Raw genomic sequence first — 72,089 nt, forward strand, 5'->3', positions numbered from 1 at the left:
GAGTGTGAAAATGATCTGATCAAGCAAAGTAGTGTTATTTACTAGATCAGCAAACCCCTATTGATCTCTAATAATTACAATAGTTAAATCCCTTAATCGGGTAAGATTTAACAGGCTTAGTGCTTTTTAAATCCTCTAACCAGGTGATCCATTAGCTTGGATTTAAAATCCTCTATTGAGGTTACTCCAAATAGGGTACTACTTCTAACAGGGCATTATAGTCAATCCCTTAACTGGGTGGTCCCTAACAGGATTTGTTCCTAACAGGACATTTTGTAAAGCTTCAATAGGCTTCGCTCCTAATAGGGCGAACTTCAAAAGAGTTCAAAATACTTGTGGGTATTAATCCCCACCATGGTTTTTCCCATTTGGGTTTCCATGTCAAAAATCATTGTTTCAAGTTGTTAATGATTTTTGTGGTTATGTTTGATATGGTTAATTTGCTTAACTATTAAATCCACTTAGTTATGTTAAGATGACCGAGAGAAATATGAAATGTGATTTTACTGTTGTCCCTAAAGTATTTTGATGTTTTGGTTAAATCGTTTGAGAAGTTCAGAGTTGTTATACTATTAATTTGGTATACCAGTCAAACTGGTAAACTGTCAGTGCTATTGTAGTTTGTAGTTCAATGTTTGAAGCAGTTAGTTCAGTGATTAACTTGAGAGATTGTTTTTGAGTTTGGTGAAAGTTTGGTCTATTTTCTATCTATTGATTCACCCCCCCCCCCCCCCTCTCAGTTGTTGTCTGTTTCCTTATTGACTCATCATATCATCAATTAGTATCAGAGCATTTCGGGTCCTCTAGTGTCTAAGCGTAACAACTTGAGGTAAAGATCTAGAAGAACATGATGAAGAAGGAAGGTCCAAAGTTTAATAGGGAAAACTATAGAATATGGAGTGATAGGATGAAAATATATATCAAGAGTCTAGGAAGTCTATACTGGGAACATGTTGTTACACAATATACTACATCTAGTGGGACTATGTCTAATGATCAAAAGATAGAGCAACAAGAAAATAATCAAGTATTGGAGGCAATTATCAGTTATTTGTCTGATTCAGAGTATGTTGATGTCCATGGTCTGGAGACTTCTTATGATGTGTGGAAGAAACTTAAGGAAATCTATAGAAGTGATGAGCATGTGAACATTGCCAAAGAAGAGAGTCTGAGAGGTAAATTTGATGACATGCGGATGGCTAAAGGTGAGAATATTCAATATCATGGTTAAAAGGTCAAGGAGATAGTTTGTGAAATCAAAAATGTTGGTGGTAAAGTGGAGGATGCCACAGTGGCTAGTAAGGTGTTGAGAACCCTTCTACCGGTCTACGTTATCTGAGTTCTAGCCATTCAAGAGATAAAGTCTATTTATAAAACAAAGGTAACTCTTGACTCCATCATTGGTAAACTTACTGCATTTGAATTAAATGGTTATGATGGCAGTGCTCAGAAATTTGAATCGATATTTAGAGATTGAGTTTCTAATCCACCTGTGAGGAAAAGGAGAGATGTTAGTCATAGTTATGAGTCTAGATCTAGTAGACAAGTTGATGATGAAGATAGTCTGATCAAGCTTGAAGCATTGTTGGCCAAGCGGTTACCTAGAGGTACTGGTAAGTACAGAGGTAAATTACCTTTGAAGTGTTTTTCATGTAACAAGATTGGATATATTACAACTAACTATTCTAATGGTGACAATAAGCATAAGCGTGAGAAGTACAAGAAGTACAAAGGATAAGGCAAAAGAGATTGCCTCATTGCAGTTGATGGTGGAATCACTGATGAGGAATTTGAGGGAGATGTTAATGAAGACATTATATTTGTTGCCATTAAACAGGAGACATCTGATTAGAAGCCATTAGTTTCTCGCATGGATAGTTCTGATGATTGGATCATAGATAATGGTTGTTCACACCACATGACTGGTGACCAGAGTAAATTTCTTACTTTGAAGGAATTTGATGTAGGAGTTGTGAGATTTGGAAATGACTCACCCTGCATGGTAAAAGGAAAGGGAACCATTTCTCTTAATGGAAAGAGTAGTGCAGATGAGTTCTACTGGGTTGAAAGATTAAAGAATAATCTATTGAGTGTAGCTCAACTAAATGACAAAGGTTATCCATTGGAATTTAAGAATGGAATGTGGAAAATCTATGGGTGTAAAGGTGAACTGATTGCAACCGGAAAGTAGACAAAAGGAAACCTGTTTCACCTGAATCCTAAAGTCAACAACTGTTTAATTGCTAAAGTAGATGATAGTTGGATTTGGAATCAAAGATTTTGTCATATAAATTTTGATAACATTGTCAACATTAGCAAGTCCAAGTCAGTAAGAGGTTTACCTCAGTTGGACAAACTGATGAATACTCTCTATAAGGAATGTTAGTTAGGGAAGATGACATCCTCAACTTTTAAGAAAAAATATTTCTCAACAGAACATTTGTTAGATTTGGTTCATACAGACCTCTATGGACCAACAAGGACTAAAAGTATTCAAGGTGATAGATATTTTATTATCATCACTGATGATTTCTCAAGAATGATGTGTGTCACATTCTTGAAGGACAAATCAAAAGCCTTTAGTAAGTTTAAGGCATTTAGGGCCTTAACTGAAAAGGAAACTAGTAAGAAGATAAAGTATTTGAAGACTGATCAAGGAGGTGAATTTACTTAAGAGGAACTCAATAGATATTGTGAAGACAATGGAATTAGGAGGCAACTTTCTGAACCTAGGACACCACATCAGAATGGTATTGCAGAGAGGAACAACTGGCCAGTTTTTGAAACTGCTAGAATGACGCTAATACAAGGAGGTGTAGAAAAAAATTTCTGGAGAGAAGTTGCCAGCACAACTATCTACACTATGAACCAAATATTGGTAAAGAGAGGTAAGGATAAAACTCCTTATGAATACTAGTATGGTAGATCACCTAATGCCAGTTATTTTAAGATTTTTGGTAGTAAATGTTTTATCAAGAGAGGTGACTATGTTGATAAGTTTGATGCTAAGAGTGATGACGACATATTTCTTGGTTACTCTACCAAGAGTAAAGCCTACAAATGTTACAACAACCAGACAAAGAGAATCATTGAAAGTGCTGATGTTCGTGTGTATGAGTGTCCTGAAGTTTCAGGAGAAACCAATGAGGAGAAGAAGGAAGATGAACCTTACAGTCTGATTTTGGAACCATAACCAATGAAGCCAAAAGCGAGTGAAGTGAATGTTGCAGTACCAGTTCAACAGAACAGGTAGATTCTGAAGATGATGATAGTGAGGAAGAAGAACCTGAAGATAATGATCATGTCATTCCAAGGTATGTGTGACTCAATCATAGTCTGACCAAATTATTGGAGATAAAGCTGCTGGTGTGCTAACCAAAAGAATAATTGGAGAGAATTCTTGTATGATCTCCACTTTTGAGCTTATAACTTCTAAGAAATCCTTTGGAGATGATCACTAAATAAAATCTATGGAAGAGGAGCTTGACTAGGTTGAGAGGAACAATACATGGACCCTAGTACCCAGACCAGTGAATAAAAATGTGATAGGCACTAAATGGGTATTCAAGAATAAACTGAATGAAGATGGGGTAGTAGTCAGAAACAAAGCAAGTTTGGTATGCAAAGGTTATTCACAGGAAGAAGGAGAAGACTATGGTGATACATTTGCACCTATTGCTAGATTGGAAGGTGTTAGAACTCTACTTGAATTTGTAGCATATACAGGATTGCAAGTATATCGGATGGATGTGAAGTTGAAATTTCTAAATGGAATACTATAAGAAGAAGTATACATTGAACAACCAGATGGTTATGCTTTGACTGACGCAAAGGATATGGTGTGTAAACTACACAATGTATTATATGGTCTGAAGCAAGCACCATGAGCATGGTATGAAAGACTACATTTACACCTGATGTAGATAGGTTTCCAAAGAATGAGTGAGGACAACAATATATATCTCAAGATTGAAGGAGATAAGATACTGGTTAGTGAAGTGTTTGTTGATTATAACATTTTTGGAGGCAATTATGACATGAGTGATGACTTTGCAAATGAGATGAAAAGTGAATTTGAAATGTCTCTAGTAGGAGAGATAAAATTATTAATAGGTTTGTAAATTCAGTAGATGAAGAGTGGTATCTTTATCACATAGTCTAAATATGTGAAAGAGGCATTGAAAATGTTTGGAATGAGTGACTGCAAACTAGCTGGGACACCCATGGTTACAGGTTGTAAACTCTCTAAGGAGGATGATGTTGCATCCATTGATGAAAAGGAGTACAGATCAATGATAGAGAAACTGCATTATGTTGTTCACAACAAACCAAATATTGCTCATGCAGTTGGATTGATTTCCAGATTTCAAAAGAACCCAAAGGAGACACACATGATTGCACTAAAAGGATATTCAAATATTTGAAAGGTACTATTGATTATGGATTATGGTATCCATATGCAAGTAAATTTGATTTGAAGGTTTATACAGATGCAAAATGGGTAGGAAATGTTGATGACAGGAAGAGCACAACCGGTGGTGCATTCTTTCTTGGAGGAAGACTTGTATCTTGGAGCAGCAAGAAACATAGCTATATTTCACAGTCCACTACTAAAATTGAATATGTTGCAGCATATATGAATTGTACCCAAGCAATCTAGATGAAACACATTCTGGAAGGATTTAAGTTGAAGATCATAGAACCGGTAGAGATTTTATGTGATAACACTGGTGCAATAAATATCTCAAAGAACCCGATGTTGCATGCTACAACCAAGTATATTAAGCTGAAATATCATTTCTTGAGGGAGAAAGTGCAGAGTAAAGATGTATTATTGGAGAATGTATCTACCAAGGAGAAGCTAGTGGATATCTTTACTAAACCTCTACCTAAGACTACTTTTCAGTATCTTAGAGGTCAGCTAGGGGTTGTACCCCTACATGAGGTCAATTGAGTAGATGTGGAAGACATCTGTCTCAGAGCTAATTGAAGAATCTTGAAGCACGATTGGTGTAGAGTGGAGCTATTCCACAGGGGGAGCATCAAGTTGCAAATCGTTGATGCAAAACATTGAAGTATGACATTGCATATTTTACTTTCACTTCGGCATTGTTGTCAAAGGGGGAGAAAAAGTATTTGATTGATAGAGAGAAGAACTATAGCCAGTTACTAGTTCAAGACATGGAGAGTACATGGTAAAATGTAAACTAGGATTCCTATACCTATGTATGTGCATTACTCTGAATCATCACAATCAAGGGTATTGATATTTGTATTTCCACAATGCCAAAGGGGGAGATTGTTGGTACTTGATTGAAGATTGCATTGATGAACTATTGTGTTGTCATTGATGTCAATTGTAATTGGTAATGATGTTGTTATGATGTTGTTTTGCAACTCGTAGGTGAACAAGTGAAGGAAACTAGTATTACTTTAGAAGAAGTGAGATCAACTAGCAACCCTACTTGTTGATGTGCCAAACCCTAACCAATGGAGCCTGGTGAATTGGTTGTATTGGTTTATGATCAAATGATGAACGGTAATGATTATGCCACATATGCATGTTGTATGTGATGAGTTTCAAGTGGTTTTTGGTGCATAGAGATAATGGTTTTATCTTGGGAATGAGTGAGTACATTGCATGAAGAAGAAGTCACATGATGAGTTACATGAATCGATGAAGCGGTGATCAAGGAGCGGTCAAGGTTGTCTTGTATAATGTGCAATGATTGCTATGTATTCCAACAGTAATACTTGAACTGATTTGTTTGTGATCTCTATGAGATCTTAGGTTTGTGATGTGTTACCGACCTATTGTTTACCTTATAAGGTTAATGTGTTGTTTTTGTTGTAGTGTTGGCAATTTTGGTTAAGTGTCACTGTGGTTGATTGTCGAACCAGAAGGAGTATCTACATTTTGTGCAAAGGCATATAGGAGTATGAAAAGGATCTCATCAAGCAAAGTAGTGCTATTTACTAGATAAGCAAACCCCTATTGTTCTCTAACAATTACAACAATTTATTCCCTTAATCAGGTAAGCTTTAATAAGCTTAGCACTTGCTAAATGCTCTAACCAGGTGATCCATTGGCTTGTATTTCAAATCCTCTATTGAGGTTACTCCTAACATTGTATTTCTTCTAACAAGTCATTATAGTCAATCCCTTAATCGGGTGGTCCCTAACAGGATCTGTTCCTAATAGGAGATTTTGTAAAGCTTTAACAGGCTTGGCTCCTAATAGGATGAACTTTAGAAGAGTTCAAAATACTTGTGGGTATTCATCCCCACCATGGTTTTTCCCATTTCGGTTTCCACGTCAAAAATAATTGTGTCAAGTGGTGAATGGTTTTTGTGGTTATGTTTGATATGGTTAATTTTCTTAACTATTAAATGCACTTAGTTTTGTTAAGATGACCTACATAAATCTAAAATGTGAAAGTTTACTTTTGTTACTAAAGTATTTTGATGTTTTGGGTAAATGGTCTGAGAATTTTAGAGTTGTTATACTGTTATTTTGGTATACCAGTCAAACTAGTAAACTATTAGTGTTATTGTAGTTTGTAGTTCAAATTTTGAGCCAGTTAGTTCAGTGATTGACTTGAGAGATTTTTTTTGAGTTTGGTGAAAGTTTAGTCAGTTTTCTATGTACTGATTCACCCCCCTCTTAGTATTTATCTAGATCCTAATTGATTCATCATGTATCATCAAGATACACCAACAAAGTGTACTTGTGTAGAGTCTAGAAAAAAGATAAAAATGACAACATGAAGAAACTATTATTTAATTATTATTAAAGATGAATATTTATCATTAAGATTACAACTACATACACTAGTGAGAGTAATGCCATCAACAAGCTTCCAACTAGTGATAGTGCCTTCCACTTCAAGAGTCTCCTTAATAGGGTTTTGCAAGGAAACTAGAGAGATGATAAGTTGCGGACAATGAAATTTGTCAGAACTTAGCCAACTAACCTTCATATGACTCTAAGAAAAGGATTAAGGCTACTAAAGGGCCAATCTAGGAGGTTACGACCAACCACTAGTAACAAATCTTTACAAATTATAGGGGAATTTGATGGATAGCCTCTCTCGACAAACTATTTATGATTATACTTGAATAAAGCGTATATACTTCTATCCTATGTGTATAAAAACTAACAAAGAAATGACAAGTATAACTTCAATAAGGTAAAATAAAAATATGAATGCTAAAAATAAAATGATGAGATCCCATGTACCAAAGTTAACAACTACTAAAATTCTACAATAATAAATACAAAAGGCAAGGAGAAATTGAAGAATTTGTTGACAAATAACTCCTAACTCCTAGAGTCTTTACAAAAACTCTACAAAATCCTTGTAGGCATGACAAAGTGCTGGTAACAATGGTGTAGTGATAAGAGAAATAAAATTGTTAGATAGAATTAGATTGTACTGGATAGAATTTCAATTGGATGGATATTTAGCCACATTGATTATTTTTTATTATATAAGTAGGGAGAAGGCTCTGAACCTATAAAACAACAAATTCATAGTACAACAACAAAATCCTTGGCATCAAGCAACCAGTCCATAAAGTTTCCACAGTTGTTCCTCAGAAATAATAAAAAATAGACATGACCCTTTAACTAAACATACTAACTCTTACTAACCACCATCTACCTATCATAATAACACTACATCATCAACACAATTAATAATAGTAACAATAGACATCATCAAAATTAAAGTCTGGCTTAAGTGGCACGTAGGCTTAACACTAGCATGAACACTACCAATATCAACATTAATCCTATGCCTAGCATTCCATAACAAAAATTAGAAAAGACTACCTAATCATTGTTGATCATGTTCCAATTATACTGGAGCGTATCGACCTAATTTTCCTAGGTATCCTCCCGATTGTCCTCCCTATCTTCACTATCCTCCTCTCTCTTCCCATGCTTTTCCATCTTCCCTGCTTTGTTCTTTATCTTGCTTTGTCCCATCACCAACCTCGCGATAGCCTTTCTCATTATTTCATCAACAATGTCATAGAGTGACCCAAATGCCTCACATAGATTATCAAAACGTTGCATATAGTCTTCATTTTTCTCTTCCAAATTGAGGACATACTCTTTGAGCTCTTTTATCTATTCCTCCAAATATTTGCTACTTTTTTTGTGTGACACTAATCCCAGTGAGTAGGGAACCATCTTCTCATCCTCCTAAGGGTTGGGAGGCAGTGACTTCTAGTCCGAATTCTCTGAGTCCCCCTCAGTCTCACTTTCCTCTTTCATTTCTTCTTTGTACTGTTCATCTTGTTCCTCATCTTCTAGATAGAACTCTTCATCCTCTGAGTTTTCAATTGATATTTCCTCTGTTTCCTTGAGGTTAAAGGCTTCCATGAGATTGGTAGTCGTATCTTTTACTTCTGGATCACTTTTCTTCTTTGAACAAAGCCTAGTGAATCTTCTCTCCCCTAACCTACCCTCTTTCCTTTCTCTCTCCAATATCTTCTCCTCCTCATTTTTAGAGTCATGCAAGTCAAGATCAATCAGGATATTCTTCCTCATCGAGTCCACATTAATTGTTTATTATTAGAGATCCTCAATTTTTTTTTTGTAAAATTGGTGAGATTTGTTAGAAGTCGACTATAATACTAAATTCTATAAATTAAATGATTTTGGTGAGTATCCATTTATCATTGCCGAGTTCCAACAATTCTCATTATTTTTTCGTCTACGTATAGAAATAGTCCTCCAAGAGATAAATGTTGAAAGTGAATAATTTATTTTCCCACATTTCAAGATTTCTATGATTATCTTTCACTTCCACCATTGGGAACCACTTAATGTTTCCAACAAAAATATGTTCTCAACGAAAGTGCATAGTCGATGGGTGAAACATGTTGAAATTTCCAAAATCATTTATGGTGTTGTATAGTTTACCATTGGCCATGAGATACATGTTTCTTTTAAGAATTTAACAATATTTGTTCTTATCGATAAATGTCACAAATCTTTGCCAGATAACGCGTTATTCTATCAATATGTTCCATATGAGACTTTGAGGAGGCAACTAGAAAGAGTCATTGATTTTATGATGAATTTTTTGTGTATCTTAGTTTGTACATATCTAAGAGGTTGGTTTGTGTGGTGGGATTCTCTTTTTTTATTATCTTTTCTCATTTTCTTTCACTCTATTCAATATAATTTGGATTGTAATTAGTTTCTTGCATCTTGTTGATGTTCAGTCCTTTACGCAGTCTTGCAATTTGTTGTTTTAAAACACGTTGAAATTTCTAAATTCATTTATGGTGTTGCATAGTTTACCATATGTCCCTGAGATACATATTTTTTTAAGAATTCAACAAGATTTGTTCTTATTGAAAAAAGTAATAAATCTCGGTCGGATAACTCATTATTCTTTGAATATCTTTCATATAAGACAATGAGTACACAACTGGAAAGAGACATCATAAACAAACAACACCAATTGAAAAGGTAATAGTAGATGACGAGTATACAACTAGAAAGAGTCATTGATTTTATGATGACCTTTTTGTGAACCTTGGTTCATTCATTAGTATTGTAGATGTATAAAAATGACCATTTTCCTAAATGAATATTTAATGTTCATTTTATTCTCATTCCTATATTTAGTTAAATCTAATTTAATTAAATCACCCACATTCCTCTATTTAATTAAATAAATTATTCAATTTACTTATTTAAATTCACTTAAGCCTTTTATATCATTTACTTGAATAAATCATTTTATTTAATTAAATCTCTTCTCTCTACGTTTAATTAAATTTACATTTAATTAAATAGTTCAACCCAAATAAATAAATATAATTTATTTAAATTCCCCACTTACAACTAAATTAAATAAAGCAATTTATTTAATTGAATCCTATTATTCCTCTCCCACTTGCCTCCTAACCCTCTTCCTAAATTCTTCTAGAATCCCTCTAATCCTAATCAAGTAACCTAAACCCATCAATTATCCCCTTTCCCTAAATTTGAGGAGGTCACTTCTCAAATTTGGATTAAAGTCTTCCAAAGGCATTAAAGCCTTTATGCCTTCAACAAGCTAACTTGCTGAATACCCCCAAATTCAGAAGGGCTCTTACAAACTTGTAGCCAAAGTCTTTCAAACCATTAATGGTTAACTAACCCTTAGTGGCATGGTTAGAGACTTTTTCCCTAACTCAACCCTCATATAACCTAGGGGTCTCATCAAGCATTCAATGCTTTGACCATGGTTATCCCTTTAACCCTTGCACAAGAGTTTATCCTTTGGGTAAAACCTTTATCCATTGGATAACCCTAACCTAACCTTAACTCTTACCTTCTAGGGTAACCATGAGGTCTTCTCAAGCATTTAATGCTTCTTACTTCTCCTCTCAAGCAGTCTTATGTTGACAATTATCACCATTTCATTGGTGAAAATTGTAAACATGGATTGATAACTTTCAATCCTGGCCCTTGATAAGACTCTCATTCCTCCATGTCTAGGATCCAAGTCTTTAGCATCATACTTATAATCAATTGTAGCAAGCATTTAGCCTCTCTTTGTAATAGAAATAAATCTAATAATTATTTTAGAGCATTTCTATTATCTTAGATTAAATGATATAACTAGTATATCATGTTAGGATAGTACTTTTACTAACCTTGTCATCTTATCATCTAGTTTAGTTTATTTGTTAAAATCATGCATAAGTAGGATGCATTCATACTAAATTTGATCTAAAATATCCCTTTTTCTTGCATTCATCATCCATAAGTCACTATGCTCAGTGATATGAGAGCAAAGGCATTGGCTTGAGGGACCTTCTGAGATAGACAACCATGGAACACTTATAGGCAAGTTGAGCTATTCCTCATGGCTCCATAACTTGCACCAAGAGTCTCATGGGTGTGTGGGCAAGTCTTTGAATATTTTCACTATTTGAGTTTCATTGAACCCCTTTTCCTACATACAAGTATGAGGTTTGTTTGTGCGATGGGATTCTATTTTCTCATTTACCTATAGACTATTCAATATAATTTGGATTGTAAATGTGCGGTGGGATTCTATTTTCTCATTTACCTACACACTATTTATTATAATTTGGATTGTAATTAGTTTCTTGCATCTTGTTGATTACTTGTAACTTCTATGTTATGATGTTCTTTTGTTGATTGCATGATCTTGTAATTTGTTGTTTGGATATTCTATATTTTGTGTTATTGCAAGCTTGTTGTTGCCCATTCGTTGTATTGTTATTTTTACATTTATTCAATATAAAAAAATATTTTAATTTTTTCTTTGAGCAAATCTTTTCGGAGTTTAATCTTTATCTCATTGACATCTACACTAAAACTATTGAAGAAAACAGTAAAGAACTTGTATATAAAATGTTGTTATATCAATTTTTATTAAGATTTGAAGAATAATTAATAAAATGTATTCAATTGTAGAACTTCTATAAAGTAAATCTTTGCATCATACATTTGTTTATAATGGATTTTAATTTGCATTATTCGCATGAGGTGGTAATATGTTTATAGATCACCATTTATGATTGTAATGTTTCATGACTAAAACCAAAATATATATGTCAAAAAAAAAGATGAACAATATAAGAGTAACATGCAACAAGTTAATCATCTTGTGTTCCTTATAACTGGCTGTTGTTCTCTACAGCTATCTTTCCTATTGAGAATTTTTTAAATGTCTCCTACAACAATCCCTCCTATTGTGTCGCTCGCTCCCCTACTGTCATTGTCTCTGATGGCACCTTGACCCAGTCTGCCATAGTGGCTCCTGATGGTCCCTCATGGGCGATGGTTGCTATAGAGATCCCCCGGAGCAGCTCGAGTCGGGTGTCATCAAAAAATTTTCGCAGAGGGGTGGAAGAGGGTTTATCCCCATCTCCTATGCTATCTCTAATAATGTGAATAAGGATTCAGATCAAGAAATAGAGAATAATGTGAAGGCTTTTATAGAGAATGGCATTATCTGTAGATTCAAGGGTATTTGGCCCAACCTTCGAGAGCCACATAAATGGATGCACTCATTTCTTTTATTATTCACATATACCCTATGGCTAAATGTTTCTTTGTAGATGAATTTGAGAATGTTAAGGATAGAACAAAAAATCCTATGTGAAAGTTTTTTCTATGAGAAAGATAAAATGGCGCTTTTGGCCAAACCCTAGTACTCCAATTTTAACCCCCTTTCTCAGAAGTTCAACAAAATTTCAGTTTGTGTTTGGCTTCCTTATCTTTCTATCCATTTGTGGGTTGACTCTCTCTTTGAGGAGATTGATGATGCTATTGGGAGTTTCATTATGATAGATAATGAATCCTTTGAGCTTTATCACACTACTTTTTCTTGCATTCTAGTGGAGCTAGATGTGTCTAAGGGACTACCAGCTGAGATTGTCATTAACTTCTCTTTTGGTAGCTGGGTCCAAACTTTGGATCATGAAGGTATCTCGTTCAGGTGTCACAAATGCTTCAAAATCGGACATACAATTGGGAATTGTGGGCTTGAGAAGAAAAATAGTGTGGCTTCATGGTGGTCTTGGGCCTCTTACCTACATTACATGGTTAAGAAATATTTGGACTCTTCTATTGAATCGTTGGATGTTGGGGTTTTGATGGGTGGTTTGCAGTATATTATGATGAATTCTTCAGATGCCACTAAGGATGGCTCAGTGATTAAAAAAGTTGGGATACAGGTTGTTGTTGTCTCTTCTACTAAAAATGGTTGATTGTCTCCTACCCCACTGGCTACTCCACCGTGTGTTGTCACTTCTTCTCCCCCATATACTGAAGGTGGTCCTATACTTGTGACGGTTGTTGCTCCCTCTACTGTTGCTCCTTTTTCCACTCCTGATAGATCTGTGCTGGGCTCTTTGGATTGGTTTGTTGTACCAGCTAAACTTGAAGAGAGTTGGATAACTATAAAATAGAAGCATTCAAAGACATCCAAGCCTTCTTTTGATATGACTCTTCATTCCCACAATGCTAGTTGTTTTCCTAGCCCTATCCTAGGATAGATTGTCTGCTATCTTTCAAGGCAGACTCTATTTTTTGGTTGTGGTGCTCTCCTCTTGGTTGAGCAGTCAAGTTTTATCCCTAGTTTGATTTGTAAAGGGTTTTGGGTCCCTTCAAAACCTATTTTTCACTTAATCAAAACACATGCAACAAGTTAAAATACAGTCTTTTACACACAAGGTCTCATGCAACAAAAAATGATATATTTTACTCACATGTCAATGTACAATGCAAAGAGACATGCTTAGAAAACTAAAATGAGATATAGAGGTGAGTTAGGGTTTTCAAGCCCAATTGTGAACCCCTATAGCTTTCCTAACAAAAACCTCTTACATCTTGAAAAATGGGTCAAATAAGAAAATCATACCATAGCTCAAACTTTAATGTCCAACTTGCAATAAATTTACACTATAGAATCTAAACTATATAGCTAAAACATAAAGGTTTTGGTTATAAGTTGCAACTTGAAAAACCTCAAATTTTATGGTTTGGGTTACAATTTACAATTACTAATCACTTCCTTAACATTGAGCTGAATCAATCAACAACTCAAGATTCATTCCTTAGTAAGTATTTCATAAGGCATACAAACAATAGGTCCAAATTTGACTTTTGTACAATATACCTTAAAATTTGGAGTGTTATAAGTGATCAAAAAATTGGACGTTAGAGTCCTTTTAAAAAATTTTGTTTCATGCGAAAATCCACACCATTGGCAATCTTTGACACCCTCAATCTTGGCCTTTAGATATTGAATGTCATTATACATTAGTTACTTTGTACCTAATACTCCAAAGTCAAATCTACAACACGCACAATTCCCTCATTGTACACTAAATTCTAATTTCATGTTCAAGTTTTAATCAATTTGAAAAAATTAAAATTAAATAAAATCAACTTCTATTTAGGTGAAAGTACAAAACTGTGTGACACTCTTTTAAAAGAAATCATCAACATAAAAACAAAATTTAAACTTCAACCACCTAGAAGTGATATTTATTCTTTAAAATTTTAAATAATATAAATTTAATGATATATATAACTCCTAATGTAGTTTGACATTTTCAACTTTTAATAAATTGAAGGCAATACTTTTAATTGCTTAATATTTTTCAGAAGTGAGGTCGATGATACATCACAAAATAGAGAATAAATTGTTAAGCTTGATTTTATTTTGATAATATGTTCAACTGCTACTTTCTTGAACTTGAATTAGTTTTTTGCTTGAACTCCTTGTGAGGTCTCTTCCATAATAACAGATCCTACCATTTTCAAGGCGAGTCTTGATGATGCTTTAAATAGTTATTTATAATACTAGACGATTACAAAATGATAAGAGCCTACAGATTACTAAAATTTGACTATGTTTGAGAAATTATAGGATCCTCCAAAACATAGAATCGACTCCTGGAAATTTAAAATCATTCTTCAATGTTTTAAAACTATATACATGAATATAACTTAAAGTATGAGGATCTAAGTATCGCTAACCTAGCCCATAAATTTGTATTAATAGTGTAAAATTATTTTAGAATTGTATGATAACATAAAAAATTTAGGCAAATAAAATCTAATTTTCTATCAAAATTATATTCAAATGATTTATAGTGAAACAATCGAGTTTAAAACTATGAAAAAAATTCCCTAGAAATTTGTCCATGACTATTTTTTTAATGTGGTTATTATAGTTGTCTTAAAGCTAGTAAATTTATCCAAATTTTGATTATATGCTTTCAACTATTTTCCACTTGAAAAATGTTTGTACTAAAAATATCCTTATCAAAAGGTGTGTCATTTTTTTTATAAGCTAATATATATCATTCATGTGGGATGTTATTGTACCTATGTGAAAAGTGAAAAATGAATTTCAATAACATGTATAGAATCATACTACCAATTATCTCAAGGAGACCAAATCATATTCACAATTGTATCTAAGATAATGAAACACACATCCATATTTTCAGAGGTAAATTTGAGAAATAAAACCAATGCAAGCACTAGAATCCCTCAAATTGAATGTAAGGATGACAATTTTATTCACTAAAATAATGAACATGTATCATATGAGAATTGCTAAGTTATAGCTCTTTAAAGCCTCAACAATAGATGATGGTTTGATGCTTGTTGATCTATGATGTAAATTAGATGACTATGATCCCCTCTTCTATTGGTGTTTCTCTAATTGCTTAAATTTTTTATATTTATTGATGCTTAGATTTAACCTTGCTTAAAATAATTTCACAAACTCTAAAACTATGAATTTTTACTCTCTACCTATTTTAAATAAATAATATATTGTCATCTTTTTTACTCTTAAATAATAATAAGTCCATATTTATTATAAAAAAATAACCAACATTACAAACTATTTTTTTTATGAATATTTCTACTTTACTTTATACTTGAATAAAAATTTATACAATATTTAGAAAATGGTAAGGAGGTAGAAAGACACACCAACAAAGTGTACTGGTAGAAACTCTACTTTAAAGATGGAAATAATAGCAAAGTGTACTGGTAGATTCTGAAGATTCTGACCACAACCCACAACCCTTCAACAATTTGGAAGATGAAGAGATGGTTCCCTATTCTCAGGCAATTTCATTGGATAAACAAAATAACAATGACATGGAGGAGGAGATAAATCAGCTCAAGGAAGTTCTTAGTCTAGAAGAAAAAAATGAAATCTATAAACAAAAATCTAATAATTTGTGCGAGGCTTTTAGTTCCCTCTTTGAAATCACTGATGGTGTGATGAAAAAGGCAGTTATGGGAGTGGTGTCTAGACAGGGAAAAATAAAGAAGAAAAACAAGAAGCTGAGTAAATAGGGAAAGAAAGAGATGGACATGGAAGAAGGGGAGGACATGCAAGAGGAAACCTAGGCCATCCAAGTTAATAAGTTGAAGTGCAATTAGAACCTTATTAACAATGATTAAGTTGTCCCCTTTTATTTTTGTTAAATGATTTTGTAGGTATAGGAGGTTAGTGTTTCTGATTATGGTTATAAGATATTGGGTCTGTGTGCCTTTTAATCTGTACTTTATTCTACTAGTGAATACGGTTACTATGTTTCATTTTGTTGATATTCGGTATATTGGTATTATGGTAGGTAGATGGTGGCTGGTTAGAATTAGTAGATTTTGCTACATGAACATGGTTATATTTGACTATTTATGAAAGTTGATTTTGTCTCTTTTTGTCTTGTTTTTTGGGGCCAGGGTTTTGTTGTGAATTTGTAATTTTGTTGTTCTATAGGTTTAGGGCTTTCACCCTACTAACATAATAAAAAATTACACTAATCAGCTATGTTTTCACTATTATTTAAAATAATTTGTTATCATTAAGATTAAAATCTCATACACTTATGAGAGTGATGTCATCAAGAAGCTTCCAACTACTGATAGTGGCTTCCTCCTAAGGAGTCTCCTTGATAGGTTTTTATGGGTAAATAACAGAGATGAAAAGTTGAAGACATGGAAAATTTGGAGAACTTATTTGTCTAGCCTTCACATCCCACTAAGAAAAGGGATAAGGCTACTGAAGGTGTAATATAGGTTATGGTTAACCATAAGTAACAAATATTTGTAAATTGTCATGACACATAGAATAATAAACTTTGTTGACAAACTAATTATGACCGTGCTTGAATAAATTGTACGTACTTCTATCCTATATGTCTAAGAATTGACAACGAAATGACACATAGAAAATGAGACTACTAAAACTAAAATGGTGAGATCCATGTACCAAAGATAACAAGTAAAAGTCTACAATAACAAAAATAAAAGACAAGGAGAAACTAAAGAGAGAATGTTGTTAACAGATAATGCTACACTCCTAAAAAATGTAATATAATGCTAGTGTCTTCACATAAACTCTACAAAATCCTTATAGACAGGACAAAGTGCTGCTAACAATAGTGTACAGTGCTCAAAGAGTTAAAATTTATAAGATAGAATCAAATTGATTGGGGTAGAATTTAAATTGGATAGATATGTAGCCACGTTGATTGTTCATTATTAGATCTCATCAATAATTTGTACAAATGGTGAGATCTGATAGAAGTGTAAAATTTTATCTAAACCCAAACAGTAAGAATCTAGCTAGGAAAATAAGAAGTAAACTTGTAGAATCAGAGAGAATATTTTAGAGAAGAATGAAAATAAAACTATTTCATTGATTTACAAATGAATAAATTACATAATATATAGAGCCTTTGTTAAAACTAAAAAAGGAGGAAAAACAACAATAAAACTGAAAAAGTAGAGATATTTCTTAGTTAGCTTAACAACTAAGAAAAAATTAGTTTTATCCAACTCATGGTATTAAAACAAAAATCCACAATAATAATCCAATAAATTGTGGAGAAAAAGATGATTTTTGTGCACTAACAACCCCCCTTAAGTCTAACTAAGGAGAAAAAATCCTAAGGAAAGGAAACAGGAAAGAGGAAAGAGGGAAAACCTAGTGGGAACAAAAACCCCCTCAAAATTACAAGAGATGCCACTATATGAAGTGCATAAGAACATCCTTTGATATACAAAAAAAATGTGGACACTGTCTGCCATAGTGTTGAATGAAGAACCTCCTCAAAAGCCAAGATGATGATCAAGATCAAGAATCTATATGAGTCCCCCCGACAACACTACTTGACAAAACATTTGTCTGTCGAAGATACAGAAGAAAACAATCTGCATGAGTGACTCCAATGACATTACTTGAACAATAATTAGATGGTAAAAAAAGGAAAAACATCTGATATTCAAAGATGTAGGTGGAACATGAATCTACATGAGTGGCCCCAACGACACTACTCTACTATGCAAGAAGAATATGCTAGTCAAAAATATAGGTGCCAATAGTCTAAAGATCTGATCAAACTAAAAAAAAAACCAAGGAAGCATTAACACTAATAGAAGAAAAACTCCGTCATAATATGACAAAGGAGAGGCATGACAGGTCCATTGAAATTATGTGTCACAAAGGAGAAGAAGAAGATGAAGGCAAGGCCTTCAAGATAATGATCTTGGCATGCATCTAGAAACACAAGTTTATGTCAGCTTCCATTCTTTAGAAATCAACCTACAAATAATTTGTGTTTATCTTCTTTTCTTAGCTCCCAAGCTCTAATACCATGTAAAATTTTATCTAAACCTAAACAGTAAGAATCTAGCTAGCAAAGTAAGAAGTAAACTTGCGGAATCAAAGAGAAAATTTCATAGAAGAATGAAAATAAAACTATTTCATTGATGGTGGAACAACCTAGTATTCTAGGGAACGAAATGGGCAAAAACTTGCATTTTAGGGTTTCTGAGGACAAGTGGAGCTGGGGTGAGGATTCTCTTTGTGATCCTCTTCCACCACCTGATCCTTTTGGAAATCGCTCTGGTCATATCTCGCAATGGGTCTTTCAAAATGGCATTTGGGTGGATGTGTTTTTGAGGGATCATTCGGAGTGGTGTCAAGGGGATTTGAGAAGACTGCATTCTTCATATTTTAGGGGTTTCTTTAGGCTGTGGAAGAATCTCCCTATGCATGCAAAGTCCCATGGGCTTGGGGGGTCTGGAAAAAACCCTCGGGTAAACTCTCAGAAAGGCATCCAAAGAAACCCTACTCGCGTGGCTCGGTCAAAAACTAGTTTAGCCCCTGCTACTACATTGCATAAACCTTTAGATACAGGTCCCATGTCGGAGAAGGTTTGGTCACCAATGCCAAATATCTTTGCGGCTAATGCTTCGTTTGATAAAAAGGCTCAGGATTTGCACTTCTTGGCGGTTCTTATTCAAGTTTGGGAAGATAATGTTTTTCTTTCTAAGCTTCATCATGAAATTCACTCTCTCTAGTATGGCACACTCTATTTTGAGGTTCTGTTTGCAAATATTTTCATCGTTATCTTTGATTATGTGGATGCTAAACAAAAGGCTCTGAAAAAACCATATTTGTGGATAGGTCATAATTTAATCTTTGTGGAAAATTGTAAACCTCTGTTTTCTGCATCACAAGATATTGTTAAATGCACTCCCACTTGGTTTTTTCTACTTGGCCTTCCCTATGAATTTTGCAAAAAATAGGGGATTCATTTGGGAAATTCATTCATTCACATTCAATTTTCGAGGAGGGGGTTTTTAGGGTAAAGATCTGTGTTTTGGTTTCTTCATCTGTTGTGATTCCTTATAACTGTAATTTGAAATCGATTGATGGTATCTAGCATCAAAGCATTGCCTGTGATTCAGATTTGTTTTCTAAGGCCTCTATAACTATGGATGTCACCCATTTTACTACTCTCAAGGGTTTATTGTTTGTAGATAAGGTCTCTCAACCTTTGAAAAATGTTTCAAAATATGTTCCCCCCTCTTCTAAGGTTGTTGAGGGTAGTCGGCCAAAATCCCCTTCTCTACAAGGGCTTGCTATTACTGGCAATATCCCTCCAGTTATCTAGAAGGATGGGGAAGGTGCGACAATGCTAGGTTCCCCTTCTCGTATGAAGGATGGCCTGCTCATCAACTCTCAAATGGATGTTGGTCCAGTTGCTAATTGTATGGAATCTTTCCTTCTTGATGATGATTTAATCTCTGAAGTTCAGAAAGTGGTTTTTGATCATAATATTACCTTGAACTCGGATATTACTGACAAGGTAGTTGAAGAAATTGATCAGGATTTGGTTAATTTAAACTCTTCTTTGGTAATTCCCCCAATTGGTAATCCTTTTGATATTCTCTCTGATAAAGTTTAGGATGTTAAAAATGTTTTGGGTTTTACTGAGGTTGGGGTTGGGAATGTGGGTTTTGACTCTGTAATTAATAAACCTCTTGTTCAGTTCCCTTTATCCCCTACTTCACCATCTCCTTCTTTTGCAAAAAGAGGTAGGAAGTCGAAGGATTTTTACACACAGTTAAAGATTGATGCTGGTATTCAGTCTACACTTTTGAGCCAAAAATCAAGGTCTGGTAAGAAAAAGACTAAATTTAGTCCACCTTTTACTCGGTCTGTGGCTTTCAAGCGTAGCTTGAAGACTGAGCTAGAGAATGTTGATTTAGGAATTGAGAAGAGGGGAGATGTTACCTCCCCTTGAGTGCAATGAAGTTAGTGTCTTGGAATGTTAGGGGCTTAAATGCCCCTAACAAAAGATGCCTCATTAAATTGCAGTTCGATTTAATAAAGTGTGATGTGTTACTTTTACAAGAAACTAAGTTAAGTTGTAAAGGTGTTGACTTTTTGTTTTCCAAATGGAAGCCTTGAAATTTTTGTGTATCCCCTTTGGCGGGGGAATCTGGGGGTTGGCTTTCCTTTGGAAGGATATGTCTATTGATTTGAAATTGGTTGTTTATGCTCCCTTTTGGATGCTAGTCTTGGTTAGAAGTCGTGTTTCAAATGTTAAACTCTAGTTGTTCAATGTATATGGACCGATGTCAATTGGGGATAAGAAATCCCTTTGGGATTCCTTATCCCTCACCCTTTCCTCCCTTCATGGCCAGTTTGTGGTTTTTGGAGGAGACTTTAATGCCATTTCCTCTGATGATGAGAAGTGTGGGGGGATTTTGCCCAATAAGTGTATCTTGGAGGATTTCTCTGCTTTTAATCTAAATAATGACCTAGTGGATTGTAAAACTTGAATGGGTCATTTACTTGGACATATAGGAGAAAATATTTCTCACAGATTGCTGAAGACTTGACCATTTTCTGGTTTCTGACAATTGACTTTTGTCTGATGTGGATGCTGTGGCCTCGGTCTTGCCTTATTTTGTTTTAGATAATTTTCCAGTTGTGTTATCCATCTTCAATGAAAGAGCTCCTGGCCATTCTTCTTTTACATTTGAATCAATCTGGTTTCGAGATCCATCATTTCCTTTGCTTTTACAATCCTGGTGGTCTTCGGCTCCTTTTGTTCAGGTACTAGGATGTCTCGGTTTGTTAAAAAACTCTCTTATCTTAAGCAAGAAATTAAGAAATGGAATGTACTACATTTCAAAAATATTTTTACTGAGAAGATTAAGATCCAGGAAGAACTTCAAGCCCTTAATGCTAGGGTTATGAATTGTGGCATGGATTCTGCTACTTGTCAGAGGCACAAATCTTTGAATTCTCATTTAGAAGAGATTATCTCGAGAAAAGAAATCTATTGGCGTAAAAAATATAGACATTTATGGTTGTGTAATGGTGATCAAAATACTAAGTTCTTCCACACCTCAGCCAAGTTGAAAAGACAACGTTGTAGGATCTCTTGTATTCAAAACTCTGATGGGGTTGTTTTTACTGAAGAGTTAGAGATTGTTGCTGAGGGTGTCCGGTTTTTCAATTCTTTTCTTTCAGATAAGTCATTTGTTTTTAATGATATTTTTGCTTCTTCCATTCCTAAGCTTATAACTAATGAGGATAATGCAATGCTAATGGCTCCTTTTTCTATTCAAGAAGTAAAAGATGTTGTCTTCTCAATGTCACTTGATAAAGCCCCTGGTCCAGATGGTTTTACTGCTCTCTTATTTCAAAAATGCTAGTCATTTCTTGGGGAGGATCTTCATCTGCTTTTAACCCAATAATTCCAAATGGATTGAAAGATTCTGGTTGTATTCCTTAATTTAAAATTACAAATTTATTACACAAAAATCCTAATTATTTATGAATTTTTTTTTCTTTTCTAAATTTAATTTACTTAAAATTTAAGCTAAGGCAATTATTAATCCCTAAGTTTAATTTTACTAACTAAAATTTATAACAAATAAACTTAAAATTTAACTAAGCAATTATTAATATTTCTTAAATTAAAATTTAAGTAAAATAAAAAACTAAATAACTAAAAAGGGGTACGAGGTTTGTTGAATTTAATGGGGAGTGGAGGGGGGCCCATGTGTCCCATCATCACTATGGAACTACAGGTGCAGGCCCATAGTGATGAGGGGACCGCCGTGGTCCCCTCCACTACCCTACGGTTACCCTCGTAGCAGTGACCGTAGGGTAGTGGGGGGTACCACTCCTGGAGGTTACCACCTCCCTTGCATGCTTCCCTATTCAAAATACGTTTGAAAACGCTTTGTGATATTCATTTTTAATTTGGTATAAGTTTAATAATATGTATATATATTTATTTTGGTATAAGTTTGATAATATATATATGTGTGTTTATATGTAGGTTTTTTTTTCTTATTTCCAGTTTATTTAAAAATATAAAGAGATATAAATATGAATAAAAGATTTATGTACAAAAGGAATATTAATATGGGGATATGAATTAAATCATAGAGATGAAATAACACAGAGGGATTAATACTTTTTAGCATTATACAGATAACTGAAAAATAGATGATTATGTTGAGGTAACAAAGCTTTTAAGAAGATTTGCAGGAGCTAATATTCACGGAGGGATTTATATTTTATTTCCACAGAGAAAAATGGATATAGCGAAGTTTATTTCCAGACATTTTCCTGTTCACAAAGAAGTAGGACTATTCTTAAGTAATTAAGATTTATGATCGCATCTTCATTCAGAGAGAGAAATGGATTTTTACTCATAGGAAAAAGAAAAAGAAATATTCAATTAACTATATATGTAGAAGATCAAACTTGTATTTGCACAGAGGTATGATTATTCATAGGGAGGTAAGATTGAATGAAAGAAAATGAGATTTACATTATGTTTTCTAATCCAGTAATGAATTTAAGAGAAGAAAACAAGTATAAGATTCATACACAAATGGCTATCATTTAATCACAAAGGGAAGATTTTTTTAATCTCAAAAAAAGAACTTTCAATAAGGGAAATATGATTTTTCCACAGATCTAGAATCTTTGGAAAGCAAAAGCAAGATCACATGTATATTTTTCTAAAGGAAATAAAATAAATAATAAAGCTATCTTTTATATGCATTATATGAAAGTATTTTATCAATATTTATTACTAAATAAGAAGAAACTATTTACAATAAAGGAAGATCTAGAAACTATATTTATTTGATAATGCAAATTTTTCATATGTAAATGAGATATGACAAAAGGAGAGAACCTGGCTTATCGAAGCTTGATGTTGAATCCTCTAGCTATCCTTTTTAGATCCTTCCTTGCAATTTGAGAGAAATCTTTAAGAACAACTTAACAATCCTACAACAAAAAATGAGACTACCAAGAAGATCCTACTACTAACAACAAGGAAACTTGGAAAAAAATTTCAAAACATAATCAACCCCCTCTTTTGAAAACTTGCATACAATATATAGGAAAAATCCTTAAATTCCACTATCTAGAGAAATTAATTAAAAATGAGATTCTTTTCCCATATTGGACTCATGCAAATTGATTAAAACTTAGTGGGGGAGTTACATGCAAGGCATTGAAGATTCCTCTAGAAGCTTCTAATTCCTCCTACAACATGTGCCATCATTGAGTGGAAAAATTAAAATAAAAATAATTATATTCTCCAAGAGTGTGTGTGTGTCCATTTTTATTCTTTTATATTATTTATTCAATCATTTTCAATAGCTCAACACAAAGTTATAAAGGAGGGTTGTGACATCCTCCCCCCCTCAATTTGTGCATCGTCCTGATGCACTTATCGAATGTATCCAAAAGAGTTTATAGTTCACGATTAGTTTAAAACAAAAAAGGAAACAACTGTTGCTTCTCCCTAGTATCTTTCGACATGGCAGTATTTTCATCATACTGGTTCCATTGTATTTTGCATTGATCAACCTCTCTGTTGCGCAATTGACACCGGCGCGCCTCCAAGATTTTGAATGGCTCTATCATTATTCCTCTCATTCCCTGGACCTGTAAAGCATCCCAATTCAAAATATGTTTCTCATCAGGTACATTCTTTTTAAGAAGAGATACATGGAAGACATAATGAGGTGCAAGCTTGGTCTTTTTCCCAAACCTTATGGAACTCTTGTGTGGCCTAACCCTTAGGAATACTTTCTCTCCCAACTCAAAATCCCTTGGTGTCCTATTTTTGTCTGCATAACTTTTCTGCCTATCTGAGGCTTCCTTCAACCTTTTCCTAATTTCCTTAGTTTTCCTTTCCATTTCCTTCAATATATCTGGTCCAAAAATTACTCTATCTTTAAGATTATCCCAACTCAAAGGTGTTCGACATGGTCTACCATACAATGCTTCAAAAGGTGCCATTCCCAAAGATGTTTGATATGTATTATTGTAAGCAAACTCTATTAGAGGTAGGTAATCTTCCTATTTCTTCTGTTGGTCCATACAGTACATGCAAAGTAAGTCTTCCAAAATCTGATTTGTCCCTTCTGTTTGACCGTCGGTTTTAGGATGGTATGTAGTGCTAAAATTTAGCTGAGTTCCGAGAGTTGTTTGAAGAGTTGTCCAAAATCTTGAAGTGAATCTAGCATCTCTATCTGATATGATTTTTTCTGGCATTCCATGCAACCTAAATATTTCCTTAACAAAGCGCCTAGCCAAGGTAGGTGCATCATTAATCATATTCCCCAGAATAAAGTGTGCCACCTTAGTGAGTTTGTCAATTACCACCATTATTGTATCATGCCTAGAAGGTGACATGGGTAACTCTTGCAAAAAATCCATGCTAATAACTTGCCACTTGTGTTGAGGTACATCATTTAACTGTAACAATCCAGCTGGATGTTTATGTTCTACCTTTACTCTTTGACACTCCAAACATTTAGCCACATACTTAACTATGTCATTCTTCATCCCTTGCCAAAAGTATAACTTCTTTAGGTCTGCATAAAGTTTGTTAACTCCCGGGTGCCCTGAATAAGGGGCATTATGAGCCTCTGACAAGACTACTTCCCTTAAGTCTCTTGAATTAGGAATATAGATTCTATTATTGTATTTGAGCAACCCATCTTCATCTAATGTATACCCTTCAATCTTAGGATTGGTTGGATCATACTCTAAAGTCAATTTGACTTGTCCATACCATGGGTCATGTTCCTACTCATCCATTACTTGTCTTTTGAAAGAAGTTTTGAATGTTGCTATAGTCATCAAGTGTCTCCTCCTACTCAAAGCATCTGCCACCCTATTTTCCTTCCCCTTAATATATTCAATTTCAAAATCATATTCAGTTAGAAACTATAACCACCTTCTTTGTCTAGCATTTAAGTGGGGCTGGGTAAAGATGTACTTTAGTCCTTGGTTATCTAACTTTAACTCAAAGGGCTTCCCTAGTAAGAAGTGTCTCCATTTTTGTAGGGCATGCACAATCACTGCTACCTCTAAGTCATGGGGTGCATAGTTAACTTCATGAGTCTTTAGCTTCTTGGATTTGTAAGCTACTACCCCTTCATCTTGGACAAGTACTCCTCCCAAACCTTCGATAGAAGCATCGGTTACAACTATGAAGTGTCCATTTGGATTTGGTACTTTTAGGATGGGTGCTGAAGTTAGTTTCCCCTTCAAAATTTGGAATGCCTTATCATTTTTGTTCTATCCACACAAACCTTTTACCCTTCCTCTGTAATGAGGTGATGGGGTTTGCTATCTTAGAGAATCCTTCCATAAATCTCCTATAGTACCCTGCTAGCCCCATAAAGCTTCTTACCTCTGAAACGTTTTTAGGGATTGACCATTTTACTATTGCCTTTATCTTATCTGGATCAACTGATATTCCTTCCTTTGATATTATATGCCCAAGGTAGTGAATCTTTTCCTCAAAGAAGGTACATTTTGATAGTTTCCCATATAACTTATGTTCCTTTAACCTTTGCAAAACAAATTGTAGGTGTACTAAATGTTCCTCCTCATTCCTAGAGTAAATCAATATGTCATCCAGAAATACCAAAACAAATTTATCCAAGTAGTCATGGAGTACACTATTCATTAGGTTCATAAATGTAGCTGGGGCATTGGTTACACCAAAAGGAACTACTATGAATTCATAATGCCCATATCTAGTCCTAAAAGTTGTCTTCGAAATGTCCTCCTCCTTAATTCTGAGTTGATAGTATCTTGATCGGAGGTCTATCTTCAAGAAAACAACTGCTCCTTTCATTTGGTCAAAAAGATCCTCTATTCGAGGTAAGGGATACCTATTCTTTATTGTGACCTTGTTCAACATCCTATAGTCGATGCATAGTCTTAAGGTTCCATCCTTCTTCTTAATGAATAAGATTGGCGCTCCCCATGGTGATACACTTGGCCTTATTAATCCATTAGCTAAGAGTTCCTCTAATTGCATCTTGAGCTCTTGTAATTCAGTTGTGTTCATTCGGTAAGGTGCCCTTGACACTGGTTCAGCTCCTGGTAGTACATTGATAGAAAAGTCAAACTTCCTTTTAGGAGGTAAGCTGGGTAAGTCTTCTGGAAATACATCCTTGAATTCTTTTAAGAAAGGGGTATTTTCAAAAGTTGCGGTATTTTCCTCTTTTCCTTCATCAATTTCAACCATATAGATTTGGCCTCCTCTCTTCTTTCCTTCTTTAATTGCATGGCTGATATGGTTTCTATATTAATGGGGTTAAATTTTCCCTAGATTTTGACCCTTTTCCCCCCATCATCCAAGCATTGAAAAACTTTGTTATAGCAATCTACATTAGCTTGATGATCTGTTAACCAACTCATTCCAATAATTACATCATATAATCCTAGGGGTGCCACATAGAGATCTACCCTTGTTTCAAACTCAGGAAATTGTACCCTTGCCCTCGGCAAACACTTAGTTACTTCCCTAGTTTCCTTATCCCCATATTGAATCATCCATGATGACTCCATTTGATTAACTTTTAATGCATATTTGCTTGCTAATTTAGGTGAGATGAAACATTCAGATGACCCAGTGTCAATTAGAATTGAAATTGGTCATTCAAATAGTGTACCTGTAGTTTCCACAGGAACATTCTAGTATCTTCCTCTTTGGTTCCTAATTGTTGCATGAATCCTTTGTTGGGGCCCTTGTTGGGGTTGATTGGCCCTAATCTGACCTTGTATCTTGGGATTCTCTCTAGCAAAATGGTTTCTTTCACACATAAAGCATCCACCTAGAGGACCCCTCCTACCTTGGTTCCTAGGGGGATCATTCCTTGTTTCATTGGCCCTAGGTGGATAAGTTATCCTATTCTGCTGGTCATTCTTGTTATAGTTGCCTCTGTTATTATTATTTCCATTCCTCTGATATTGATTAGGAGGTGGCCTTCTTTTGGAAGAATTATTCCTTTGACTTTTGTTGAAGTTAGTGTTTCCCTTGAATTCCTGCTTTCTTTCAAAAGAGTGGTTCCCATTATAGTTATGCCTTGCTCGGGTTTGAATCTTCTTTTCTTGCCTTAGGGATTTTTCAGGTACTTTGTTCATGTTTTTGGGTCCATGCATGTCAACCTCTACCCCTATGTTCGTATTTAGTCCCAAAATGAACTTCCTCACTTGGCCTTCTTCATCTTTCTAGTACATAGGTACATACTTAAGCAATGTGGTGAACTTATCCCCATATTGTTCGACTGATATGGGTCCTTGACCTAGATTATGGAATTTTGTCAACTTCTCATCAAAGATCAATTGAGGGAGCCACCTTTTTCGGAAGTGATGAACAAATTGATCCCATGTGATCAAATCCCTGCTATACCCATTTTTCTCCTTAGTGTTGGTCCACCAGCTAGCCGCCTTCCCTGTGAGTTGATAGGAACCCCATAAGGCCTTGGTTGTTTTGCTAAAATTTCTTAGCTCAAAATACTTTTCCATTTCATTTAGCCAATTTTCAGCTCCTTCACCAATTTACTTCCCATCGAACTTAGGAGGGGTGATTTTCTTTAAGTCCTTAGAGAATTCCAATATGTTAATTTCTTTTCCATTGCCCATCATATTCCCTTGATTGCTACAAGGGTTTCCATTTTCAGTACCACTTCGATTCTCAATGTCATTCTGCCTTGCCCTAAGGTCCTGCATTAACTGTTCCAAGAAGTTGATTTTATCCCTTTGTTTCGGTTAGAAGGTTGATTATAGCCTCTACCCCATCTTCAATATTCCCTGGGTTATGTTGATCCCCTTCATGGTCTTCCTCATGGTTTTCTTCATAGTTTCCTTCATGATTTTCTTCATGATTAGCTTCCCTTTGTCTCCTAGTGGTAGCATGTCTTTCATTACCCCTTCCTCTTCCTCTAGCCATTTTAGGGTTTTACCTGAAAGTTAAATTATGTAGTTAGTTATTCATTTAAGATTTTTAAAATTTAGTTTCTACCATTGTAAAACATTCCCTTAGTTATGTAAATTGAAGTGAGCACAAGGCCTAGATTTGAACCTTTTCTCTGATACCACATGTAATAACCCACCATTCTTAACCCAAAAAATTTGACCATTCTTTTTTCTTGTTTAATTTAATCATTTGTGTTTGATTCAATCACATACTCTGGGCATCCATCTATTAGGATTAGGCATTCATCCATCTGGGATGAGCATCTAACCATACGGGTTCGGTATCTATCCATATGAGGCAAGAGGTTTCATCTATCCAATATGGGATAGGCATCTACCCATATGGGGTAGGCATCTATCCAATAGGATAGAGGGTGCTCTGGCCAGAGACTTAGACTCATCGGGACCATTCGGGTCCTGAGCCACTCACTAAGTACCATGCTCTTCAAATAGGAGTGCACCGAGGTTGTCCTCCTTAGGAGTAATTAAATAACATAATACAAGCTTGAATTTCACCTCCTAATTTGGCTTAAAGCCTCGGGAAGTCAAGAGAATCCATATGGGATTCCTTTCAAGTATGCATTGAATTACTTTTTCCTTTTTAATTATACTTATCTTCCAAATTAATACTCTACTTAATCCTTCTTCTTACCAAACCTATATCCCACCCACGAATGCCTGAGTACTAGCGACAACTCTGTCCCAAGACTACCTACATACCCGTTTTGGCATGGGATCAAGGCGTAAAGTATGTAGTTCTATTTTCTACTCTATGGTTTGATGTAAATTGATTAGTGGGTATGCAACGCTTTCTAGGGTCAATGTCCCAAATAGTTTCTTTGCGGTTGCTACCCACGGTGGTAGCACTTAAGCAAAAGCTCAAGATGGCCTATTGCTTGTGGCCTAAAAACAACTAGCTCCTAATACCTACCATAAGCATCACCCTTGACAAAATTTCCAATCGCTAATATCTCTTCAAGATTAAGTCAATTTCATAAAAGTATTTCACTCAATCAACTCTAACAAGGGTGTACTATGGTTTAACTTAGTGGATGTAAAATCATTTAAGGATTATCTTATTAGATTATCGATCCAAGGGGGATTACCCGCCCCTTGGATTTTAGCTTCCAAGTGTCCCTTATTACTCCTCGATGATTTATAAGGATGATGCCACAGATGTCGTTGATGCAGCTTTATTAGGCGTTAAGTGCAGTAGTTCAACATGATGGCATTACCCGTAAGCGTGACCCAAAGGCACTGTATATACCGAACGCTACTAGGTTTTGGTTTTCCAACTTCGTTTATTTAGTTCTCTTAACTAAGAAACTTATGCAAACATCATGCTTGAAACAATTATGACTTGAACATGTGTAATTAGACATTGCAAAGCTCAATTAGTCAAAACAACTACTTGATGCTCTACGTGGAATAAAAACATAACTAAAATTATTGAATATTCAAAACTTGAAATATAACTTACATAATAATGATAATTATGAACTTGCATATTTAATAATTAAACACGTAACTTACATGGAGATGATGAAGAGGTCAATAAATGCAATTAATGTATAAGTACTTTGCATGATGCAAAAATAGTGTAGCTTAAATGGAAGATTAAGCAATGATTTATTCCTACCACGGTAATAATTAATTATAGAGTCACTGGTTCCAAAATAATAATTAGTTTAGACATAGACAAATTTGGGGTCAAATCATAATAATATGACTTAATTGTTTTGAAAGAACCTAAAGTTACCGACCAAGTAACCCAATAATCCAAATGGATTGAGAGATTCCAATTGTATTCCTTAATCTAAAATTACAAATTTATTACACAAAAATCCTAATTATTTATTAAATTTTATTTTTTTCTAAGATTAATTTACTTAAAATTTAAGCTAAGGCAATTATTAATCCCTAAGTTTAATTTTACTAACTTATATTTATAACAAAGAAACTTAAAATTTAACTAAGCAATTATTAATATTTCTTCAATTGCAATTTAAATAAAATAAAAAACTAAATAACTAAAAAGGGGTACGAGGTTTGTTGAATTTAATGGGGAGTGGAGGGGGGCCCATGGGTCCCATCATCACTGCAGACCTGCTGGTGTAGGCCCGCAGTGATGAGGGGACCGTAGTGGTCCCCTCCACTACCCTGCGGTCACTGCCATAGCAATGACCATAGGGTAGTGGGGGGTACCACTCCCAATAGTTACCCGCCTCCCCTGCACACTTCCCTATTTGAAATACATACAAAAATGCTTTGCGATATTCATTTTTATTTTGGTATAAGTTAAATAATATGTATATATATTTATTTTGGTATAAGTTTGATAATATATATATATGTATATATATCTGTGGGTTTTTTTTTCTTATTTCCAGTTTATTTAAAAATATAAAGAGATACAAAATATGAATAAAAGTGTAGTACCCCTGCCCCAATCAATTTCTAATCTCGGTTTAATCTTGGTTAGTTTATGTTAATATAATGTTATAGTCAGATGTTTGATTTAATGCATAGCCGTTGATGTGGTTTTCACACTAGTTGTATGCAAGTTGTTTAGTGTTCCTATTTCATGGTATGAATATCGGCTAACGCTTTCATTAAGTTTATATATGTATGCATGTATGACTCTTGGTTGCAGGAGATTTCAGGTACAACGTCGCATGAGTGCGAGGTTCGTCTTCACCTAGGTTTGCAAGTTTGAGAGTACCTCTTTAATCCTTAGAGTTGGATTAGGTGTTCGTAAGACCCTAGTTGACCATAGTCGTGCTCAAGTGAGCATCATCAGTCATCGTTGGTATTCCCTTTTTGTTTGGGTTTGCGAGTCATCTGTCTAGTTGACTGTCTTGGTTTGCGTGCTTGGTGTGAATGGTTAAATTGATTAATTAATCCTTAGTAATTATTTGATTAAATATGTGTTTGTGCATTAAAGATTATGGACTAAATTAATCGGGATTTCGTTATGCGATTATCGTTGATATTGGATTGCTTGTCTTAAATTGGGAGTAAGTTCGATTAAATGGTTGATTTTGAATATTAAATGCATTTTGTATATGCTGTTGAAAAAGAAAGATTTAAATTTAATTGCAATAGAATTAATTTAATCCTTTGGCATTTTTGAAATGGAAAGGTTAAATTGAACTAATTGAGAAAATCAATTTTTATTTTGAAAGGCAAGTTTAATCTGTAGATATAGTTTAAAAGAATCATTTTTGTGAATTATTTTTAAATAAAAATTTTAATTCCAAAAAATGAAATTTTGGTCAACTCTTTCTTATAACCTAGACTTTTGGAAAATATGGGGGATGGATATTTTTTTGTTGGAAAATAATTTTGGGAAAACATTTTGGATGAAAAATTGGGGGTTTTGGAGGAGGAGAAATTTCTTGAGCCTGCAGGTTGGGCTCCTCACTAAATCTTTTCCAGGATTGCTATAAGAGGTAAGATTCTAGTTTATATTTTGGTTCTTTGTTTATCAGAAATTGTTTTGGATTTTGAAGAAATCTGTTTGTGGAGATTAAAAATAAATAAAAATAGTAACGTGTTTTTTTTATATATGTTTTTTTTTTTTTAAATAAAGAAAAAATATATATTATAATTAATATTATAATAAATGTATTTTTAATTAAGTTTATTTTTAATTATGATTAAATATTCATTAAGTAATAAACTATGATTAATTTGTTATTAATTATTTGTATAATGGAAAGTGTACATTAATTAATGCTAAAATTTTATTTTATTATTAATGAATATTTTTCTAATTAAATACTTAATTTGTTAATTCTGTTATTAATTATTAATTTGTTATATTTAATTAATCGTGGATTAATAAATATACTCATTAATTAATAGTTAATTTTGGATTCTTCTATATGTGCGAAGGGAAGTAATTTTTGGTTTTTGGAAATGATTACCTTTATTTGGATTCTGTATATATTTATGTTTCCTTGATCCGTATAGTGTAACTGAGCTTGGAAAATATGAAACTGTAGAGATTGGTTTTGAACCACTATGTCAATGATGTTTTAATTGAAGATTAAATATCTTAATTAATTGGTTAATGGTTGTGTAAATTATATTCTTGTGAAATTGGTTAAAGAACTTGTTATGGCGTATTTTTGTATGTTCGATGCAATGAACCTTAGAGAGTTAGAAAACCAGGGACAACCTGTATCTAAATGAAGTATATTACTGCAATCTAATATAGATCATGTAGAAAACTTGATCGACTTTTAATGTTTAGATCAATTTGGAAAAGATTGTATCTACTGAATATTACCTTTGTGAGTTTAATTTCTGTATTCGCTTTTGGTTATGTAATGGCAAGTCGTGCTTTGTTTGTTAGGACACTGTCATATGGAATGATTTGGGGTACATGTTTCAGTCCTCGGTTCCGAGTTGATTGTTGTTTTGCGGTAGTGTCATATTTGGTCATATCCCTTGTGTGGGTGTCGAATGATGATTCGTGGTTGACCTTAGTCAATCAGATCTCTAGTTAGAGTACCGTTTGTTAGTGTACCTCCTTGAGTCGTGTATGACCAGATGATTGTTCCCTCCTTCTTGAACTCCATTCATTTGACCATGTGTATTCCTTGGGTTTTGAGTTCGTCTTAGTATAGTCTAGTGTCGTATGGGAAAGTGGCTTTCCATTGGGGGTCGCGCCCAAAGTGGCTACTGGGTAACCCATCGAAAGTGAGTCTAATAAGTGATAACCTATCAGTAGATTAGAATGTAATCTCTAAGTAAGATAATTGTGCCTCACACATGGGATGAGTGCTAACATAGACTCGACATGATGTGGGAAGGCCTGAAATGGCAAACCACCATCCTTGTCTTCACGAGAGGATGTGTGGGTCCACATGAGGCTTGGATGGGCTAGAGGCTCAGATTAGGTTGCCAGGGTAACCCAATGTATGGGGCCGGGACCTATGAAGACCTACCATGGTAACCATACCAGGTTGTGTGATGACACTTATCCCTATGTTCGCTAGTGTGTTGTCATTTTGTCCTATTAGGAGTACCTTTGTGGGTCGTCCTTTTGTCTCTGTCCTTGTGAGTATCAGTTTCATGTTAGACCTTGGGTGGTGATGGCTCAGTTTTGTGGATGCTCTTCTGGACCTTTATATTAGCTTTGATTATGTTCAGATGGATCCTGTTCTTTTCAGGGATCGTTTATGTATTTATTGACCGATGTCGTCGTTTGTATATTGTTTATATTTTGCCTTGACGGCCGGATTGTAATGGTGTAACCTCTTGTATTCTTAACTTTATTAATTATCAGAGGGGTCTTGCAGTTGAGCAGACCCGGAGATGTAGCCCTTTAGGGGTGAACTCCGAGATCATTATGGTGTTATGTGATGTTATTCTCTTATGTTTCCCTTATTCAACTTTATCATGTATGAATAGCTTATGTTAGAATGTATAAGTGGATAAATGGAATTAACTTTAAATGCTTTTATGAAGTCCTTTCTTGAATGCCCTTTTGATCGAATTCATAAGCGGTTTAGATGAGATTTATTAGATGCACGTATGCAATTGTCTTTTAAAAAGCAATAAATTGGAATATGAAAGAATATAACATAGAGGAATGGAATATATTCGGTTGTTGTTAAGGAAATTAAGTATGCTTGAAAAGATCTCATATTTTTATGATGAAATTCTAGTGTGTTAGAATATTAGATGTATGGCTTGTATTTTTAATGAAAAGCTTGAATGAAGAATATGAATAGATCGTAATGGATGAATCTTTGCTTGTGATTTATATTTCCATCTTCTGAAAGAAATTATCCTGATTAAGAATTATCTTGTTATTAAGATAATCAGCTTATTGGATTAATTGTGTGTGTTAAGTGAATTGTGAAAATTAAGTAATCTCGTTGGGAAACTCTTTAGGTGTTAGTTGATGTCTTCCACTATGTAATCTGAATCTTTGATATCTTGTTGTATCTTAATGTGGTGTAACTTTAAAAAAAAATAAAAATTATTGCATTCCATTCTTGTGTTTTGGCTTAATCCCATCGGGGTTTCCTAGCGGGGCATTACATTTGGTATTAGAGCCCATGTTGGAAACACTGGGATCTCTGGTGTCACGTGTGCCCTCTATTGGTGTGACGTGTATCAACCTTATGTGTATGCTTGTCCTCCTTTTGCATGTGAGTGATTGAGTAGACCTGAACTTTTGTGTAACGTGTGTGTTCACACCTTGTTCTCACCTTCTTGATGTTGGTGTTTGAGTGTTTATATGTGCATTGTGTGCTTATTGATGTCTTGGTCTACGATTACTCATATTTTGAAAGAGAGTCGTATGCACCATCCTTTTTGAGTGTTGTACTCTATAGACTAACCCATTTGGGTTGGTCAGTGCTTGTCTTGAATCTGAAAGTGTGAATTGTGTTTGTTTAAGATTATGATCTAGCTTAGTGTTGTCCAATTGAAGGACTAGTATGGCAATTATGGAATGCTTATTTTGTAGAAAATTAAATGATCATCACCATTTCTCTCTCTCTCTTTCTGGAAATTAAAATGATTAGGATATGTGTAATTATCTTTGATTCGAGTTTCCTTGTTTGTGAGAGAGAAAAGGGTGTGACTTCTTGAACCCTTGTGTGAGCCTTATGATGCTTATGTTTTTAGATTATTAAAGGGCTATGGGTTTTAAAGTTCATATTGGTTATTGGGAGAAAACTGTATGTGTACGTTTAAAGAATTCTCCATGTGTATTTTGTAGGAGTAGCATAATTAAATTCTATCTTAGTAAGGTGCATTACTATGCGAATAGTTGAATTATGTGAGACTGCTTGGTTTGTAGAAGAAGTACTAAAAGGAGCATGTTATTGTAGCTTCAAGAGAGTATTAATGTGTTCCCTGAAAGATTGTTTTATGTGTTTCAATAAACCAGTTTGATTGAAGAATTATTTTAGCAAATGCTCCATTGAACTCGCTTTTGGGTATATGTAATTACCTTAATGTGTTTAGAAAGTGCGAATGAAAAGCTTGCTTGATGTGCATGCATTAATATGTTTTATTTAGTTGATAGCTCCTCGCTTACTTTTGATCATAATGTGATTTCTATAATAGGTTGCAAATTATGACATGTGTCTGTATTGTATTAAGTATAAGAGAGTGTTCTCAAGAGGTCTGGTATTATTGAAAAGATTGCCTGTCTTGATCTCTGTGTTGTTTGGAAAACTAGAACCTCCTGTTGCAGCCATAATTATTAGAAGTGTTTTGTTAGGCTGATTGTCATCCTTCTAAACGGTAGCAAAATGAAAAACGTGTAATTAAAATGATAGGCTTATAGTGAGAAATTTTATGATGTAGTGTGACCTTGATTGATCTTGTGTCTTTGTAACAAACAGTTTGATTATCAAACTCTCTTTCCCTTCTCTTTGCCTAATCATAAGATTTTTAGAAATGGTATTAAAGAATGCATTGATTTAATGGAATGTTTGTAAAACCTGTGAAATTGTACTATTGCATTTTGGCTTCATAGTGATAGATGACAGTCCTCCTTGGGAAAAGGGATTTGCATAGCTAGTAATTTAGTTATGAATGCTTAGTAAGATTCGAGAAAGATATAGGAATGATGTTATTTCCTAATGTAATTGTGAATTGTTAATAATTTCAGTACTTATATGTAGAGTAAACTTGATTTAGTTATTTATGTAGAAAGCATAATTAAAATCTTCCTTGTATAGATGTTAGCGTACTGAAAAGTACTCCCCGTGATTGTGACTAAACCAGTACTGGTGTTTTCATGTGTATTGTAAAAAACCAGTACTTATTATATGTGCCCATGGATTGGTGAAGTAATCAACCATGGAAGATATGTTGCTTATGAGTATGGGAAACCATACTGTTTATGTGATGTTGCTTAATTGTTTCCCTACTGAGTACCAAACCTCGGGTTGTGGGTAACTCAGTATGTTAAGGGGTAGTATTCGAAGTAACCGTTCCTTGAATAGTATGGATTGGCATACGAGTAATGTCAGCACAAAGTGACTTTAGCTTCTCTACTTCGAGGAATGATATAGTTGTACTATTAAACTGTATCAAAGGTGTACTCAATACTTTCCCTTTTGATGAATCTATTTATAGGTTTATATGTGGCAGCCTATTCCTCTCCTTTATTTGAGCAGTATGGATGGTGATTCTTGTGTATTGTGATGGTGTGATTTGGAGGATCCTTTGCCTTGTCTTCATGAAAGGTAGGTTTATTCTCATGTGTTGCTAGTTAGTATGTGTTGGTGGGAAGGTGGGTGGACCCTAGTCATGTATACCTCTGACTTACGGCGAGTATCCTTCTAGATACGTTGCTATGCGGGATGTGACCTGCGTGTGCTTTTTCTGTGAGGTACACTACCATGCGGGATACGCCCATTGCGTGTTTTCTCCGCTTGGGGTATTGCCATGCCGCTTGACGACGTGATGCGGGGTGATGTCGAGGTGCACACCACCATGCCATGTGGGTAGTGTGACTATGTCGCACCACATGATGAGCTACTGCAATAGCTAGTTAGTTGTTCCTTCCTTCCTCGTTGGTGTCTAGATGTTAGTCACATAGTGATGTTATGTGCAGTTGTGATATTCTTATTATTTCTTTGGGGATCAGCAATTTATTTTACTTTGACTTTGAAGGTTTAGCCACGATCTTGTGATCTTTTACACTTTTGATTTGGTGTTGCAATTCCAGATTATTTTCTTGCCTTACTGTTGGAATTGATGATTTATTATCTTTATTCATCTGTACTTTGGTGGCTAAACTGGTTTATCCTTATTGTTTTCGTATGCTGGTCTTGTGTTGAACTGTGGAATTCCTCTCCAAAGATGTATGATACGGATTTGGTAGAGTGTGTCCAAGGAAGTGGTCATAAGGAACCTTGAGGATGGGGGTATGTGAGGCTGTGTTGCAGCTAGTATCCACTACCTACCTATGTGTGGTGACTATCTCTTGGAGGCTAACCACCTTACTCAACAGGGATATTCACAAAGGTCTTGTATGGAAGGTAGCACCACTATGGTGTGCCTAGCACCATCGAGCCTTGAGTGAGATATTGGATATTTATGATCATATTGTTGTTCTGAGATCAGGCATAGAGATGTTGATCATGCATGTTATCTTTCACCGAGCATTAGACATGCTCACATGTGGCCTTTTGAGTTATGTATTCCAGTTATGTGAATGGTTATTATTTGTATCATGGAGTAAATCATGTTAACTTGTCACTATGTTATGGGACAGAGTCATTAGAAAGGTTTTTATATGCCTGGCAAGTGTAAACAATTGAGTTATTTACGTTGCTCTTCTTTCATGAAAGTTAATTTGGTTGTAGAAATTGATATTTCAAGCTAGTTCTATGCAATAAAATTTTATGATAAAGATGTATTGGTAATAGAAATTGATCATGATGGCATGTTTCTTGTCATTTTTGGTAGATGATTATGGTAATTGTTGTTTACCTCTTTGTAATGCTTTAATTTGGTGTAATGATAGGAAGAAAATTCTTGTTTCTCTACTATGATTGTGGATAAATCCTAGAATATTTTAAGGAATGTATGGTTTTAGATGTATCTTGCCAATGGATAATGGCGTTGGTAAAGGATTTTGCAATAATATTTCATTTGATTATGGAAAGATTTCTATGTGCAATTTGATCTTTGTTGAATGAGTTTCAGGGTTGATGCGTATGACATGTTCTCCATCTAGCCTTATGACTTCAAGGAGTAAGTCAGAACATAGGGGGGGAGAATGTAGTACACCTGCCCTAATCAATTTCTAATCTCAGTTTATTCTTGGTTAGTTTATCTTAATATAATGTTATAGTCAGATGTTTGATTTAATGCATAGCTATTGATGTGGTTTTCACACTAGTTGTATGCAAGTTGTTTAGTGTTCCTATTTCGTGGTATGAATATCAGCTAATGCTTTCATTAAGTTTATATATGTATGCATCTATGACTCTTGGTTGCAGGAGATTTTAGGTACAACATCGCATGAGTGCGAGGTTCGTCTTCACCTGGGTTTGCAGGTTTGAGAGTACCTCTTTAATCCTTAGAGTTGGATTAGGTGGTCGTAAGACCCTAGTTGACCATAGTCATGCTCAAGTGAGCATCATCAGTCGTCGTCGGTATTCCCTTTTTGTTTGGGTTTGCGAGTCGTCTGTCTGGTTGACTTTCTTGGTTTGTGTGCTTGGTGTGAATGGTTAAATTGATTAATTAGTCCTTAGTAATTATTTGATTAAATATGTGTTTGTGCATTAAAGATTATGGACTAAATTAATCGGGATTTCGTTATGCGATTATCGTTGATATTGGATTGCTTGTCTTAAATTGGGAGTAAGTTTGATTAAATGGTTGATTTTGAATATTAAATGCATTTTGTATATGCTGTTGAAAAAGAAAGATTTAAATTTAATTGCAATAGAATTAATTTAATCCTTTGGGATTTTTGAAATGGAAAGGTTAAATTGAATTAATTGAGAAAATCAATTTTTAATTTGAAAGGCAAGTTTAATCTGTTGATATAGTTTAAAGGAATCATTTTTGTGAATTATTTTTAAATAAAAATTTTAATTCCAAAAAATGAAATTTTGGTCAACTCTTTCTTATAACCTAAACTTTTGGAAAATATGGGGGATGGATATTTTTTTGTTGGAAAATAATTTTGGGAAAACATTTTGGATGAAAAATTGGGGGTTTTGGAGGAGGAGAAATTTCTTGAGCCTGCAGGTTGGGCTCCTCACTAAATCTTTTCCAGGATTGCTATAAGAGGTAACATTCTGGTTTATATTTTGGTTCTTTGTTTATCAGAAATTGTTTTGGATTTTGAAGAAATCTGTTTGTGGAGATTAAAAATAAATAAAAATAGTAACGTGTTTTTTTTATATATGTTTTTTTTTTTTAAATAAAAAAAATATATATATTATAATTAATATTATAATAAATGTATTTTTAATTAAGTTTATTTTTAATTATGATTAAATATTCATTAAGTAATAAACTATGATTAATTTGTTATTAATTATTTGTATAATGGAAAGTGTACATTAATTAATGCTAAAATTTTATTTTATTATTAATGAATATTTTTCTAATTAAATACTTAATTTGTTAATTCTGTTATTAATTATTAATTTGTTATATTTAATTAATCATGGATTAATAAATATACTCATTAATTAATAGTTAATTTTGGATTCTTCTATATGTGCGAAGGGAAGTAATTTTGGGTTTTTGGAAATGATTACCTTTATTTGGATTCCGTATAGTGTAACTAAGCTTGGAAAATATGAAACTGTAGAGATTAGTTTTGAACCAGTATGTCAATGATGTTTTAATTGAAGATTAAATATCTTAATTAATTGGTTAATGGTTGTGTAAATTATATTCTTGTGAAACTGGTTAAAGAACTCGTTATGGCGTATTTTTGTATGTTCGATGCAATGAACCTTAGAGAGTTAGAAAACCAAGGACAACCTGTATCTAAATGAAGTAGATTACTACAATCTAATATAGATCATGTAGAAAACTTGATCGACTTTTAATGTTGAGATCAATTTGGAAATGATTGTATCTACTAAATATTATCTTTGTGAGTTTAATTTCTGTATTCGCTTTTGCTTATGTAATGGCAAGTCATGCTTTGTTTGTTAGGACCCTGTCGTATGGAATGATTTGGGGTACCTGTTTCAATCCTCGGTTCCGAGTTGACTATTGTTTTGCAGTAGTGTCATATTTGGTCATATCCCTTGTGTGGGTGTCGAATGATGATTCGTGGTTGACCTTAGTCGATCAGGTCTCTAGTTAGAGTACCGTTTGTTAGTGTACCTCCTTGAGTCGTGTATGACTAGATGATTGTTCCCTCCTTCTTGAACTCCGTTCATCTGACCATGTGTATTCCTTCGGTTTTTAGTTTCTCTTAGTATAGTCTAGTGTCATATGGGAAAGTGGCTTTCCATTGGGGGTCGCGCCCAAAGTGGCTGCTAGGTAACCCATCGAAAGTGAGTCTAATAAGTGATAACCTATTAGTAGATTAGAATGTAATCTCTAAGTAAGATAATTGTGCCTCACACATGGGACGAGTGCTAACATAGACTCGACATGCTGTGGGAAGGCCTAAAATGGCAAACCACCATCCTTGTCTTCACGAGAGGATGTGTGGGTCCACATGAGGCTTGGATGGGCCAGAGGTTCGGATTAGGTTGCCAGGGTAACCCAATGTATGGGGCCAGGACCTATGAAGACCTACCATGGTAACCGTACCAGATTGTGTGATGACACTTGTCCCTACGTTCGCTAGTGTGTTGTCATTTTGTCTTGTTAGGAGTACCTTTGTGGGTCATCCTTTTGTCTCTGCCCTCGTGAGTATCGGTTTCATGTTAGACCTTGGGTGGTGATGGCTCAGTTTTGTGGATGCTCTTCTGGACCTTTGTATTAGCTTTGATTATATTCAACTGGATCCTGTTCTTTTCAGGGATCGTTTATGTATTTATTGACCAATGTGGTCGTTTGTATATTGTTTATATTTCACCTTGATGGCCGGATTGTAATGGTGTAACCTCTTGTATTCTTAACTTTATTAATTATCAGAGGGGTCTTGCAGTTGAGCAGACCCGGAGATGTAGCCCTTTAGGGGTGAACTCCGAGATCATTATGGTGTTATGTGATGTTATTCTCTTATGTTTCCCTTATTCAACTTTATCATGTATGAATAGCTTATGTTAGAATGTATAAGTGGATAAATGGAATTAACTTTAAATGCTTTTATGCAGTCCTTTCTTGAATGCCCTTCTGATCGAATTCATAAGCGGTTTAGATGAGATTTATTAGATGCACGTATGCAATCATCTTTTAAAAAGCAATAAATTGGAATATGAAAGAATATAACATAGAGGAATGGAATATATTCGGTTGTTGTTAAGGAAATTAAGTATGCTTGAAAAGATCTCATATGTTTATGATTAAATTCTAGTGTGTTAGAATATTAGATGTATGGCTTGTATTTTTAATGAAAAGCTTGAATGAAGATTATGAATAGATCTTAATGGATGAATCTTTGCTTGTGATTTATATTTCCATCTTCTGAAAGAAATTATCTTGATTAAGAATTATCTCGTTATTAAGATAATCAGCTTATTGGATTAATTGTGTGAGTTAAGTGAATTGTGAAAATTAAGTAATCTCATTGGGAAACTCTTTATGTGTTACTTGATGTCTTCCGCTATGTAATCTGAATCTTTGATATCTTGTTGTATCTTAATGTGGTGTAACTTTAAAAAAAAAAAATTATTATTGCGCTCCATTCTTGTGTTTTGGCTTAATCCCATCGGGGTTTCCTGGCGGGGCATTACAAAAAGATATATGTACAAAAGGAATATTAATATGGGGATATGAATTTAATCACAGAGATGAAATAACACAAAGGGATTAATACTTTTTAGCAATTTACAGATAACTGAAATATAGATGATTATGTTGAGATAACAAAGCTTTCAAGAATATTTGCAGGAGCTAATATTCATGAAGGGATTTATATTTTATTTCCACTAAGAGTAATGGATACAGTGAAGTTTATTTCCAGATGTTTTCCTATTCACAGAGAAGGAGGACTATTCTTAAGGAATTAAGATTTATGATTGTATCTTCATTCAGAGAGAGAAATGGATTTGTACTCACAGGAAAAAGAAAAAGAACTATTTAATTAACTTTATATGTAGAAGATAAAACTTGTATTTGTAAAAAGGTATGATTATTCAGAGGGAAGTAAGATTGAATTAAAGAAAATAAGATTTACATTCTATTTTCTAATCCAGTAATGAATTTAAGAGAAGAATAACAAGGATAAGATTCATACACAAATGGCTATCATTTAATCATAGAGGGAAGATTTTTTTAATCTCAGAAAAAAATTTTAAATAAGGGAAATATGATTTTTGTACAGACCTAGAATCTTTGGAAAGCAAAAGCAAGATCATATGTATATTTTTCTAAAGGAAATAAAATAAATAATAAAGCTATCTTTTACATGCATTATGTGAAAATATTTTATCAATATTTGTTCCTAAATAAGAAGAAAAGATTTACAATAAAGGAAGATCTAGAAACTATATTTATTTGATAATGCAAATTTCTCATATGTAAATGAGAGATGACAAAAGGAGAGAACCTATCTTATCAAAGTTTGATGTTGAATCCTCTAGCTATCCTTTTTAGATCCTTCCTTGCAACTTATGAGCAATCTTTAAGAACAACTTAACAATCCTGCAATGAAAAATGAGAGTACCAAGAAGATCCTACTACCAACAACAAGGAAACTTGAAAAAAAATTTCAATACATAATCAACCCCCTCTTTTGAAAACTTGCATACAATAAATAAGAAAAATCCTTAAATTCCACTATCTAGAGAAATTAATAAAAAATGAGATTCTTTTTCCATAATGGACTCATGCAAATTGATTAAAACTTAGTGGGGGAGTTACATGCAAGGCATTGAAGATTCCTCTAGAAGCTTCTAATTCCTCCTACAACATGTGCCATAATTGAGTGGAAAAATAAAAATAAAAATAATTATATTCTCAAGTGTGTGTGTGTGTCCATTTTTATTCTTTTATATTATTTATTCAATCATTTTCAATAGCTCAACCAAAAATTATATAATAGAAACATCTCAAATCAAAAAGTGATAAAGAAGGGTTGTGACAAAATGTAAAATGCAAAAGCAAAAATGAAAAAATGCTAAAATGCTAAAATGCAAAGTGCTAAAATACAAAATGCTAAAATGCAAAAATACAAAAATGCTAAAATAAAAAAATGAAAAATGCTAAAATGAAAAATGCTAAATGTAAAATGCTAAAATGTAAAAAGCGAAAATAGAAAAAGAAAAATGCAAAATGTAAAATGCAAAAATTCAAAAATGCCAAAATACAAAATACTAAAATGCTAAATGCAAAATACAAAATGCTAAATGCTAAATGCTAAATGCCAAATGCTAAAATGAAAAAATGAAAAATGTACAAGTAAAAATTCAAAATGGGAAAATGCTAAAATACGAAATGCTAAAATGCTAAAATGTAAAATGCAAAATGTTAAAATGCAAAATGCTAAAATGCAAAAATGCAAAATGTAGAAATGCAAAATGCAAAATGCAAATCTCTAAAATGAAAAAACGCTAAATACAAAATGCTAAAATGCAGAAATGCAAAATGCAAAAGCGAAAATTCCAAATGCTAAAATGCTAAAATGCAAAATGCTAAAATGCTAAATTGCTAAAATGCAAAAATGCAAAAATGCAAAAATGCAAAATGCTAAAATACTAAATGCTAAATGTAAAATGCAAAATGCAAAATGTAAAATGCTAAAATTTGAAAAGCAAAATGTAAAATGCAAAAATGCCAAAATGCAAAATGCTAAAATACTAAATGCTAAATGCAAAATGCAACATGCAAAATGCTAAAATTTGAAAAGCAAAATGCAAAATGCAAAAATGCCAAAATGCAAAATTCAAAAATGCAAAATTGCAAAAATGCAAAATACTAAAATACAAAATGCTAAAATGCAAAATGCTAAATGCAAAATGCTAAAATACAAAAATGCAAAAATGCTAAAATACAAAAAGAAAAATGCAAAATGCAAAAATGCAAAAATGCAAAATGCTAAAATGCAAAATGCTAAAATATAAAATCCTAAATGCTAAATGCTTAATGCAAAATGCAAAATGCAAAATGCTAAAATTGAAAAATGCAAAATGCAAAAGAAAAAATGCAAAATGCAAAAATGCAAAAATGCAAAATGCTAAAATGCAAAATGCAAAATGTAAAATGCTAAAATGCAAAAATGTTAAATGCAAAATGCTAAAATGCAAAAATGCAAAATGCAAAATGCAAAAGAAAAAACGCGAAATGCTAAAATGCTAAAATGCTAAAATGAAAAATGCAAAATATTAAAATGCAAAAGAGTGTGTTGAAGTGTTAAAAGGAGCATGTTATTGTAGCTTCGAGAGAGTATTAATGTGTTCCCTGAAAGATTGTTTTCTGTGTTTCATTAAACCAGTTTGATTGAAGATATATTTTAGCTAATGCTCCATTGAACTCGCTTTTGGGTATATGTAATTACCTTAATGTGTTTAGAAAGTGCGAATGGAAAAGCTTGTTTGATGTGCGTACATTAATATGTATTATTTGGGTAATAGATCCTTGCTTATCCTTGATCGTAATGTGATCTTTTCTAATAGGTTGCAAATTATGACATGTGTCTATATTGTATTATTTTGTGAGTGTTCTTATGAGGTCTTGCATTACCGAAAAGATTGCTTCTCTTGATCTCTGTTTTGTTTGGAAAACTAGAACCTCTTGTTGCAACCATAATCATTGGAAATGGTTTTGTTAGACTGATTGTCATCCTTCTAAACGGTAGCGAAATGAAAACCGTGTAATTAAATGATAGGCTTATAGTGGGAAATTTAATATTATAGCACGATCTTGATTGATCTTGTGTCTTTGTAGGAAACAGTTTGATTATCAAACTCTCTTTCCCTTCTCTTTTCCTAATCATGAGATTTTTAGAAATGATATTAAAGAGTGCATTGATTTAGATTGAATGTTTATAAAACATGTGGAATTGTGTGTTTGCTTTTGGCTTCATAGTGATAGATGAAAGTCTTAAGCTTTAGAAATGAATTTGCTTAGCTAGTAATTTAATTATGAATGCTTAGTGAAATTTAAGAAAGCTATAGGAATGATGTTAATTCCTTATATAATTGTGAATTGTTTATGATTTCAGTTCTTGAATCTAGAGTAAACTTGATTCAGTTATTTATATAGAAAGCATAATTGAAATCTTCCTTGTATAGATGTTAGCGTACTGAAAAGTACAACCCGTAAATGTGACTAAACTAGTACTGGTGTTTTCATGTGTTGTGAGAAACCAGTGTTTATTATTTGTGCCCATGGTTTGGTGAAGTAATCAACCATGGAGGATATGTTGCTTATGAGTATGGGAGACCATACTGTGTATGTGATGTTGCTTATTTGTTTCCCTGCTGAGTACCAAACCTCGGGTTGTGGGTAACTCAGTATGTTAAGGGGTAGTATTCGAAGCGACCGTTCCTTGAATAGTATGGATTGGCGTACGAGTAATGTCGGTGCGAAGCGAATTTAGCTTCTCTACTTCGAGGAATGATATAGTTGTACTACTAAACTGTATCAAGGAGTACTCAATACTTTCCCTTTGATGAACCTATTTATAGGTTTATGTGTGTCAGCCTATTCCTCTTCCTTAATTTGAGCAGTTTGGATGGTGATTCTTGTGTATAGTGATGGTATGATTTGGAGGACCCTTTGCCTTGTCTTCATGAAAGGTAGGTTTATTCACATGTGCTGCCAGTTAGTATGTGTTGGTGGGCATGTGGGTGGACCATAGTCATGTATACCTCTGACTTACGGCGAGTATCCTTCTAGGTACGTCGCTATGCGGAGTGTGACCAGCGCGTGCCTTATCCGCGGGGTACACTGCCATGTGGGATACGTCCATTGCGTGCTTTGTCCGCTTGGAGTATTGCCATGCCATGCTGAGACACGATGCGGGATGTGGTAGACATTTCCATGCGGCCTACCGCTAGGTATTGGGTAGAGCCATGCCACGTGACGACGTGATGCGGGGTGATGTTGAGGTGCACACTGCCATGCCATGTGGATGTGTGACTTGGCCACACTACATGATGAGCTATTAGGATAGCTAGATGATTGTTCCTTCCTTCCTCATTGGTGGCTAGCTATTAGTCACACAGTGATGTTATGTGCAGTTGTGCTATTCTTTATATTTCTTTGGGGATCAGCAGTTTATTTTACTTTGACTTTGAAGGTTTGGCCACGATCTTGTGATCTTTTGCACTTTTGATTTGGTGTTGAGATTCCGGATTATTTTCTTGCCTTACTGTTGGAATTGAGGATTTATTATCTTTATTCTTCTGTACTTTGGTGGCTAAACTGGTTTATCCTTGTTGTTTTCGTATGCTGGTCTTGTGTTGCAATGTGAATTCCTCTCCAAGAACGTAGGAGATGGGCTTGGATGAGTGTATACGAGGAAGTAGATGCAGGGAACCTTGAGGATGGAGGTATGTGAGGCTGTGTTGTAGCTAGCATCCACTACCTACCTATGTGTGGTGACTATCTCTTGGAGGATAAACACCTTGCACAACAAGGGATATTCACAAAGGTCTTGTATGGAAGGTAGCACCGCTATGGTGTGCCTAGCACCATCAAGCCTTTGAGTGAGATATTGGATATTTGTGATCATTTGTTGTTATGAGATCAGGCATAGAGATGCTGATCATGCATGTTATCCTTGACCGAGCATTAGACATGCTCACATGTGGCCTTTTATGTTATGCATTCTAGTTATGTGGATGGTTATTATTTGCATCATGGAGTAAATTGTGTTAACTTGTCACTATGTTATGGGACATAGTCATTGGAAAGGTGTTCTTATGCCTAGCAAGTGTAACCAATTGAGTTATTTATGTTGCTCTTATTTCATGAAAGTTAATATGGTTGCAGAAATTGATATTTTGAGCTAGTTCTATGTTATTAAATCTTATGATAAAGATGGATTGGTAAAGGAAATTGATCATGATGGCACGTTTTCTTGCCATTTTGGGTAGATGATTATGGTAATTGTTGTTTACCTCGTTGTAATGCTTTAATTTGGTGCAATGGAAAGGAAGAAAATTCTTGTTTCTCTGCTATGATTGTGGATAATTCCTAGAATATTTTAAGGAATGTATGGATTTAGATGTATCTTGCCAATGGATAATGGCGATTGTAAAGGATTTTGCAATAATATTTCATTTGATTATGGAAAGATTTCTATGCACAATTTGATTTTTGTTGAATGAGTTTCAGGGCTGATGCGTACGACATGTTCTCCATCTAGCCTTACGACTTCCAGGAGTAAGTCGGAACCTAGGGGGGGAGAATGTAGTACCCCTACCCTAGTCTATTTCTAACCTTGGTTTAATCTTGATTAGTTTATCGTAATATTATGATTATAGTCAGATGTTGCTTTAACGCATAGCTATTGATGTGGTGTTCTCACTAGTTGTATGCAAGTTGTTAGTGTACCTATTTCGTGGTATTAACATTGAGCTAACGCTTTCATCAAGTTTATATATGTATGCATGTATGACCCTTGGTAGCAGGAAATTTCAGGTACAATGCCGCACGAGTGCGAGGTTCGTCTTCACCTGGAGTTACAGGTTTGAGTGTACCCTTTTTAATCCTTAGAGTTGGATTAGGTGGTCGTAAGACCCTAGTCGACCTTAGCCGTGCTTAAGTGAGCATCGTCAGTTGTCGTCGGTGATCCCTTCTTGTTTGGGTTTGTGAGTCATCTGTTTGGTTGACCTTCTCGGTTTGCATGCTTGGTGTGTTTGGTTATTTAGTCCTTAGTAATTATTTTGATTATTTATGCGTTCGTGCATTGATGATTAATGGATTAAATTGATTGAGAATTCGTTATGCGATTTTCGTTGTTAATGAATTGCCTATTTTTAATTGGGAGTAAATTCGATTTAATGTCTGTTTTCGAATAGTTAATGCATTCTATATATGCTGTAAAAAAAAGAAAGTTTGGTATTTAATCGCATTAGACGTAATTGCATTCTGTTGGTTTTTGAGATTAGATCGGCTAAATTTGATTAATTGAAGAAATCGATTTTTGATTTGAAAAGCAAGTTATTTTGTGGTGATAGTTAGAAAGGATTAATGTTGAGAATTATTTGTAAATAAAGATTTTTAATTCCAAAAATAGAGTTTTTTGGGTCAACTCTTCCATATAACCCAATTTGGGGAAAAATGGGAGGATGGACAAAATTGGGAGAAGATTTTGGCTGAGAAGAAATTTGGAATGAATTTGGAGGTTTTGGGAAGGAATGTTGCTGGATCTGATAGGTGGGCTCTCCCTCAGCCATACCAGGATTGCGAGTTAAGGTAGGATCCTGAAATTGTTATTGAAAATCAATTTGGTTGTTCATTATGAATTTGGCTTGAAATTTTAATGGAGATGGGTATTTTCCTCATTGTTGTTTGGGTGTTTGAAACCCTTTGTTATTGGAAGCGATGAAAAACCATCAAGAAAACATTATTTTCATATCAAACCGAAATTGTTATTTCAAATTTTTGAGTGGGTCTATTGGCTGTTTTAATCCGAACTGTGTTAAAGAAAATATATATGTTTTTTATTATTGAACTGTGCGTTCAACTTAGATCGGACGGTGCGTATCGTGCTTTTCGGATCTGGGCATTTGTTTTTATTATTTTGGACTGTGTTTTGGGGTTGGAGGCGGGGAGCGGAGCTCCCCTGCTCCTCCTCCCCTCTCCCCCGCTCGCCCTTGCTTCCCTTCCTCCCCGCGATGCCTGGTTCTCCGTTGGTGGGTGCGGCCGTGGCGGTTGCGGCTCACGGCGGTGGCCGCAGGGGCCGCGATGGCCGCAGGGCGCCGTGGCACCTGCGGGCACCACCGTGGCGCCGCACACGAAGCCCCCCAATGCCTGCGGCTAGGGTTAGGGTTAGGGCACGGCCCGCCCTACCCTTTTGCCTAATGCGGTTTTTTTTTTTAATTAGTTTTTTTGAAAACGTTTTTTTTAATGTATTTTTTTTTATCATTTAAAAAAAAAAAAGAAATACAAATTAACATTTGTAAATATCATTTTAATGATTGAGTTTATTTAGTTCTTAATTTTGATTAAGGTGGTATAATAGTTGCAAATGCTAGTTGATTTTGATCAACGTTATAATGGAGTTTATAGGCTAATTGTCATTCATCTTCATTTCGTGACTTTGCCCTTTTAAATTAAGTTCTACAACTATGAATTTTCGCAAATGAATTGTGTAGATTATATTCTAATTGATGTGGTTAAATATCATCTTAGAACATATCATTGGCTAATTGAGAAGTAGTGAAATATTTATCGTTGGGTGTCTGAATTGAATCGATGTGCTTTTGGAAATGATTAGCTTCTTTAGATTCTCTTTCTACATTTTTATTTCCGTAATCTGTATAATGTATCTGGAATTGAAATTATGAATCTGTAGAGATTGATTTTAGACCAGTATGTTAACGATGTTTTGTTGGAGATTAAATATCTTATTTTAGTTGATAATGGTTGTCTGAATTTTATTAATATGAATTGGTTTAAAAACTCATTATGGCTTAATTTGCCTGTTCGATGCTTTGAACCTTAGGAGTTAGAAAACCAAGAACAACTTATCCCTTGATGAGGTAGATAACTGTAATTTGATTTAGATCTTGTAGAAAACTTGATCGACTTGTAATGATTAAATCAATTTGAGGAATATTGTCTTTTCTGATTATTGCCTTGTGAGTTTAATTTCTGTATTCGCCTTTAATTATGAAATGGCATGTTTTTCTTTGTTTAGTAGGACCCTGTCGTGTGGATTGACTTGGTGTACCTGTTCCAGTCCTCGATTCTGAGTTGACTGTTGTATTGTGGTGTTGTTATAGTTGGTCATATCCTCTTGTGTGTGAGTCGAATGATGATTCGTGGTTAACCTTAGTTGTCAGGTCTCTAGTTAGAGTACCGTCAGTAAGTGATTACCCTTGAGTCGTGTTTGACCAGATGATTGTTTCTCTCTTCTTGGACTCCGTTCGTCTGACCATGTGTATCCCTTGGTTTTTGAGTTCGTCTGAGTTTGTTCTAGTGTCGTATGGGAAAGTGGCTTTCGATTGGGGGTCGCGCCCAAAGTGGCTGCTGGATAACCCATCGAAAGTGAGTCTAATAAGTGATAACCTAAGTAGATTAGAATGTAATCTCTAAGTAAGATAAATGTGCCTCACACATGAGACGAGTGCTATCATAGATTCGACATGCTGTGAGAAGGCCTGAAATGGCAAACCATCTTCCTTGTCTTCACGAGAGGATGTGTGGGTCCACATGAGGCTTGGATGGGCCGGAAGCTCGGATTAGGTTGCCAGGGTGACCCAGTGTATGGGACCGGGACCTATGAAGACTTGCCATGGTATCCATACCAGGTTGTGTGATGACACTTGTCCCTACGTTCGCTAGTGTGTTGTCGTTTTGTCCTGTTAGGAGTACCTTTGTGAGTCATCTTTTGTCTCTGCCCTCGTGAGTATCGGTTTCATGTTAGACCTTGGGTGGTGATGGCTCAGTTTTATGGATGCTCTTCTGGACCTCTTGTATTAGCTTTGATTATGTTCAGCTGGATCCTGTTCTTTTCAAGAATCGTTTATGTATTTATTGACCGGTGCGGTCGTTTGTATATTGTTTATGTATCGCCTTGATGGCTGGAATGTAATGGTGTAACCTATTGTATTCTTAACTTTATTAATTATCAGAGGGGTCTTGCAGTTGCGCAGACCCGGAGATTTAGCCCTTTAGGGGTGAACTCCGAGATCATTATGGTGTTATGTGATGTATTCTCTTATGTTTCCTTTATTCAGCTTTATCATGTATGATTAACTTATGTTAGAATGGTTAAGTGGATAATTGGAATTAACTTTAAATGCTTATATTCAGTCCCTTCTTGAATGCCATGTTGATCGAATGCGTAAGTGGTTTAGATGAGATTTATCGTTGATGCTTGTATGTAATCATCTTTTAAAATGCAATAAGTTGGAATATGAAAGAATGTAACTTAGAGTCATGAATTATACTCAGTTGTGGTTAAGGAATCTAAATATGCTTGGAAAGATCTCTTTTGTTATGATGAAATCCTAGTGTATTAGAATGTTAGATGTATGGTTGTAATTTTAAATGAAAAGCTTGAATGAAGATTATGAATGGATCTTAATGATGAATCTTCGCTTGTGATTTATATTCCCATCTTTTGAAAGAAATTATCCTGATTAAGAATTATCTCGTTGTTAAGATATTTAGCTTATTGGATTAATCGTGTGAGTTAAGTGAATTGTGAAATTTAAGTAATCTCGTTGGGAAACTCTTTAGGTGTTAGCTGATGTCTTCCGCTATGTAGTCTGAATCTTTGATATCTTGTTGCATCTTATGTGTTGTAACTTTAAAAAAAAAATTTGCACTCTATTCTTGTAATTTTGGCTTATCCCTTCGGGGTTTCCTACTGGGGCATTACATTTGGTATCAGAGCCCATGTTGCAAACATTGGGATCTCTGGTGTCGCGTGTGCCCTCTATTTGTGTGAGGTGTATCGACCTTATGTGTATGCTTGTCCTCCTTTTGCATGTGAGTGATTGAGCAGACCTTAGCTGGTGTGTAACGCGTGTGTGTTCACACCTTGTTTTCGCCTTCTTGATGTTGGTGTTGAGTGTTGTACCCTTTAGACTAATCCATTTGGGTTGGTCCGTGCTTGTCTTGAATCTGAAAGTGCGAATTATGTTTGTTTAAAGATTATGATCTAGCTTAGTGTTGTTCGCTTGAAGGACTAGTATAGCAATTATTGAATGCTTATTCTGTAGAAAATTAAATGATCATCACCATTCCTCTCTCTCTCTCTCTCTTTCTGGAAATTAAAATGATTAAGATATGTGTAATTATCTTTGATTTGAGTTTCTTGTTGCAAGAGAGAAAAGAGTGTGTTGAAGTGTTAAAAGGAGCATGTTATTGTAGCTTCGAGAGAGTATTAATGTGTTCCCTGAAAGATTGTTTTCTGTGTTTCATTAAACCAGTTTGATTGAAGATATATTTTAGCTAATGCTCCATTGAACTCGCTTTTGGGTATATGTAATTACCTTAATATGTTTAGAAAGTGCGAATGGAAAAGCTTGTTTGATGTGCGTACATTAATATGTTTTATTTGGGTAATAGCTCCTTGCTTATCCTTGATCGTAATGTGATCTTTTCTAATAGGTTGCAAATTATGACATGTGTCTATATTGTATTATTTTGTGAGTGTTCTTATGAGGTCTTGCATTACCGAAAAGATTGCTTCTCTTGATCTCTGTTTTGTTTGGAAAACTAGAACCTCTTGTTGCAACCATAATCATTGGAAATGGTTTTGTTAGACTGATTGTCATCCTTCTAAACGGTAGCGAAATGAAAATCGTGTAATTAAATGATAGGCTTATAGTGGGAAATTTAATATTATAGCGTGATCTTGATTGATCTTGTATCTTTGTAGGAAACAGTTTGATTATCAAACTCTCTTTCCCTTCTCTTTGCCTCATCATGAGATTTTTAGAAATGATATTAAAGAGTGCATTGATTTAGATTGAATGTTTATAAAACATGTGGAATTGTGTGTTTGCTTTTGGCTTCATAGTGATAGATGAAAGTCTTAAGCTTTAGAAATGAATTTGCTTAGCTAGTAATTTAATTATGAATGCTTAGTGAAATTTAAGAAAGCTATAGGAATGATGTTAATTCCTTATATAATTGTGAATTGTTTATGATTTCAGTTCTTGAATCTAGAGTAAACTTGATTCAGTTATTTATATAGAAAGCATAATTGAAATCTTCCTTGTATAGATGTTAGTGTACTGAAAAGTACTCCCCATAAATGTGACTAAACCAGTACTGGTGTTTTCGTGTTTGTTGTGAGAAACCAGTGTTTATTATTTGTGCCCATGGTTTGGTGAAGTAATCAACCATGGAGGATATGTTGCTTATGAGTATGGGAGACCATACTGTGTATGTGATGTTGCTTATTTGTTTCCCTACTGAGTACCAAACCTCGGGTTGTGGGTAACTCAGTATGTTAAGGGGTAGTATTCGAAGCGACCGTTCCTTGAATAGTATGGATTGGCGTACGAGTAATGTCAGCGCGAAGCGAATTTAGCTTCTCTACTTCGAGGAATGATATAGTTGTACTACTAAACTGTATCAAGGTGTACTCAATACTTTCCCTTTGATGAACCTATTTATAGGTTTATGTGTGTCAGCCTATTCCTCTTCCTTATTTGAGCAGTTTGGATGGTGATTCTTGTGTATAGTGATGGTATGATTTGGAGGACCCTTTGCCTTGTCTTCATGAAAGGTAGGTTTATTCACATGAGATGCCAGTTAGTATGTGTTGGTGGGCATGTGGGTGGACCATAGTCATGTATACCTCTGACTTACGGCGAGTATCCTTCTAGGTACGTCGCTATGCGGAGTGTGACCAGCGCGTGCCTTATCCGCGGGGTACACTGCCATGTGGGATACGTCCATTGCGTGCTTTGTCCGCTTGGAGTATTGCCATGCCATGCTGAGACACGATGCGGGATGTGGTAGACATTTCCATGCGGCCTACCGCTAGGTATTGGATAGAGCCATGCCACGTGACGACATGATGCGGGGTGATGTCGAGGTGCACACTGCCATGCCATGTGGATGTGTGACTTGGCCACACTACATGATGAGCTATTAGGATAGCTAGATGATTGTTCCTTCCTTCCTCGTTGGTGGCTAGCTATTAGTCACGCAGTGATGTTATGTGCAGTTGTGCTATTCTTTATATTTCTTTGGGGATCAGCAGTTTATTTTACTTTGACTTTGAAGGTTTGGCCACGATCTTGTGATCTTTTGCACTTTTGATTTGGTGTTGAGATTCCGGATTATTTTCTTGCCTTACTGTTGGAATTGAGGATTTATTATCTTTATTCTTCTATACTTTGGTGGCTAAACTGGTTTATCCTTTCTGTTTTTGTATGCTGGTCTTGTGTTGCAATGTGAATTCCTCTCCAAGAACGTAGGAGACGGGCTTGGATGAGTGTATACGAGGAAGTAGACGCAGGGAACCTTGAGGATGGAGGTATGTGAGGCTGTGTTGCAGCTAGCATCCACTACCTACCTATGTGTGGTGACTATCTCTTGGAGGCTAAACACCTTGCACAAAAAGGGATATTCACAAAGGTCTTGTATGGAAGGTAGCACCGCTATGGTGTGCCTAGCACCATCAAGCCTTTGAGTGAGATATTGGATATTTATGATCATTTGTTGTTATGAGATCAGGCATAGAGATGCTGATCATGCATGTTATCCTTGACCGAGCATTAGACATGCTCACATGTGGCCTTTTATGTTATGCATTCCAGTTATGTGGATGGTTATTATTTGTATCATGGAGTAAATTGTGTTAACTTGTCACTATGTTATGGGACATAGTCATTGGAAAGGTGTTCTTATGCCTGGCAAGTGTAACCAATTGAGTTATTTATGTTGCTCTTATTTCATGAAAGTTAATATGGTTGCAGAAATTGATATTTTGAGCTAGTTCTATGTTATTAAATCTTATGATAAAGATGGATTGGTAAAGGAAATTGATCATGATGGCACGTTTTCTTGCCATTTTGGGTAGATGATTATGGTAATTGTTGTTTACCTCGTTGTAATGCTTTAATTTGGTGCAATGGAAAGGAAGAAAATTCTTGTTTCTCTGCTATGATTGTGGATAATTCCTAGAATATTTTAAGGAATGTATGGATTTAGATGTATCTTGCCAATGGATAATGGCGTTTGTAAAGGATTTTGCAATAATATTTCATTTGATTATGGCAAGATTTCTATGTGCAATTTGATTTTTGTTGAATGAGTTTCAGGGCTGATGCGTACGACATGTTCTCGATCTAGCCTTACGACTTCCAGGAGTAAGTCAGAACCTAGGGGGGGAGAATGTAGTACCCCTACCCTAGTCTATTTCTAACCTTGGTTTAATCTTGATTAGTTTATCGTAATATTATGATTATAGTCAGATGTTGATTTAACGCATAGCTATTGATGTGGTGTTCTCACTAGTTGTATGCAAGTTGTTAGTGTACCTATTTCGTGGTATTAACATTGAGCTAACGCTTTCATCAAGTTTATATATGTATGCATGTATGACCCTTGGTAGCAGGAAATTTCAGGTACAATGCGGCACGAGTGCGAGGTTCGTCTTCACCTGGAGTTACAGGTTTGAGTGTACCCTTTTTAATCCTTAGAGTTGGATTAGGTGGTCGTAAGACCCTAGTTGACCTTAGTCGTGCTTAAGTGAGCATCGTCAGTCGTCGTCGGTGATCCCTTCTTGTTTGGGTTTGCGAGTCGTCTGTTTGGTTGACCTTCTCGGTTTGCATGCTTGGTGTGTTTGGTTATTTAGTCCTTAGTAATTATTTTGATTATTTATGCGTTTGTGCATTGATGATTAATGGATTAAATTGATTGAGAATTCGTTATGCGATTTTCGTTGTTAATGAATTACCTATTTTTAATTGGGAGTAAATTCGATTTAATGTCTGTTTTCGAATAGTTAATGCATTCTATATATGCTGTAAAAAAATGAAAGTTTGGTATTTAATCGCATTAGACGTAATTGCATTCTGTTGGTTTTTGAGATTAGATCGGCTAAATTTGATTAATTGAAGAAATCAATTTTTGATTTGAAAAGCAAGTTATTTTGTGGTGATAGTTAGAAAGGATTAATGTTGAGAATTATTTGTAAATAAAGATTTTTAATTCCAAAAATAGAGTTTTTTGGGTTAACTCTTCCATATAACCCAATTTGGGGAAAAATGGGAGGATGGACAAAATTGGGAGAAGATTTTGGCTGAGAAGAAATTTGGAGGTTTTGGGAAGGAATGTTGCTGGATCTGACAGGTGGGCTCTCCCTCAGCCATACCAGGATTGCGAGTTAAGGTAGGATCCTGAAATTGTTATTGAAAATCAATTTGGTTGTTCATTATGAATTTGGCTGGAAATTTTAATGGAGATGGGTATTTTCCTCATTGTTGTTTGGGTGTTTGAAACCCTTTGTTATTGGAAGGGATGAAAAACCATCAAGAAAACATTATTTTCATATCAAACCGAAATTGTTATTTCAAATTTTTGAGTGGGTCTATTGGCTGTTTTAATCCGAACTGTGTTAAAGAAAATATATATGTTTTTTATTATTGAACTGTGTGTTCAACTTAGATCGGACAGTGCGTATCGTGCTTTTCGGATCTGGGCATTTGTTTTTAGTATTTTGGACTGTGTTTTGGGGTTGGAGGTAGGGAGTGGAGCTCCCCCGCTCCTCCTCCCCTCTCCCCCGCTCGCCCTTGCTTCCCTTCCTCCCTGCGATGCCTGGTTCTCCGTTGGTGGGTGCGGCCGTGGCGGTTGCGGCTCACGGCGGTGGCCGCAGGGGCCGCGATGGCCACAGGGCGCCGCGGCACTTGCGGGTACCACCGTGGTGCCACCCACGAAGCCCCCCAATGCCTGCGGCTAGGGTTAGGGTTAGGGCACAGCCTGCCCTACCCTTTTGCCTAATGCGGTTTTTTTTTTTAATTAGTTTTTTTGAAAACGTTTTTTTTAATGTATTTTTTTTTATCATTTAAAAAAAAAAGAAATACAAATTAACATTTGTAAATATCATTTTAATGATTGAGTTTATTTACTTCTTAATTTTGATTAAGGTGGTATAATAGTTGCAAATGCTAGTTGATTTTGATCAACGTTATAATGGAGTTTATAGGCTAATTGTCATTCATCTTCATTTCGTGACTTTGCCCTTTTAAATTAAGTTCTACAACTGTGAATTTTCGCAAATGAATTGGGTAGATTATATTCTAATTGATGTGGTTAAATATCATCTTAGAACATATCATTGGCTAATTGAGAAGTAGTGAAATATTTATCGTTGGGTGTCTGAATTGAATCGATGTGCTTTTGGAAATGATTAGCTTCTTTAGATTCTCTTTCTACATTTTTATTTCCGTAATCTGTATAATGTATCTGGAATTGAAATTATGAATCTGTAGAGATTGATTTTAGACCAGTATGTTAACGATGTTTTGTTGGAGATTAAATATCTTATTTTAGTTGATAATGGTTGTCTGAATTTTATTAATATGAATTGGTTTAAAAACTCATTATGGCTTAATTTGCCTGTTCGATGCTTTGAACCTTAGGAGTTAGAAAACCAAGAACAACTTATCCCTTGATGAGGTAGATAACTGTAATTTGATTTAGATCTTGTAGAAAACTTGATCGACTTGTAATGATTAAATCAATTTGAGGAATATTGTCTTTTCTGATTATTGCCTTGCGAGTTTAATTTCTGTATTCGCCTTTAATTATGAAATGGCATGTTTTGCTTTGTTTAGTAGGACCCTGTCATGTGGATTGACTTGGTGTACCTATTCCAGTCCTCGATTCCGAGTTGACTGTTGTATTGTGGTGTTGTTATAGTTGGTCATATCCTCTTGTGTGTGAGTCGAATGATGATTCGTGGTTAACCTTAGTTGTCAGGTCTCTAGTTAGAGTACCGTCAGTAAGTGATTACCCTTGAGTCGTGTTTGACCAGATGATTGTTTCTCTCTTCTTGGACTCTGTTCGTCTGACCATGTGTATCCCTTGGTTTTTGAGTTCATCTGAGTTTGTTCTAGTGTCGTATGGGAAAGTGGCTTTCGATTGGGGGCCGCGCCCAAAGTGGCTACTGGATAACCCGTCGAAACTGAGTCTAATAAGTGATAACCTAAGTAGATTAGAATGTAATCTCTAAGTAAGATAAATGTGCCTCACACATGAGACGAGTGCTATCATAGATTCGACATGCTGTGAGAAGGCCTAAAATGGCAAACCATCTTCCTTGTCTTCACGAGAGGATGTGTGGGTCCACATGAGGCTTGGATGGGCCGGAAGCTTAGATTAGGTTGCCAGGGTGACCCAGTGTATGGGACCGAGACCTATGAAGACTTGCCATGGTATCCATACCAGGTTGTGTGATGATGCTTGTCCCTACGTTCGCTAGTGTGTTGTCGTTTTGTCTTGTTAGGAGTACCTTTGTGAGTCGTCTTTTGTCTCTGCCCTTGTGAGTATCGGTTTCATGTTAGATCTTGGGTGGTGATGGCTTAGTTTTATGGATGCTCTTCTGGACCTCTTGTATTAGCTTTGATTATGTTCAGCTGGAACCTGTTCTTTTCAAGGATCATTTATGTATTTATTGACCGGTGTGGTCGTTTGTATATTGTTTATGTATCGCCTTGATGGCTGGAATGTAATGGTGTAACCTCTTGTATTCTTAACTTTATTAATTATTAGAGGGGTTTTACAGTTGCGCAGACCCGGAGATGTAGCCCTTTAGGGTTGAACTCCGAGATCATTATGGTGTTATGTGATGTATTCTCTTATGTTTCCTTTATTCAGCTTTATCATGTATGATTAACTTATGTTAGAATGGTTAAGTGGATAATTGGAATTAACTTTAAATGCTTATATTCCGTCCCGTCTTGAATGCCATGTTGATCGAATGCGTAAGTGGTTTAGATGAGATTTATCGTTGATGCTTGTATGTAATCATCTTTTAAAATGCAATAAGTTGGAATATGAAAGAATGTAACTTAGAGTCATGAATTATACTCAACTGTGGTTAAGGAATCTAAATATGCTTGGAAAGATCTCTTTTGTTATGATGAAATCCTAGTGTATTAGAATGTTAGATGTATGGTTGTAATTTTAAATGAAAAGCTTGAATGAAGATTATGAATGGATCTTAATGATGAATCTTCGCTTGTGATTTATATTCCCATCTTTTGAAAGAAATTATCCTGATTAAGAATTATCTCGTTGTTAAGATATTTAGCTTATTGGATTAATCATGTGAGTTAAGTGAATTGTGAAATTTAAGTAATCTCGTTGGGAAACTCTTTAGGTGTTAGCTGATGTGTTCCGCTATGTAATCTGAATCTTTGATATCTTGTTGCATATTATGTGTTATAACTTTAAAAAAAAAATTTGCACTCTATTCTTGTAATTTTGGCTTATCCCTTCGGGGTTTCCTGGCGGGGCATTACAAATGCAAAATGCTAAAATGCTAAAATGCAAAATGCAAAATGCTAACATGCAAAAATGCTAAATACAAAATGCTAAAATGCAAAAATAAAAAATGCAAAATGCAAAAGCAAAATGCTAAAATGCTAAAATGCTAAAATGCTAAAATGCAAAATACAAAATGCAAAGTGCTAAAATGCTAAAATGCAAAATGCTAAAATGCAAAATGTAAAATGCTAAAATACTAAAATGCAAAATGCTAAAATGCAAACAACTAAAATGCAAACAGCAAAATGCTAAAATGCAAAATGCTAAATGTAAAATGCTAAATGCTAAATGCAAAAATGCTAAAATGCAAAAAAGCAAAATGTAAAAATGCAAAATGCAAAAGCAAGAATGCTTAATGCTAAAATGGTAAAATGCAAAATGCTAAAACACTAAAATATTAAAATGCAAAATGCTAAAATGCAAAATGCAAAAGCAAAAATTCCAAATGTAAATTGCTAAAATGCAAAATGCTAAAATGCTAAATTGCTAAAATGCAAAAATGCAAAAATGCAAAAATGCAAAATGCTAAGATACTAAATGCTAAATGCAAAATGCAAAATGCAAAATGCTAAAATTTGAAAAGCAAAATGTAAAATGCAAAAATGCCAAAATGCAAAATGCTAAAATACTAAATGCTAAATGCAAAATGCAAAATGCAAAATGCTAAAATTTGAAAAGCAAAATGCAAAATGCAAAAATGCCAAAAATGCAAAATTCAAAAATGCAAAATTGCAAAAATGTAAAATATTAAAATGCAAAATGCTAAAATGCAAAATGCTAAATGCAAAATGTTAAAATATAAAAATGCAAAAATGCTAAAATACAAAAAGAAAAATGCAAAATGCAAAAAAGCAAAATGCAAAAATGCAAAAATGCAAAATGCTAAAATGCAAAATGCTAAAATATAAAATCCTAAACGCTAAATGCTTAATGCAAAATGCTAAAATTGAAAAATGTAAAATGCAAAAGAAAAAATGCAAAATGCAAAAATGCAAAAATGCAAAATGCTAAAATGCAAAATGCAAAATACAAAATGCTAAAATGCAAAAATGTTAAATGCAAAATGCTAAAATGCAAAAATGCAAAATGCTAAAATGCAAAATGCTAAAATATAAAATCCTAAATGCTAAATGCTTAATGCAAAATGCTAAAATTGAAAAATGTAAAATGCAAAAGAAAAAATGCAAAATGCAAAAATGCAAAAATGCAAAATGCTAAAATGCAAAATGCAAAATACAAAATGCTAAAATGCAAAAATGTTAAATGCAAAATGCTAAAATGCAAAAATGCAAAATGCAAAATGCAAAAGAAAAAATGCGAAATGCTAAAATGCTAAAATGAAAAATGCAAAATATTAAAATGCAAAATGCTAAAATGCTAAAATACTAAAATGCAGAAATGCTAAAATGCAAAAAAACAAAATGCTAAAATGCAAAATGCTAAATGCAAAACTGCTAAAATGCAAAAATGCAAAATGCAAAAGCAAAAATGCTTAATGCTAAAATGCTAAAATGCAAAATGCAAAAATGCTAAAATGCAAAATGCAAAAATGCTAAAATGCAAAATGCTAAAATGCAAAAATGCAAAAATGCAAAAAATGTAAAAAATGAAAAAATACAAAAATACAAAAATGCAAAATGCTAAAATGCTAAAATGCAAAATGCAAAATGCAAAATGCTAACAAGCAAAAATGGTAAATACAAAATGCTAAAATGTAAAAATAAAAAATAAAAAATGCAAAAGCAAAAAACCAAAATGCTAAAATGCTAAAATGCTAAAATACAAAATACAAAATGCAAAATGCAAAGTGCTAAAATGCTAAAATGCAAAATGCTAAAATGCAAAAATACTAAAATGCAAGAATGCAAAATGCAAAAATGCAAAATGCTAAATGCAAAAATGCAAAAATTGAAAATGTAAAAATGCAAAATACAAAAGAAAAAATGCTTAATGCTAAAATGCTAAAATGCTAAACTACAAAATGCTAAAATACTAAAGTGCAAAAAAATAAAATTAAAAAATGCATAAATGCAAAATGCTAAAATGTAAAATGCAAAATGCAAAATGCAAAATGCTAAAATGCAAAAATGCTAAATGCAAAATGCTAAAGTGCAAAGATGCAAAATTCAAAAATGCAAAATGCAAAAGCAAAAATGTAAAATGCTAAAATGCTAAAATGCAAAATGCAAAATGCAAAGTGATAAAATGCAAAATGCTAAATGCTAAATGCAAAATGCTAAATGCTAAATGCTAAATGCAAAAAAGCAAAAATATAAAAATGCAAAAATGCAAAAATGCAAAAGCAAAAATGCTAAATGCTAAATGCTAAAATGCAAAATACTAAAATGCAAAATGCAAAATGCTAAAATACTAAAATACAAAATGCTAAAATGCAAAATGCTAAAATGCAAACAGCAAAATGCTAAAATGCAAAATGCTAAAATGCAAAATGCTAAATGCTAAATGCTAAATGCTAAATGCTAAAATGCTAAAATGCAAAAAAGCAAAATGTAAAAATGCAAAATGCAAAAGCAAGAATGCTTAATGCTAAAATGGTAAAATGCAAAATGCTAAAATACTAAAATATTAAAATGCAAAATGCTAAAATGCAAAAATGCAAAAATGCAAAAATGCAAAAATGCAAAATGCTAAAATGCAAAATACAAAATGTGAAATGCAAAATGCTAAAATGCAAAAAATGCTAAATGCAAAATTCTAAAATGCAAAAATGCAAAATGCAAAAGAAAAAATGCAAAATGCTAAAATGCTAAAATGCAAAATGCAAAATGCTATAATACAAAAATACTAAATGCAAAAATGCAAACTACGAAAGTAAAAAAGCAAAATGCTAAAATTCTAAAATGCTAAAATAGAAAATACAAAATGCAAAGTTTTAAAATGCAAAATGCTAAAATGCTAAAATACTAAAATGCAAAATGCTAAAAGGCAAAATGCTAAAATGCTAAAATGCAAAAATGCAAAAATGCTAAATGCAAAATGAAAAATGAAAAATTCAAAATGCTAAATGCTAAATGCTAAATGCTAAATGCAAAATGCAAAATGCAAAATGCAAAAATGCAAAAATGCAAAAATGCAAAAATGCAAAAATGCAAACTGCAAAAGCAAAAATGCAAAATGCTAAAATGCTAAAATGCAAAATGCAAAGTGCTAAAATGCAAAATACTGAAATGCAAAATATTAAAATACAAAATGCTCAAATGCTAAAATGCTAAAATGCTAAAATGCAAAAATGGAAAAATACTAAAATGCAAAAATGCAAAATTCTAAAATACAAAATGCTAAATGCAAAAATGCAAAATGCAAAAGCAAAAATTCTTAACACTAAAATGCTAAAATGCAAAATGCTAAAATCCTAAAATCCTAAAATGCAAAATGCTAAAATCCTAAAATGCAAAATGCTAAAATGCTAAAATGCGAAAATGAAAAAATGCAAAAAAGAAAAAAAACAAAATGCTAAAATGAAAAATGCAAAATGCAAAATGCTAAAATACAAAAATACTAAATGCAAAATACTAAAATGCAAAATGGAAAAATGCAAAATGCAAAAGCAAAAATGCAAAATGCTAAAATGCTAAATGCAAAATCCAAAATGCAAAGTGCTAAAATGCAAAATGCTAAAATACAAAATGCTAAAATGCTAAAATGCTAAAATGCAAAAATGCAAAAATGCTAAAATACAAAAATGCAAAATGATAAAATGCAAAATGATAAATGCAAAATGCTAAAATGCAAAAAGAAAAAATAGAAAAAGCAAAATGTAAAATGCCAAAATGCAAAATGCAAAAATTCAAAAATGCCAAAATGCAAAATGTTAAAATACTGAATGCTAAATATAAAATTAAAAATGCTAAATGCTAAATGCAAATTTCTAAAATGTAAAAATGTAAAATGCAAAAATACAAAATGCAAAAGCAAAAATGCTAAATGCTAAAATGCTAAAATGATAAATGATAAAATGCTAAAATAAAAAATGCAAAATCTTAAAATGGAAAATGCTAAAATGCAACAATGCAAAATGCTAAAATGTGAAATGCTAAATGCATTATGCAAAATGCATAACTCTAAAATGCAAAACTACAAAATACAAAATACTAAAATGCAAAAATGCAAAATGCAAAAGAAAAAATGCTAAATGCTAAAATGCTAAAATTCAAAATGCTAAAATGCAAAATGCAAAGTGCTAAAATGAAAAATGCTAAAATGCTAAATACTAAAATGCTAAAATGCAAAAATGCAAAAATACAAAAATGTAGAAATGCAAAAATGCAATATGCTAAAATGCTAAATGTTAAATAATAAATGCAAAATGCAAAATATGAAATACAAAATGCAAAATGCTAAAATGTGTCAAGCAAAATGCAAAATGTAAAAATGCAAAATTCAAAAATGTAAAATTTTAAAAATGCAAAATGCTAAAATGCAAAATGCTAAATGCAAAATGCTAAATGCAAAATACTAAAATGCAAAATGCAAAAATGTAAAATGCAAAAGAAAAAATGCTAAATTCTAAAATGCTAAAATGCAAAATGCTTAAATGCTAAAATGCAAAATGCAAAATGCAAAAATGCAAAATGCTAAAATGCAAAATGCTAAAATGCTAAAATGCAAAAATTTAAAAATGCTATAATGCAAAAATGTGAAATGCTAAAATGGAAAATGCTTAATGCAAAATCCAAAATGCAAAATGCTTAAATACAAAAAGAAAAAAGCAAAATGAAAAAATGCAAAATGCAAAAATGGAAAATGCAAAAATGCAAAAATACAAAATGCTAAAATGCAAAATGCTAAAATGCAAAATCCTAAATCCTAAATGCTAAATGCAAAATGCAAAATGCTAAAATTGAAAAATGCAAAATGCTAAAATGCTAAAATGCAAAATGCTAAAATGCTAAAATGCAAAATGCAAAATGGTAAAATGCAAAAATACAAAAATGATAAAATGCAAAAATGCTAAATGCTAATTGCTAAATGCAAAATGCAAAATGATAAAATGCAAAAATGTTAAATTGAAAATGCTAAATGAAAAATGCTAAATGCTAAATGCTAAAATGATAAATATTCAAAAATGCAAAAATACAACAATTAAAAAGTGCCAAAATGCAAAATATTAATATGCAAAATGCAAAATGCAAAATGCAAAATGCAAAATGCAAAATGCTAAAATGCAAAAGTGCAAAATGCAAAAGCAAAAATGCAAAATGCTAAAATGCTAAAATGCAAAATGCTAAAATTCATAAAATGCAAAATGAAAAATGTTAAAATGCAAAATGCTAAAATGCAAAAATGCAAAATGCAAAAATGAAAAATGCTAAATGCAAAATGCAAAATACTCAAATGCAAAAATGCTAAATGCAAAATGCAAAAATGCAAAATGCAAAATGCTAAAATGCAAAAATGCAAAATGCAAAAGCAAAAAGGCTAAATGCTAAAACGCTAAAATGCAAAATGCTAAAATGCTAAAATGAAAAATGCAAAGTGCTAAAATGCAAAATGCTAAAATGCAAAATGCTAAAATGCTAAAATGCTAAAATGCAAAAATGCTAAAATGCAAAAATACAAAAACGCAAAAATGCAAAATGCTAAATGCAAAATGTAAAATGTAAAATGAAAAATGCAAAATGCAAAATGCAAAATGCAAAATGCTAACATGCGAAAAGCAAAATGCAAAATGCAAAAATGCAAAATTGCAAAAATGCAAAATTGCAAAAATGCAAAATGCTAAAGTACAAAATGTTAAAATGCAAAATGCTAAATGTTAAATGCTAAATGAAAAATGCTAAAATGCAAACTATAAAAATATAAAATGAAAAAGTAAAAATACTAAATGCTAAAATGCTACAATGCAAAATGCTAAAATGCTAAAATGCAAAAGGCAAAATGCAAAATACAAAAATACAAAATGCTAAAATGCAAAATGCTAAGATGCTAAAATGCAAAAATTTAAAAATGCTATAATGCAAAAATGGAAAATGCTAAATGCAAAATCCAAAATGCAAAAAGCTAAAATACAAAAAGAAAAATGCAAAATGCAAAAATACAAAAATACAAATTGCTAAAATGCAAAATGCTAAAATACAAAATGCTAAATGCAAAATGCTAATTGCTAAATGGAAAATGCTAAAATTAAAAAATGCAAAATGCAAAAATGCAAAAATGCAAAAAAGAAAAAATGCAAAATGCTAAAATGGTAAAATGCAAAATGCAAAATGGTAAAATGCAAAAAAGCTAAAATGAAAAAATTCAAAATGCTAAAATGCAAAATGCTAAATGCAAAATGCAAAATGATAAAAAGAAAAAATGTTAAATGCTAAATGATAAATGCTAAAATGCAAAAATGCAAAAATGCAAAAATGCAAAAATGCAAAATGCGAAAGAAAAAATGCAAAATGCTAAAATGCAAACTGCTAAAATGCTAAAATGCAAAATGGAAAGTGCTAAAATGCAAAATGCTAAAATGCTATTATTAGCCTCCATAAGACAACCTTATTTTATTTTCAACCTAATATTGCCATATCCAATTGTCCCTTCATTTTTCAATTAAATCTATTTAGTTTTAGTGTTCTTTATATAATTTATAAATAGATTGTAACTTTTTCACCCATTTTTTTGTGAATATAATTTATTATTTTCTTTATTCAACATAATAGAAATGACACATTTTATAGTAATAGATAAATATTCATTATATTACTAAAAATAATCATAATAATATTACATCACTTAGCTCAATAATAATCATAATAATGACAACACTCATGATAATATTGCATCATTTCTTTAGAACAAGGTGATTTTGTTCTAGGAAGGGAGATAATTAAGGGAGCTATAGTGGCACATGAGGTTCTGCATTCTATTTTTACTCAGAGAATCTCATCCATGATCCTCAAATTAGATATGATGAAAGCATATGATAGAGTAGAATGGGGGGTGTTGTGTGTTGTTGTACTTAAATTGGGCTTTTCCAAGGCATGGGTGAAATAGATTCATACTTGTATTTCTTCTACAAGGTTCTCAGTTCTAATTAATGGCTCCCCTTATGGTTTTTTCTCTTCTTCTAGGGGTTTGAGGTAGGGGGATCCCTTGTCTCCTTTCTTGTTCATTTTTCTAGCTGACATGTTTAGTTGGGCTATAAGAGTCGCTAAGCTGGGAGGGCTTTGGAAGGGAAATAGGATTCAGAATGTTCTACAAAGCATTTCACATTGCTTGTTTGTAGATGATACCTTTTTATTTGGTCAGGCCTCTTTAGGAGAGGCAAGAGTGATAAAGGGGATAATACAAAATTATGCATCCTTTTCTGGTCAGAGAGTCAATGTTGATAAGTCAAAGATTTTTTTCCTTCATGCTTCACAATTAGTTCAGGATAGATTGAAGATTTTTTGGGGATTTGCATCTGGAAATATTCCTTGTTCTTATCTTGGTATACCTTTCTTCATTAAGTGGGATAGAGTTGAGTTTTGGGATAAGATCATTTCAGTTATCTCTAGAAGGATCCTATCCTGGAATCATAGATAGTTATCTTTGACTCGTAAGATTATTCTTATCAAGTCTATCTTGAACGTTGTTCGTATTTATCTCATGTCTATTTTGAAATCTCTGAAAGTGGCTCTTGTTAGTTTGCAAGATACTCTTAGGTCCTTCCTTCGAAGTAATAATAAAGATGGTAAGAAGAAACTCCCTCTGGTAGCATGGGATAAATTTTGTTTGCCTAAAAACCTTGGGGGCACAGGCATTAGGTGCTAAGTTGGTTTGGAAATTATATGAGAGACCATTCTCCTTTTGGGAAAAGATTATGTTTGCTAAATATTTAAATAATGGACCAAGAGAGTATATTTTTCAAGTTTCTAATTTACTGTCTGGTTTAGCTATTTGGAATTTTCTATGTAAACATAGATCAGTAATTTTGCCTCATCTCTCATGGATTGTTCATAATGGTAGAAAGGTCAGGTTTTGGGAGGAATTTTGGAATGGACATCCCCCTCTAGTGAACTTGAGGGATTGGTCTCCTTTAATTTTCACTTTTTCTTCCCTTTGGGGTGTCTTTGTGGCTAATTATTTTGAAATTGAGTATAGTAGGAATCTTAAGGTGGCAAAATGGAAATCAATTGAGTTTTTAGATATTGATCAAAATGTGAAATTGGAATATGAAAAGATTTTGGGGGAGAGAGTAATAATTCTTTCTAATGTTGATGATGAACTTATCTGGACAAGGAATATCTCTAGTAAGTACACAGTTAAGGATGGGTATAATTCTCTCTTGGTTGCTAAAGATTTATCTACTTGGCCAGACAAGTTGTTTTGGCATATGGCTTGCCTCCCAAAGGCTAGTGCTTTTTCTTGGTTAGTAGTGCATGATAGGGTCCTTATAGGAATGAGGTTGGATAGGTTGGGTATTACTCCAGTATTTTCTTGTGTCTTTTGTAATAAAAATTTAGAATCCTCTACACTCTTGTTTCTTCATTGTGATTTTGCCTATGCTTGGTGGCATTAATTGTTTGAAAAGATTAATCTATCCTCTATTATTGGTAAGGATCTCCTTTCCCACTTTAGAGCCTGGCCTCTCCTATTTGCCTCATCTTTCTATGCATGTCTTTGGATTATTTCTCCATCTATTATGATTTAGAATATTTGGTTAGAGCACAATATTAGCAATTTTAAACAAACAAGTTCTTTCTTGGTAGAGGTTTTATTGAGGATTGAATCTTCCATCTCTGAAGTTGCATTGTCTTTTATCTATAAGAATTTGGAAACCCTTACCTCTTTTTCTCATTAGGATGGTAGGGTAACTCAAGTTTGGAGAATGTTATCAGTATTACCTTCTCATGAATCTATTTTAAATAAGACTAATACTATAAGTAAGAGAAATTTCTCTTGCTGGAAACCTCCTCCGCAAGGGCACTTTAAATTGAATTTTGATGGTGCCTATCATGGGAACCCTGGCCTACTAGGGGTAGGTATGGTAATTTATGATCATAAGGTAAGATTTATTCAGGCTCATTGTCATGCGATTGGTTTCAAGTCTAACAATTGTGCATAATTCTTTGCTTTGTCCTTTGTTTTAGATATGGCTATATCTTATGCAATTAGGGTAGTTACATGCTTGCACCAAACCGGTGAGAAGCTAGGACTCTAGAAGGTCACAAACCCTATGGTCAATAAGTTAAACAATGCATAATTTGATGGTAGATCAATGAAGATCAACACAATTAAAGATGATGATGTGAATTTTTCTATAATGGTCATTGGATATAAGGTATATTAGTCTACTGACTGAATTGAGTATTCGGTACAGCCATCCATGTACCCTATAATATGGTTAAGGAAGATGCCCACTATGATCTGTGCAGTGTCATGCTAGAGGAATTAATGATCATTTTGAAGAAGATTAAGCAGGACAAAAAGCAATTTTTCAAATTTGGTTTGTTGGTTATATGTTTGGCACTTTCTTTTTCAATCAGATGCTTGGAACTAGTAGAGTGCACTAGGCATTTGACATACTAGTGGCCCAATAGATTAAACAGGGTCTTGATAAGCTTGAAAACAAAGACAACCAAAATGCTTCTTTGTGGGCATTTTTCAAGGCATTTTAGGTTAAGATGAAGCAGAGGGTCAAAGTCCCTAAGGATATTGTTGGAAAATATAAAGGGACAATCTATTTTATGGTAAATAAAGATGAATGTTTCATGGAGGTGGTTGAACCGTAGACGGTGTGGATTTTGCCGATGGGCTATGAGGTCGATGCAGGAACTCTAGATTCTTATGCACAACACCTACTGAATGCTCTGAGAGACACAAAAGAAGAAAGGCTTGAAACTTGTAAAGAAAAATCCATGGAACTTCAAACCAAGTTCACTAAACCAACAAGGAAAAAGAAGGTTGCTAAGATAGTGGAGGAAATTCTCATTGAGGAAGGTCACCCGAGAGAGAGAGTCAGAGTTGAAAGGGCTACGAGAGATGCAGTAGAAAAGGAAAAGAAACAAAAGACTACACTAGCTCTAGCCAAACCTAAGGTGACAGGGTCTTCTTCCACTCCAGTGAAGACACCTCCAGCTCAGTCAGAACCCTCTAATTCATTTTCTAAGGGCAAAGATATTTTGAGGAAGAAGCAAAAATTATAGAGGGAGTATGTAGCAACTTCCCTAGTGGCATTTGAAATAGAGCAGATGCACATATTCAAAAAGCCCCTAAGAAAGGAATGTTTGCAAGAGTGATCCCAAAATCTCAATCAAATGAAGAGAAGAAAGGGCAGAAGGAGAAGAAAGGAAAATCTGATCCTGTTCCAACCAACAGACCTAAGTGAAGAGGGAGAACCAAAACTGACTTGGATGAGGCAATTGAATTTGGTAAGATGGAGTCTGCTAAAACCAAGTATCATATTATTCCTCCCTTATCTGTTCAAGAGTTAATAGATGAAATCATTAAAGATGGAAATTTGAAGAATATTTTTATATATTATGAGAATTTAGATGACAATGACAAAAGGAAGATTGAAGAAGTTGTAGTATTGTATATGGATGTATTTAGTAAAGATTTAATTAAATTAGAAAGATATCTTCCAAAAGATCTATACAGTCTAATTGATGCTAGAAGAAAATTTGCAAGTTAGATGGAAAAGGAAATAAAAGAAAGTGAATTGTTCAATCAATGCACCAGTATCACTATTGAAGAAATTGATAGGTTTATTTTGCAAGCAAATAAAAAGAAATTTAGGAGCAAACATAGGGTAAATAACCTTATGGTTGGTTGAGTAGAGGAAATAAGGAGAGAAACTATTCAGATATGGAAGAAATTTCTCACAGAGAACCAACTAGTAGAATCCAATTCACAAGAGGTTGAGGCAGATAAGGAACATGATAAATTAGTTGAGGTAGAGGTTGGTGCACCAAGTGGTGAAATTGATGCACAAGAGGCACCCATAGAGGTTAAAAGTAATGCAGGGCAGGAGGTATAGAAAAAGAAAGAGTAAAAACAAGAGGAACAGATCAAAGGGAAAACTAAAGTAACTAAAACTCTAATCCTCATGGAAATTGACACTTCAAAATTAAAAAGCCAAGGGATTTTTCCTCAATTTAATATCAATTTTCACAAGCCTTTCAATCAAATATCTCTGACTGAAAGGATGATTGTTGTTGTTTCTTCTCTTCAAGCTCAAGATAATCAAGAACTAGCACAATCTGAGTCTGAAGAGAATAAGCTTATTGAGAAATCTGTTAAAGGTTTAGAATAGGTGGTACTGGAACTGTAACTTGATATCGATACTAGTTCATCCAGTAAGCTTCGACACTTAATAAATAATATATCTACTCAATTTGATTCTTTGACCAAGGTATCGGCCTGATATGCTATGGATGAATTTAGAGATGCCAAAGTACAAACATTTTTGTGAATGATTGATAGTGATAAGGCCCAGCTTGACAAAGAACTAAAACTAATTGATGAGGCCTTAATGGAAGGTGGTAAGATTTATAAGTCTTGTCTAGTTTTGACACATTTTCTATTGAAATAGACAATCAGATAGATAATTGCAGAGGTCAGTTAGCTCATGTTTCCCAAGCTTATGACCTTACAGCTAACTTAATTGGCAGTAATGAAGGTATAATTTTGATAATTATGGAACATATTAGGAATTTTGAGAAGGAGAAGGAGAAAATGGTAAGGTGGGTAGGTGAACTCTAGAACCTAATTAATCCCCGATTAGACACCTTAGCATACCATAAGATGGACTATATTCAAAATATGTCTCAGGAGACTCCAACTGACTTGCCAACAATAGAATTCCATGCTTATGTTTTGAACAATTTTGTTTCAATTTTAGAGAAATCGCAGGCAGGGTGGAACACCTATTTTGGGTTCCTTAAGGTTGCATATGAATATGTACTTAAGTATTTATAGATCTAATCATCTGATTTGTATATATATACAAAATATTTTGCTTCACACCCTATCTTTGGCATTTTTGTCAAAGGGGGAGAGCTAAGGTGAAAAATGTACAGATTGGTTGAGTATGGAGTGTATAGTTTGGTGATTTAGATTTTTTGTATTTTTGATCTAAGGGGGAGCCTCATAATACTTTATTCTTGATTCAGTGTATAGGTTTCACAAGTTTCAACACTTATCCATTTTTCATAGGTGTTGCAATCAATGCCAAAGGGGGATATTGTTGGCCATTGACACTAATTTGGTGATGTCTAATGCTTAATTAATGGTTTAGGGTTGTCATTGATGGCAACTCTTCTTGGAGATTCGATCCGATCCAGTCGTGATTCCTCTTATCCAGAAGAAGGAGTTAACCGATAGGCAGTTAACTGGTAATTCAAGGCTATCTAAGTAATGTTTTGGTCTGGAAAGATTTATGGTGATTGCGGTGATCTTGGTGATTTCTTTTGTGATCTTGATGAGTGGGAAGATCCTTAAGAAGCATGTCATTATACTTTTTTGGTCCAGTGCTATGTTTTGTTAGAGATTAAAGATGAATTGAAGCTACACATTACATTTCTTGAAGGCGTCTTGGAGGAGATTATTTTTTATGACTGGATATATATGACTAAATTGGCGATTGGTTTTCGGTGTGATATAGTTGTGGTCATTCATTTTGGTGTTATTGAGCATAATTTCATGTGCGCATTTGGTTCACAGATAATCTGGTAGCTGACTAAGATAGAGACAAAGTGTTTGCAGAGCGAGTATAGTTAGAGACTTAGTTCTTAACAAAAACTCATTCATGCATAGTCAAATTCTACTTTAGAATTCATTTCACTATATTTTGTCATTCTAATTAAATTGTAAGTCAGTGTGACTTCCATGAAGTTTGTATCTTTTTGGGTTTTTGTAATTCAACAATGAGCTCTAGGTAGTGAGCCTGAATGCAAGTGCATTCACCATATATGTAATATTTATGTACTTGTGGCCATAGTATATGAACACTGTGGGTTCCAGCCCCATCGTGGTTTTTCCCTTTCTAGGTTTCCACGTAAAAATTCCGGTATTGTGGATCTATGGTTTATTTATTGCTTGTTTTTATTCTTTACTATTATACATTGCTAATCGGTGGATAAAGAATAAGTTTGTGAATTTGGTTTTTGATAGATCATTGATTCACAGCCCCCTCTCAATGATCCCTGAATCTACTCAACAACCTAGAAACCCTTTTTCTAAAAAAAGTTGTGGAAA

The sequence above is a fragment of the Cryptomeria japonica genome, chromosome 6, assembly GCF_030272615.1.
Source record: "Cryptomeria japonica chromosome 6, Sugi_1.0, whole genome shotgun sequence".
Classification (NCBI taxonomy): domain Eukaryota; kingdom Viridiplantae; phylum Streptophyta; class Pinopsida; order Cupressales; family Cupressaceae; genus Cryptomeria; species Cryptomeria japonica.